Below are 72,089 nucleotides of genomic sequence, written 5' to 3'. Positions count from 1 at the left end.
AAAGGCCATGTAACACAGTGGTAAACATGCCCCTGTACCAACGTTTTTGCAATGTGCTGCCATTAAATTCTAAGTTAATGATTATTTGCCAAAAAAAAAAAAAATTGTTTCGCAGTTCGAACATTAAATATCTTGTCTTTGCAGTCTATTCAATTAAATATAAGTTGAAAAGGATTTGCAAATCATTGTATTCTGTTTTTATTTACCATTTACACAACGTGTCAACTTCACTGGTTTTGGGTTTTGTAGATAATACGAGTTTTGACCACGTAAATTCAGTGCATTTAAGTTAAAAATGTTCTAATGATAAAATTGTACTTGTGTCCAAATCCTGGGGTCTTTTTTTTTTTTTATGTTAAAGAAACTCAAAGGTTAATCCGATTTTTTTCCAAATTAATAAGTCACTGTGTTAAATTTTTTTTAGCTTTTTGCGTTGTTTTCCCCGTGTCTAGCGCTCCTATTTTTGTTCCACTTTCTGTTTTGGTTAGTGACTTCACCACTGTTTCTGAGTGCTGTTCTCCACACCTGCTCTTGTTTAGTGATCAGGGGACGAATGCAGCTGAGATAGGCTCCAGCACCCCCCGCGACCCCGAAAGGGACAAGCGGTATTAAATGGATAGATGGATGGATGGACTCGCCTGCTAATGATCACTAACCAGGAGGGTTTCCTTGCCACCCTGGTTCCTTTGTTTATTTCTAACTTTTGTTCTTTTTGCCCATTAAACCTCCTTTCTACCTACGAGGTGCTTCCTATCTCTGTAACCTGGGGTCACTCCAACTACCGCCATGCCAGTACCTGACTTGTACGTATAGCTTCTTTTTCACAATGAGATAATGATCCAATGATCTGTCAATATTCATAATAACAATAAAAATGTCCTTTTCCATTATTGTTTCCGAATACTTTCATTTTTCTCCTCAAACGCCTCCTTTTGCCAATCATCTGCAGCGAGAAAGCGAATCATATCAGTATGCAAAGAGCCAAGTGCAACAATCTAACAGTTACTGTTGCAAGTGAGTGTAGCAGCGCGTTGTTGTTGGCAACAATGAGAACATGTCAAAGCTTGAAATAACTTCACTGCACTCGCCCACCGCTCTGCCATGTGGGAACTGAGCGGCGGCTTGGATCTCATTTGTGTTTCCTACGTTTGATTCACGAGGAGTCTTTTATTTTTTCCTACTCGCACATAGCTCCGCGCACCTCTCCTTTTCTGCATTAATGTATGGCTTAACACCCTGCGTGTTTTAACAAAAGAACATACCTGACCATTTATTTGCATCTCTCGATTGTGTCTTTCGTCGATATTTGTGCTCGTCATTCAGTGATTCTGTCTTGAAATTCCCTTGCTTACCATTGTTCCACTTTTCTGCAGTAAAGGATGACATTTTTTCTCCAGCGCAGGCTCTGATTTGTCTCGACAACACATGACATGATGTAGCATTTTTCTCGACTATATGTCCTTGTGTAAGCAGACTTCTCCTCTTGAACTGTTGCGCACAAAAGGGGGAACATTTGTCCAAACTTGCCCCCTACTGTGTTGCCTAAGCTGCTTTTTACCCAGACAAACACGATCTAATCGCAAATTTGATGTGTCGGATTGACTTCAATCAAACAATCAATCAATGTTTACTTATATAGCCCTAAATCACGAGTGTCTCAAAGGGCTGCACAAGCCACAACGGCATCCTCGGCTCAGATCCCACATCAGGGCCAGACAAAAACTCAACCCGATGGGATACAATGAGAAACCTTGGAGGGGGCCGCAGATGTGGGGACCCCCCGCCCCTGGGCGACTGATGCAATGGACGTCGAGTGGATCTAGCATAATATTGTGAGAGTCCAGTCCATAGTGGATCAAACATAATAGTGTGAGAGTCCAGTCCATAGTGGGGCCAGCAGGAGATCATCCTGAGTGGAGACAAGTCAGCATTGCAGACACGACCCCAACTGATGCACAGATGAGTGGTCCACCCTGGGTCCCGACTTTGGACAGCTAGCGCATCATCTGTGGTCACCAAATCTGCAGAAAAGAAACGGCAGATCAACTGGTCTAAAAGGGGGGTCTATTTAAAGGCTAGAGTATACAAATGAGTTTTAAGATGGGATTTAAATGCTTCTACTGAGGTAGCGTCTCTAACTGTTACCGGGAGGGCATTCCATATTACTGGAGCCTGAATAGAAAACGCTCTATAGCCCGCAAACTTTTTTTGGGCTCTGGGAATCACTGATAAGCCGGAGTTCTTTGAACGCAGATTTCTTGCCGGGATTTCATGGCTTGACTATGACTTGAAAATTCTCACACGACTCAATGCGCTCCATTTAGGCAAATCATCACAAAACACCTCCGTGTTTAGGGCACGTCCGAGGCCACGGTGAAGACCCAGGACACGTTGGGAAGACTATGTCTCCCGGCTGGCCTGGGAACGCCTCGGGATCCCCCGGGAGGAGCTGGACGAAGTGGCTGGGGAGAGGGAAGTCTGGGCTTCCCTGCTAAGCTGCTGCCCCCGCGACCCGACCTCGGATAAGCGGAAGAAGATGGATGGATGAATGGATCACAAAAGTTGGTGCGCACCTCTAGTGGGCAGAAGAGCACATGTGTGTAAAATTTGAGCAAGATTGGTTAGGGGGAAAAAAAACATGGCCGCCATCAAGCAAAACGGACAAGACTTAGCAACAAATTGTACATAAGCTATTAACCATATGGCTAAGGCAGGGGTGTCAAACGTACAGCCCCCGCCAACAGGTTTAATCCGGTCCACAAAATGAGTTTTCTAAGGATAAAAATGAGCTGCAATTTTTTAATGAAAGAAACTGCAGTTCTAAATGTGTCCACATGGTGTCGCAATAGCAATTCAAGTGTAACCCACGTCCAACATGATACTGTTTAAACATGAGGTGTCAGCTGACTTTAAGCGCCTTCTGGATTGGCTGCCGCTACTCCAATCAGCGCAGGTGCAAGCAATCAGCTGCTCTTGTTGTGGCTGGCAGCAGATGGCGGCAGACTGATGCTGTAGCGACGTGCAATACCTTCTCTCATTGTAAATGATCCACTCATTGGATAAAATAATGAAACGGTAAGATGCAAAGACTTAAGTCAACATGACCATATATTTGTAGTTAAAGTCCCGTGCAGCGCTCGCAATTTGTTGACAGCGTGATGCGCATCCTGAACTCCATTGTAAAAATGTGTGTTTCAACATTTGTTTGATCTATTTTATTTTATACATACATCTACCATATTCACATTGGTTAAGTTTGTAGTTATTTTTCCTTTAATTTGGCCATTATGGTGTCATTTTGACAATTGTTTTGTTTATATCATAACTACCCCGGCAACCTCAGCGCCAGAAATAGGAGAGCCCACCACAGACTCCCCAGGCACTGCTTGCGCATATGAAGACAAATAAGTGGGATTGAGGAGGTCTTCAAAGTATTCCCTCCACCGATCCACAACATCCTGAGTCAAGGTCCGCAGCACACCATCCCCACCATACACGTTGTTGATAGTGCACTGTTTCCCCCTCCTGAGGCGGCGGATGGTAGTCCAGAATTGCTTAGAAGCCGTTTGGAAGTCGCTTTCCATGGATTCCCTGAACTCCTCCCATGTCCGAGTATTTGCCTTCGCGACTGCCGAAGCCGCACACTGCTTGGCCTGTCGGTACTTGTCTGCTGTCTCCGGAGTCCCATTCTGCTAGACGTTCCCAGCTTACCCTAACAATGCGCTTGGGTTTGCCAGGCATCCGCTCCCACCATCGTAGGAAGCTCCGGTCCTGTCATCACCCGAATGTCCAAAACATGAGACCGCAAATCCGATGACAAAACCACAATGGCGATCATCGAACTGCGGCCTATGGTGTCCTGGTGCCAAGTGCACATACGGACATCCTTATGTTTGAACATTGTGTTTGCTTTGGACAATCTGTGACGAGCACAAATGTCCAATAACAAAACACCACACAGGTTCAGATCCAGGCGGTTCCTAACAATCACGCCTTTCCAGGTATCTCTGTTAAAGTTAAAGTACCAATGATTGTCACACACACACGAGTTGTTGCAAAATTATTCTCTGCATTTGACCCATCACCCTTGATCAAACCCTGGGAAATGAGGGCAGCAGTGAGCAGCAGTGGTGGCTGCGCCCGGTAATTTTTGCCAATGTGAGCGTTGAAGTCACCCAGCAGAACAAGGGAATCACTTGAGGGACTCTCCAGTACTCCCTCGGGGGAATCCAAAAAGTGTGGATACTCTGAGCTGCTGTTTGGTGCATAAGCACAAATAACAGTCAGGACTGCCCCCCGCCCCGCCCGGAGGTGGAGGGAAGCTACCCTCTCCAACAGGCATTGAGCCGAGGGTCAAAAAGAATTGCCACCCCAGACCGTCGCATCTCAGTGTGTGAAACGCCAGAGCGGAAGAGAGTCCATCCCCTCTCGAGAGGACTGGTTCCAGAGCCCTTGCTGTGCGTCGAAGTGAGTCCGACGATAACTATCCAGAATTTCTCCACCTCGTGCACCAGCTCCTTCCCCCCAAGTGAGGTGATGTTCCACTTCCCAAGAGCTAAATTATGTAGCCGAGGATCGGAGCGTGATGTGCTCTGCCTTCGGCTGCCAACCAGCTCACACTGCACCCGACCTCTATGTCCCCTCCTATGAGTGGTGAACCCATTGGAGGGGGGACCCACGTTGCTTCTTCGGGCTGTGCCCGAGCCCCATGGAGACAGGCCCAGCCACCAGGCGCTCGCCATCGAGCTCCACCTTCGGGTAAATAAATACAAATAATGATCGTGTAAACACCTTGTGATTGTTAAAAACTCTCAGTCTTGTATATATTGAAAATCATGTCTTTGTATCTTTTTTTAAACTGAACTACTGATACAACTTTGATAGGCGTATGAATGAATGCTAGCATCTCAACCACCCATGGCTTTTACACATGTGAACAAATTAGGACCTCAACATATTTTGTACAATTTGTTACTAACTCTTATCCTGTGCATTCAACCTCACACCAACTAATACTATGGCTCTGATTTTATGATATTTTCTGCCAGCATAGACGATACTAATAATACACTTTGAATCTGTGGATTATTGTGAGGACAGAAAACTGTCAAATCAGTCTCTTGTCTAGAATATTCTGTTTCCTTCTCATTGATTTGTAGTGTTCTTCATCTTCATCTTTAATTGCTTACTTTATTTCAGTGACCTTTTCCATGTTGACCGCATGTTTAACCGCATCAGCAAACTTCCGCTTGGTGCATATCAGCGCATATCGGCGCACAGTGACACCTCCACCAATCGCCTCGCTACCACGCCTCATTGCGTTTCATTGTTTTTGTCTGTCTTTGAGTGACGTGTCATTCTCTGAAGACGTTCGCACTCTAGATTGGACACGCTTGCATGATCGCAGGCTGGCTTGTCTTTGAAAGGAAGACGAGGCCGTGTGGTTCTTTGTTTATTTGTAGGGTCTTAAGACTTGTTTACTCTATGGATGATTCATTTGGATCAGGGCACTTGCAAAGACAGGGATTTTCAGCCCTGGAATGACTAATCTGGTTAAGAAAAAGTACAAATAAAGGTGATGGAATTTGTTTACTTATGACTGAAGACGTACAAGGGTTTAAAAACTAAAAAACAGATCATAAGACAAACTGATAGACGGACAAATAGACAGATGACTGGGTAGACGGATAAGGCGCACAGATTGATTGAATGGATGGACAGAAGGATATATAGATAGTAGGATGGATGGTGGATGGAAAGACAGATCCAGAGATGGAAAAATAGACTGACAGATTTATTGGCAAATTAATGAATGGACAGATCATTATACATGTTTGAATGGTAGTTAAATTGATTGATATATGTCCGAATGGACTGAAAACAGATCAATGGATGGATAGACAGACTGATTAACGAATTGATCAATGGAGAGAAAGATCGTTAGATGTGATTGTCAAAAAGATCATTAGATGAATAGCTGGTAGGACGGACTAAACACAGATCGATGGATGGAGAAATTGGTTAACCAAATGATAATATACGGACATATCATTGTTCTCCCCGTGACTGCGTGGGTTCCCTCCGGGTACTCCGGCTTCCTCCCACCTCCAAAAACATGCACCTGGGGATAGGTTGATTGGCAACACTAAATTGGCCCTAGTGTGTGAATGTGAGTGTGAATGTTGTCTGTCTATCTGAGTTGGCCCTGCGATGAGGTGGCGACTTGTCCAGGGTGTACCCCGCCTTCCGCCCGATTGTAGCTGAGATAGGCTCCAGCGCCCCCGCGACCCGAAGGGAATAAGCGGTAGAAAATGGATGGATGGATGGATCATTGAACGTGTTTGTATGATGGTCGAACGGATCATCAGATGGATAGATGGATGAATGGACTAAAAACAGATCAATGGATTGACATATCGATTAACCGATGAATGAACAGATAGATAATTAAACATGTGACAGTTGAACAAATCATCAGATGAATGGACAGTTAAATCATTTGAAGTGTTTGTTTGATCATTGAGCAGATTATTAGATCGACAGACAGACTAAACAAATCAATGGATGGACAGATTGATTAACCAATTGGTGAATGATCAGACCATTAGAATTGTTTGTATGAAGGTCAAACAGATAATTTGATGGATAGATGGATGAACTGACTAAACAAAGATTGATGGATGGACAGACAGATCATTACACGTGATGGTCAAACAGATTATTAGATGGATTAACGGACTAAATGGACAATGGATGTATGGACAGATTGATTAACAATTGAAGAATGGACAGACAGATCATTAGACATGATTGTATGGCGGTTGAACAAATTCTAGAATGAATAGATAGATGGATGGGCGCGCTAAACACAGATTGATGGCTGAACGGACGGATCGATCATTGGACATGTAATGGTCGAACAGATCATTAGCTGGATAGATGGAGGTACTGACTTAACACAGATCAATAGATGGGTGGACAGATCGATTAACCAATTGAAGATCATCAGACATGTGATTCTCGAACAAATTATTGGATGGATAGATGGACAAATGGACTAAACTGGATGACAGATTATGGACAGATTAATTATTTACAATAGAGTGGAAACATGCAGACAGATTAGAGACGGATAGGTGGATCATTTGACCTGTTTGTGTGACGGACAGGTAAGTTTGTTACTAACAACGTGCACATCAACACAAAGTATTTTTGTACATACAGGTGAATGGACAGGTGGTTAGATGAACAAATGGACTGGCGGATGGATCATTACATGCATGGCTAGAAAGACAGAGAAATCAATGACAGACAGACTGTTCCTCACCTCGTCACTTTTCACCTGCGTCTTCCACACCCCCTTTCTTTCCACCAATTCGCTTCTTGTGTACAGCCACTCGTTATGGTCACTTCTTTGTGTTGCTGTTGTGCAAAACAAAAAGTCCTATCCCCCAAATGTACAACGGTTGGGAAACAAAGCATTCGAGTGGAAAACTAACTTTTGGAAATACCTTTTGAGCAGTCGAGGTCATAAATATTACAAATTTGGGCTCATGCAGAAACCTCCTTCTGGGTTATGGTATAATCCATCAATTTACCTCGCTCTCTCATACGGGAGACCTTATCTCGGGAGTTCGCTTGGATGAAATAAACACCCTGGCAGTAGCAGACTGTAAAATGTTTGTGTAACACTCTCTTTCCAATCTCAGTGAAAAATGAATGTTTTTTGGCATGTGAGAAAACAGAAATCACTGCTTTAATTGAAAGAAACATTATTATTGGTTTTTCTGAAGTCAATATTGTTCACGTCGCATTCAACAATTATGTAGATGTATGATAAAGCACACATTTTATTAAGGAGTCCTCCATTTGTCACGGCTATTATGTATTTATTGGTGTAAGCTAACTCGTCTACTCCTGAACCGTTGCTGTACACAGAAGATTTGTCAAAAGATGCACCCCTGCTGTATCATTTCTTTGCAAACACACCACATTGTGGCACTGATATTAAACCCCATAAGTCAAATAGACTTAAAATTTGTCACACATCTCAATTGTAAACATTGTAACATTGGGTTGTTTTGCTGTATCACCATAACATTTGGTGCACACCTTTTACGGACTGACAAGTGCCTTTGTGTGTACATTTTGAGCAATGTTAGTTAAAAAACATGTCTGCCATCACCCAAAAACAGCAGGAATAAATGGTCATCAGTCATTGACTTATTTGTCCAAAAATTATAAAGCTTTGGCTTTATAAAACCTGCTCAGTGGCCTTGTGGTTAGAGTGTCTGCCCTGAGACTGGAAGGTCGTGAGTTTAAACCCCGGCTGAGTCATACCAAAGACTATAAAAATGGGACCCATTACCTCCCTGCTTGGCACTCAGCATCAAGGGTTGGAATTGGGGGTTAAATCACCAAATGATTCCCAAGCGTGGCGCACACTGCTGCTCACTGCTCCCCTCACCTCCCAGGGGGTGGAACAAGGGGATGGGTCAAATGCAGAGGATAATTTCACCACACCTAGTGTGTGTGTGACTATCGTTGGGACTTTAACTTGAACTTTTAAGGATATTTCTATCACATGTATGCTAGCATGTCTTCCAAAGCATTTTTCACCACAAACCATTGGCAATCCAAATAATATTAAATCCGACTTTTGCGCTGCCACGTTTGTTGGAGGTAATAACAAGTCGTGGCTTTCACGTGATAAAGTTAAATTTGATAAAAACAAAATGATGACCAAGCAGAACCAGCAAATTAGATTAAACTGCTATTCAAAGGGAAATCTGTTCCGCAGCAGCAACTCTTTAAAAGGAACGTTTCAGCTTCATTATCTTAATTACCGTGTCAATCAAAATGATAGAAAGATAAGCTTGCTATGGCACATTTCGGGCTTATTATTTAGTAATTAGCTGAAGGCTATAGAGCTCACAGGAGGTTTTTTGAGTCCATGTTTTTTAGGCGAATATTATTGCCATGGCAACCCTGCATCACTGACTTTTAATGGTCAATGGAGATACAGCTGAGGACATTTGTGGCACGCCCAAATGGCTAGTGGCCCCGGGGCCAAATCCGGCCCAGGTATGACACAACCCCCCGCCCGAGTTCCGATCAAAACTTGGGAGACAAACATTTTTGCATCAAATCCCTAAAAACCCTAGAGCAGTGGTTCTTAACCTTGTTGGAGGTACCGAACCCCACCAGTTTCATATGCGCATTCACCGAAACCTTCTTTAGTGAAAATAAATAAATAAAATGTTTTCAAATTCAAGGCAAAGTTATATGTTTTTTTTTTACTGGTGCACAAAATGAACCGTGCATGAACATTACCTTGTTCAAAGAACAAAACCAACCATGAACTCACAACAAATGACACACCTGCAACTCAGTGTGACTTCTCCTGTTGCCTTTGAGAGACCAGTTCAGATATGCGTGGCTTCACCTTGGCAAACGCCACTCTCATGTCATTTTCAAATGATAAAGTAAAATAATTTATTTATTTTCACAGCAAAGTCTGTTCCTTTTTTTTCGTTTTCCACCGAGACATACAATACTAGTACACAGCTCATGAAAAACAATATTTTTTGTTATTGTCATTGTATGTGGGCCAAAACACTTATATTAGAAAATAATCTCATGGAAATGACAGCTGTCATTTGATTATAATAATACAACATTTAATTTGTTATTTAGTCAGGTTTGGGACAGGTGTGCTCACATGTGCTCCACTGAAGGCTCAAGGAGTTTTTGCGTTTGCTCACGCATATGGAAAATTAGAGGGAACATTGTTTGAGGGTATCCATAATACGCCGATAGGGAGAAGTTTTTATTTACACAATGAGTCGGGTGTATCTTGACCTCCGCGGCGGAGGCTCAGCCGAACCCCTGAAGCCGACTCACTGAACCCCTAGGGTTCGATCGAACCCAGGTTAAGAACCACTGCCCTAGAGTGCTCCTGTTTTATTGAGGCACTTGGACCGCCGTAAACACATTAGCAGATCCTTGCATTGACATTTTAACCCTGCTAGCGAACATAGAACACTGGGGTTCAAACTTGTGGTTCCTCAAGGCACCCCATAAAGTCTTCTCCATTTTGGCAGTTACACATTTTTATTCAAATGTGTTGCTGTAGCTTGTTTACTTCAGATGCAGTCAGTAGTCATTTGTTTAACCTATTTAGTCATAATAGTGGTGTTCCTCAAGGTTCCATTTTAGGTCCTCGCTTTTTCATCAATTGGGCTATTCAAAATTGCGAAAGACTCACATTTTTCCAGCAGATTCTTAAAAACACTAGAGTGCTGTCATAGAGTTTATTTTTGTCTAGCTTTTTTTTGTCGAAGGTCCTTAAAAGCAGAAGAGCGCTTCTGTAACTCTGCCAAAATTGACCAAAATCAAATGTCTACTGTAGAGGACTGCACAAGCCACAACGACATCCTCAGCTCAGATCCCCCCTTTGAACAGCTAGCGCCTCATCTGTGGTCACCTTATAACCTCTCCATGCAGGATACGGGGACAGAGCAGAAAAGAGACGGCAGATCAACTTGTCTAAAAGGGTGGGTCTATTTAAAGGCTAGCGTATATGCTATGCTTCTACTGAGGTAGCATTTCTGACTGTTAATGGTAGGGCATTCCAGAGTACTGGTAGTAAAGAGACATGTGAAATGTGGCCCCCAAAACAATTCAGTTGAATATCCCTGCTCTATGGGTTATGCTTTGGAAGACACGCTAGCATACATGGAATGCATATCATATAATATCTCAAACTTTTTTCACCAAGTACAATCCCTGAAAACACTTGGCTCTCCAAGTACCGCCATAATGACCAACATTAAAATACAGTAGCGTTGTAGGCCTGAGTATTTATTAAAAAAACAAAGCAGAGGTTGGAGCCTATCATTTTTTTGAATTTACTTGTATGCATGTTATTTATTTGCTCAAAATTTGCTAACAGCTTTATGTTACGTCCAGTCTGTGTGTATTATATCAGTGGTCCCCCAACCACCGGGCCGCAAGAAATTAAAAAAATAAATACAAAATTTTTTTTTTTTTTTTTTCTTTAATTAAATCAACATAAAAAAACATAAAATATACATTATATATCAATATAGATAAATACAGTCTGCAGGGATACAGTCTGTAAGCACACATGATTGTATTTCTTTATGAAAAAAAATAAAAATAAAAAAAATATCCACCCCCCCTCCCCCACCCCGGTCCGTGGGACAAATTTTCAAGCGTTGACCGTCCCCAGCTACAAAAAGGTTGGGGACCGATTGGTACCGGGCCGTGCAACAAATAAAAAAAAATAAAAACAATTTTTTATTTTTTTATTTAAAAAAAAAAATTAAATCAACATAAAAAACACAATATATACATTATATATCAATATAGATCAATACAGTCTGCAGGGATACAGTCTGTAAGCACACATGATTGTATTTCTTTATGAAAAAAAAAAAAATATATATATATATCCCCCCCCACCCCCACCCCCTTATTCAGGAAGTATAAATAACGACAAACACAGATAGAATACTGTTAACTGCAACCTGTAAGTGTAAAAAAACAACAACAACAACATTATGATTTGTACATTTTCAGAATGTGCTTGTTCTATTTTTAAACAAAGAAAACAATCTGAAGTTGTCTTTATTTTTAAGTTATCGTGCCGGGATTTTACCAGTCCGGCCCACTTGGGAGTAGATTTCTCTCCATGTGGCCCCCGATCTAAAATGAGTTTGACGCCCCTACCTTAAAGTTCCATTAGATTGTTATGTAGAGTGCATTAAGCTGTGTGAGAAATTTCACTTTAATCCGATTTATGAGGTTTAATGACACGGTGAACTTGTCAGGAGAAATAATAGCACAGGCAACACAGTAGAGGTGCATGTTTTAAAACATGTTCACCCTTTTGCAAGCAGCTGATATGGCGCGTCAGCTTGAACAAATACATAAAATGATACATTTCACTAAAACTAATAATTTAATCTTTCGTTTTGCTCTCGTATAACCTTCGGTCCAAGTGTCTCCAGACATGATTTCAGATACATACGGTCGTTCTCTCACATCCATCTGCAGTCCATCACTCCTCTCTCTGCATCTCTCCTTGGTTGCCCTCGTAGTCTCATCCATCTTATTTTTACTCCCTGCTTCCATCTGTCTTTTCATCTATTCCCCCCCCCCCCCCCCTTTCTCCACCCGCTCATATTCCTCCTTTCTGTCACAAAACCGCCTGAAGGCAGAGCCAGAGTGGGAAAAGTAGAAGTGAAGTTTGGTGCAGAGAGAGTACGGTTTGCTAAACATTCCCAGCTTTACCAAGCTAATAATACTCCTTCTGGATTGACACTCCCAGAGAACTATTAATACAACGATATGTTTATTATGGCAGTGTTGCAGAACTGCACTGCAGTCTTCCATGTTCCCCTTGGGAATACATCCAAAATAGCACAGCAGGTGTCATTGAAATGAGAGCTTCATCTTTTTTTCTTCCTTGCCTTTTGCCTTCTAAGGCTTTAGTTCAGTGGTTCTTAACCTTGTTGGAGGTACCGAACCCCACCAGTTTCATATGCGCATTCACCGAACCCTTCTTTAGTGAAAAAAATAAATAAATAAATATATATATATATATAAATATATATTTTTTCAAATTCAAGAAAAAGTCGTATGTTTTTTTTTACTGGTGCACAAAATGAACCGTGCATGAACATCACCTTGTTCAATGAATAAAACCAACACAGTGCATGAACTCACAACAAATTACACACCTTACACACATTACCATGAATTGCTTAACGTGGACCCCGACTTAAACAAGTTGAAAAACTTATTGGGGTGTTACCCTTTAGTTGTCAATTGTACGGAATATGTACTGTACTGTGTAAACTGTACTGTGTAAACTGTACTGTGTATTCTCTTCCTTTGCAATCTGCTAGTAAAAGTTTCAATCATCCATCCATCCATCCATTTGCTACCGCTTATTCCCTTCGGGGTCGCGGGGGGCGCTGGAGCCTATCTCAGCTACAATCAAGTTTCAATCAATCAATCAATCAAAAAACCTGCAAATCAGATGGAAAATTACAGGGGACATTGTTTGGGAGTATCCATAATACGCTGATAGGGAGAAGTTTTTATTTACACGATAAGTCGGATGTCTCCTTACCTCCGTGGCGGAGGCTCCGCCGAACCCCTGAGGCCGACTCACCAAACCCCTAGGGTTCGATCGAACCCAGGTTAAGAACCACTGCTTTAGTTGTGCATAGTGAATGAACACAAGCAAAGACAAGGAGACATTAGCTTTAGATAGATACAGCCTTCTTTCATCTCCGTAATATAGCTATAATTCGTTCCATTTTGTCCACCAGCGACGCTGAGATCATTATTCATGCGTTTTTTACGTCTCGTCTGGATTACTGTAACGTATTATTATATTATATGTCTAGCATTAAAAGATTACAGTTGGTACAAAATGCGGCTGCTAGACTTTTGACAAAAACAAGAACGTTTGATCATATTACGCCTATACTGGCTCACCTGCACTGGCTTCCTGTGCACTTAAGATGCGACTTTAAGGTTTTACTACTTACGTATAAAATACTAAACGGTCTAGCTCCATCCAATCTTGCTGATTGTATTGTACCATATGTCTCGGCAAGAAATCTGCGTTCCAAGAACTCCGGCTTATTAGTGATTCCCAGAGCCCAAAAAAAGTCTGCGGGCTTTAAAGCGTTTTCTATTCGGGCTCCAGTACTCTGGAATGCCCCAGTTAGAGATGCTACCTCAGTAGAAGCATTTAAGTCCCATCTCAAAACTCATTTGTATACTCTAGCCTTTAAATAGACCCCCCTTTTAGACCAGTTGATCTGCCGTCTCTTTTCTGCCCTGCCCCCCTATCCTGCGTGGAGAGGTTATTAGGTGACCACAGATGAGGCGCTAGCTGTTCAATGTCAGAACCGGGGGTGGACCACTCATCTGTGCATCAGTTGGGGATGTCTCTGCGCTGCTGACTTGTCTCCACTCAAGATGATCTCCTGCTGGCCCCACTATGGACTGGACTCTCACACTATTATGTTAGATCCACTATGGACTGGACTCTCACACTATTATGTTAGATCCACTATGAACTGGACTCTCACACTATTAACTAGATTCACTTGACGTCCATTGCACTGATCGCCCAGGGGGGGGTCTCCACATCTGCGGTCCCCTCCAAGGTTTCTCATTGTATCCCATTGGGTTGAGTTTTTTCTTGCCCTGATGTGGGATCTGAGCCGAGGATGTCGTTGTGGCTTGTGCAACCCTTTGAGACATTTGTCATTAAGGTCTATATAAATAAAACTTTGATTGATTGATAGATTATTAGTATTGATAGTTTTATACCACAAATCCAGGCATGAAACTAACACACTGGGATTTCTAACATTGTTGCTTTTTGTCTATAACAATGTGTCCGTCGCTTAAAAGGTCCGCTAGAAAACAATCACTGGATCACTTGTTCGGGGTTGAACATTCATACTTTGTTATCCAGTCGTAGTTAAAAGTCTAATATTCGCAATTTATTTAGATTTTATTTTCAGAGTTGAATGCGTTGTCGTCTTCTACTCACCTCGCTGCTGCTTCATCGTGACACATTCCTCGCTGTTGCCCCCTGCGGGTTGGTGGGAGTACTGCAGAAATGAGCAACCCAAGTTTAAATGGTTTCATCGAGCCTATTTGGGTGATGTTCGGCGGGCCAAATGAAAACGGCCGCCAGTTGAATAGACATCAGTGACTATTGGGAATGTAATGTAGTGTATTCTACAAAGCAGATTGGTAGAACAGAAGGGAAAGCACAAGGAGGAGCAAGGCGGGACCAGGCCCAAACCATTTGAAACAGAAATGTAGCGGTACAGTGGAGAAAGAAACGGCACGGAGACAGGGACGTCGCTTATCTTGAAGCGTATTTATTATTACAAAGGAATGATGTGTGTAACTAATCCAAATATGTGTGGTGAGACTATGTGAAGCGATTATATGAGCGTTACCGGGAGGTGTTGGAGGTGCGTGTTGAGACAGGTGTGGAAGTCCAGAAAGGGCAAGGCAGGCTCGGAGGTCCGGGGACAGGCAAGTGGTCAGGGGCTTGAGCGAGGCGTCGTTGTCCGGGGGCAGGCGAAAGGTCGAGATTCGGGAAGGCAGCAGGGAGTCCAGAGGGGACGCGGGGAGACGAGTCCCACAGCTCGAAACCAGGGAATGACGCGGAGCTGCTGGATGACGACACAGGACAAGAAACGATGAGCACAAAGGAGGGGAAACACAAAGAGCGAGGAAAGCTGGAGACGTGTGAGGTTTACTGTACAGGTACACGTAGCTACGTTCTGGCACTGGAACGCAGGACGCGCTGGTTTAAGAAGGCAGTGGAGTCTTCATCAGCGTCAGGTGTGTCGATTGCAGAGCGAGTGCAGCTGCGCGGGGGCAAGAAAGGAACGCCAGTAGTCGTGTCCAGAGGCGTGCTCAGTGGAGTGCACAGCAGAGTGTGTGGCGGCAGGAGTTTGAACCGTCACATTTCCTTTTATCTGATGTTTTATGGAAGCTGAGTCCTTCCAGTTGTATTTTATTAGGTAAATAAAATCATGAATTTGAATAGGTTTAAATCGCGGTAAAATATAATAAATATGTGGTGTATTTGATATTTTTTTAGGTATTATTACTTATTTCTGTGTTATTTTTGTTATTTTTCTTACATTTTGATAATAGGTTGAAAAAGTACTAACAACACATTAAAATACCGTAAATGCTCAAATGATCGCCTCTATTCAATGAACATGCTCTGGGGCATCGTTTGGAAAAGCAAATCTCCGTTGAGGTCTCTCGCTAGCAAAGGGTCAAAAAACATGAGCATCGCCAGCTGTGGCTGTAGGCAACCTCACTTTTTTAAATATTTTTTAATTAACTCCACAAAGGGCAGTAGCTGCATTTTAACTATACGAGTGAGTGGTCAGCATCCAGCGGCTTTGTCCAGCTCTGCATGCGCTATAAAACACTATAAAACAGTCGGTGAGAAAGTAATTCCGTGTTGTTGTTTGCTGGTTCTGGTGTTGCTGTGTCGCGCTACGTTCTTGTCGATACATGACCGCGTGGTCCATCAGAGCTACTGTACGTTTCCCTTTCCACGTTCTCATGCACTCCAAAATAATGCAATAATTCAGTTATTGAATATGATATTTACAATTCCACACCCACACCCTCTGCTCCATTCAACTGACATGCTGTCTACTCTTGTGCAACAGCTCCCACACGGATGCACATACACCACGTAACACACACACACACACACACACACACACACACACACACACACACACACACACACACACACACACACACACACACATGCACGCACACAGCAGCTCTGACACTATAGCTTCTATTTAGGCAGCCATCATTATTATTTAATGAGGCGGCCTCTGGTTTCTGCTCCGCCCTTCAGCACACTCGATCCAGGTGTGAATAATTCAACGTGCTTACCTATAAAGGTGGGCCAATGGCGACCATTGTTGGGCTCAGGAGGCTGGACACACACACATGCGCACACACACTATACAATACATGAACACAAGTAGAAGAAGGATTCTTTCCACCCACTTTCTTACTCACTGCTCTTCAGCAGGACTCTCGCTCCCAACTGTGCTCTCTCGCTATTGCAGTCCATCACCGCAGCTCTCAGCGAATGGACTGACTCGCGCTGCTTCCTATCCGCCGCCATGGACGAACCACAACGGAGAAAGGGTCAACGGCATGAAGCCGCCAAGCCTAGAAAGGTACGTTGGTAAGGGAACGCCTACAAATGCCTCACAAGGCCAAGGGTGCGTGTTGATCCACGCAGCGTTCGTTCAGCCTTTTGCATCAAATTTGAGCTAAAAAAACAACAAAAACCCAACTCATCTTTTTTTTCCTTTAGGACAGGGGTGTCCAAAGTGCGGCCCGGGGGCCATTTGAGGCCCGCAGCTAATTGTTTACCGGCCCGCCACACATTCTGGAAATGCTATTGCAAAAATTTAAAAAAGCATAAAAAAATGTGGAATGAGGTGAAATCTAACTAGAAAAAGTTGCAATGTTGACACGAATCTGCCACGCAGGCTGTTTTTTTTCTTTTGTCTATCTTTATTTTTCTTTTGTTTGCCATTGCTCAAAAAAAAAAATCAAAAAAAAATAAATCAATGTTATAATGAATTATTATTATAATAAGGCTCCAATTATTTAAAATATTTCACTTTAAAATGTTTTATGTGAAAAATATTGCATATATTGTGTGGTATCCATATACAAATATCAACGTTTTCTTTGACAAAAGAGCATAAAACAAACAAAATAATAGTTAAAACGTAAAATCGACAGATATATGTGAAGATGATCTCGTAACTTAGGTGTTGAAAGTAAAAACAACTAATAAAAATGTATCACTTTATGAGTGGGGCACCTTTTGGATCCCAAACATATTTAATGGGATTTTATTCATCTTTTCACTGTGATTACTCAAAAATAATAATAAATTGAAATCAATGGTGTCCTGCATTATTGATCTTTTTAAGGCTCTGATTACTTCACATCAAACATTGCTTTCTGAATGTTTTGGGCAGTGGGGGAAATACTGCATATTTCAGTTTTATTATAAAAAACAAAGTTGTCTTTTTTAACTTAATATCAACCTGAAGTTGATATACTGTAGAGATTTACTATAAGCTTTAAATACATTTAAAAAAATAATACTTTAACTTGTTTTTAACAAATTTTAACATTTTAATAATTGAGACCCTTCATGGTTCCCAGGAGCCCTAAAGGTAAAAAAAAAAAAAATCCATATATTTTGTTATGGTTTTGAAAATGAAAAATATCAGAATGGCCCCCGCATGCTTTAATTTTCCTGTGTGTGGCCCTCAGTGGAAAAGTTTGGACTTCCCTGCTTTAGGACCACCGTAGTTCTGTCTGGCTAGCGTTTGTCACCGCGGGAGACAAAAGCAAGTGTTACGTTATGTTCGCACCTGTACACATAGACATTTAGGCTTTTTGGGGCCTCCGCCCTAAACCAAACGTCACCACCCCACATACACACATTCAGTATGTTTACAGGTACTGAAAAACTAATTATTCACTTAACCCTTGTGTGGTGTTCATATTGTTGTTACTCAGCCAGTGTTTGTGGGTCTGATGGACCCGTTGCATTTTGTGGTTTTTAATGCCTCACAATCAAACACTTTTATGTTAAAATACTGACTTATCCCAAAAAACATCTGTAATGAAGTGCTTCGAGAGGCTGGTAAAGGAATACATTGTCTCCAGACTTCCCCCCACATTCGACCCATACCAGTTTGCTTATTGCCCTAACCGCTCCACAGAGGACGCCATCTCCTCTGCACTCCACCTGAGCTTAGCACATCTGGAAGGAAAGGACACACACATGCGGGTGTTGTTTCTGGACTTCAACTCGGCATTCAACACCATCATCCCGCAGCACTTGGTGAGCAAACTGGCCCCCCTTGGATTCAGTACCCCCCTATGCAACTGGCTGCTTGACTTCCTCACAGACAGACCCCAATCTGTGAGAGTGGGCAACAACACCTCCAGTGCCATCTCCCTGATGGCACTGGAGGTCCCCCAGGGCTGTGTCCTGAGTCCGCTGCTATTCACGTTGATGACCCATGACTGCTGCGCCAGGTCCACTACTAACCACACTGTGAAGTATGCGGATGACACGACAGTAGTGGGCCTCATCCGTGACAACAATGACATGGACTACAGGGAGGAGGTGAAACATCTGGTTGACTGGTGCAGAACCAACAACCTGGTCCTGAACGTCGACAAGACCAAGGAGATCATTGTCAGGAAGCACCAGTCCAGCCACACTCCACTCTTCATCAACGGCACAGCAGTGGAGATGGTAAGCAGCACCAAGTTCCTGGGGGTGCAGATAACTGACAATATAACCTGGTCCCTACACACCGGAGCTCTTGTAAAAAGAGCTCAGCAGCGCATGCACTTTTTGCGTCGGATGAAAAGAGCACAGCTCCCTCCCCCCTCTCTCACCACATTCTACAGAGGCACTATAGAGACTGACCAATTATATCTCTGTCTGGACTGGAGCCTGCAGTGCCTCAGACTGGAAGTCTGGTGAGGACGGCGGAAAAGATCATCAGGACTCCTCTTCCTCCTATCCAGGAGATCGCAAAAAGCCGCTGCCTGACCAGGGCTCAGAAAATCTGCAGACTCCTCCCAACCCCACCAAGGACTGTTTTTACTGCTGGACTCTAGAAAGAGGTCTGCAGCCTCTGTAGCAGAACCTCCAGGTTCTGTAACAGCTTCTTCCCTCCGGCCTTAAGACTCTTGAACGCATCATAATAATCCCCTCAACTCCCCCCAAAAATGGATGAACTCGCTGGAATATAAAGACAATATAACATACATCCATAAATGTGGATGCATATGCAAAAGTGCAATATATTTATCTTTACAGTAATCTATTTATTTATATCTGCGCCTTAATGCTTTTTTATCCTGCACTGCCAACCAGCTAGTGCAACAACATTTCGTTCTTATCTGTACTGTAAAGTTCAAATTTGAACGACAATAAAAAGTAAGTCTAAGTCTAAGACCCACAAACACTGGCTGAGTAACAACAATATGAACGTTGCATGGAAATTTCTCTGCCAGTTTCTGCATCCCACAGGGATTCTTCTTTTGTGTTTCTGCACCTGCGGTTCCCACACAAGGTTGCAACATTGTTTGTCAACACTGTCTGCTCTCATTTTGTCGCACATTTGACCCTCTGATGTTCTGTGTACCTACACTCTGTCCTCCCCGTCTAGGCCTGCTGTGTGTGTGTGTGTGTATGTGTGTGTGTGTGTGTGTGTGTGTGTGTGTGTGTGTGTGTGTGTGTGTGTGTGTGTGGGCGTGTGGTACACAGAACATCAATTTCCACACTTCTATTAGCCCCGGGTCCAGTGGACCCTGGACATCTTATATGTAATAGAAATGCGTAAGGGGGGGGGGGGTGAAAGGTGTGTGGTCATTAAAAATGTATTCTGATATATGTTCTTTACAGAAAATGAGCCAAAGCCAGTGAGTCTCAGTTTGAAAAATTAATTAATTGTATCATTTTTCTTTTAATAAAAATCAAAAACGGGTCCCACAGACCCGAACACCACACAAGGGTTAAATTGACCTGCAGCTCGTGTTCTGTTGGCCCGCAGCATTGTTGTGGATAAAACAGTAACAGTAGGAATGAAAAAAAAAAAAAAAAAAGAGCTAACATTTTTGATGTAATGAGAAACAAGTTGTCAATTTATTTCTAATAACTCAGAGGTGTGCACACTTTTCCACCAAGCGTCACATACTGAAGTGTCAGAGTGTGTGGGGAGTAATTTTAAATTATTTTATTTTGTAAAAAAAAACAAAAAAAACAGCATTATTTACGTTTTTCTCGTAGAAGAATCTTTTCCCTAAATATATAATGTCTAAAGAAGATTGTATCATTACTATTTTTCCCCATTTATTGTCTTTTGTTTACTTTTCCAATTAATGTTGACGTGGCATATAGCAGTTTTGAATTGGCTTCACAATGCCTCACACTTTTATTTCCCTTTCGACCTAAAAACTTATTTTTTTACCTTTTGATATAAACTTTGGACATTACCTTGAATATAAGCACGACTATTGAATACAGTACAAGCCAAACGTTTGGACACACCTTCTCATTCAATGGGTTTTCTTTATTTTCATGACTATTTACATTGTAGATTGTCACTGAAGGCATCAAAACTATGAATGAACACATGTGGAGTTATGCACTTAACAAAAAAAGGTGAGATAATTGAAAACATGTTTTATATTCTATCCATCCATCCATTTTCTACCGCTTGTCCCTTAGTTTCTTCACAATAGCCACCCTTTGCTTTGATTACTGTTTTGCACACTCTTGGCATTCTCTCGATGAGCTTCAAGAGGTAGTCACCTGAAAGGGTTTCCACGTCACAGGTGTCATAGTTTTGATGCCTTCAGTGACAATCTACAATGTAAATAGTCATGAAAATAAAGAAAACACATTGAAATGAGAAGGTGTGTCCAAACTTTTGGCCTGTACTGTATATTATGTGTCAGCTTTGTGTTATAAGAGACAAAGTCGTTTTTCAAAACCTTATTTATGTATCCAAAAATGTATGTATGTTCATATCTTCAATTGCTCAATAAAGTTTTTTCAATAAGCGTGCGAACCTGTAGCGTCATTAGGCCTTTTTATATAAAAGAGCCAGAATATGAGTTTTAATACTCATACCAGTTGTCATTATTAATTTAAACATGATTATACATCTGACAAGTTTCCCTCTACTTAACAGTGTAAGGTAGAGATGCTCTGATTCAAGTAGGATTATCTTAAGTGCATAATACGATACATAATAATATATTATTATTAATATTATTATAATTAGTGCATCTGTGTTAATCATACTTGGCCAATAACACTGATTTTAATTACGATCTACTTGGAGTTAAACCTTGTCTTTGAAAACTAGTTATGACACTGTTTCAAACTTGGATCAAGGGTACTTGAACGCACCACAATTATGTGCTATGAGGTGCAAAGGTGAAACTTAAGCATAACTTTGTCTGATGATGCCACAAATATATTTATTCAATTTTCTTTCTTCTTTCACCTCGTCCTGGTTCCCAAATGTTGGCATTGTGTGTTAATGCATGAAGGTGTGCATTGATGATGTTATGAGTGAACAGTGAAGTGTTAAAAGGAGCACTGCACCATTTTGCGAGGTGGTGTAGGTTGTGTTACATATGGAGGTTAATTTGTGTATTTATCACAAAAGCTTTTTTTTGGACACAGAATTTATGAAACAACTTTTTTTTTGCACCAAATTATGCTGACAATTTAATTGAGTAAAGATTTGTAAGCAAAATCAATGTTTAAAAATGTGGTGTAAAATAATTCAGTGCAGAAATCTCAAGGGTCTGCAAACTTAACACCTCATTGGCTGATTCTGAGACACGATCGGTTGCTTCAGCCTTAATTTAGCGGAAGTGAAATTTTTTTACACTGAATTTTTAAACACACATTTTCCCCAAATTTTTTATTCAATAAAATTGTTAGCATAATTTGATGTAAAAAAAAAAAAAATCAGTTCACAAAATTCCAACAAAGTCAGTGACATTAATTCCGCGTCATCAAAAAGCTTTTGTAATAAAGTCACAAATAAACCTCCATGGTTACACATCCCTAATTTGATTTAAACAACCTTATTATTGAACTATGACAAAAAAATAATTGTTTGATCTTAACTTTTACGACAACCGTCTTTTGTAACTGATAGATGTTTTTAAATTAAAGACAAATAAATAGTAAAAAATCTTTACAAAAGCCAAGGACAAGATCATGTGGTCCCCTTGGTGCAGACCTGGGCAAAATCCGGCCCGCGGGCCACATGCCAGACGTTGTACATCATTTTTTTTAGACCTTTAACATCAAAACTGTAGCCGCCATTATGATGTGCAGTGCTGCTTTTAAATGACCGTAAGTCTTGAACTATAGAAAGTATTTCAATGGTCGAAATCTGCGCTTTTGAGTGTTATACGAGTTATTACGGTAATCTACGTCACAGCAGCTCAGACGAGGAACAAACCAGAGTGGATGTTTTTACAACAAATGTTTGCATAAAAGTGATAATAAATCATATTGTAGGTGTTCATTACACTTTGCATTCATATCTCGCTGTTTGTTACATTTTTTTTGTGTTTTGCTTGATTGTAAAAGATGTCTATCGAAGAGCTGGTCTGAGAAGTAAAAAAGGGAGCAATGTTCATATATTGTTAATATTCAGTGTTTTATTGTTCGTAGTTTATAATTTCAATCCCAATGAGACATTTTGGGTGTCTCATTCAGTAAAAAACTGTAAAAAAAGTTTAGGTAGTCTGTCATAACTTTTTTTTAAATTCTATCGGACGTTGTGACTTTTGGTATTAGTGTTCCTGAAAAAAAAGGGACCCAAACACACATATTGTACTTCAGATTTTTACAGCTAAATGTGTACATATGATTTATACACACATACACTTTGGCCCCCAGACACATTTTTTCTCTCAATGTTAAAAGTTAAAGTTAAAGTCCCAATGATCGTCACACACACACACACACACACACTAGGTGTGGTGAAATGTGTCCTCTGCATTTAACCCCTCCCCATGTTCACCCCCTGGGAGGTGAGGGGAGCAGTGAGCAGCAGCGTGCGCCACGCTCGGGAATCATTTTGGTGATTTAACCCCCAATTCCAACCCTTGATGCTGAGTGCCAAGCAGGGAGGTAATGGATCCCATTTTTTTTTTATTTTTAATAGTCTTTGGTATGACTCCGCTGGGGTTTGAACTCACGACCTTCCAGTCTCAGGGCGGACACTCTAACCACAAGACCACTGAGTTGGCAATGTGGCCCCCGAGTCAAAATATTTGCCCAGCTCTGCCTTAGGGATTGTGGCTCTAAACAACTGCAAGTCGACGCGGCGTTAAAAATCGACGTCCGTACTGGAAGAGAAACTGCCTCTTTCTGTCCAAAACCAGATCCTAACCTTTCACTGGTGAGACTGAAAACAAATTCACTGTATTTGGCCATTGCATGATTTTAGGGGAGTGCTCAGAGAGTATGGGGTATCGGACTGTCTGATTGTGGCGGTCCGCTCCCTGTATGATCGGTGTCAGAGCTTGGTCCGCATTGCCGGCAGTAAGTCGGACACGTTTCCAGTGAGGGTTGGACTCCGCCAAAGCTGCCCTTTGTCACCGATTCTGTTCATAACTTTTATGGACAGAATTTCTAGGCACAATCAGGGCATTGAGGGGATCTGGTTTGGTGGCTCCAGGATTAGGTCTCTGCTTTTTGCAGATGATGTGGTCCTGATGGCTTCATCTGGCCAGGATCTTCAGCTCTCACTGGATCGGTTCGCAGCCGAGTGTGAAGCGACTGGAATGGGAATCCGCACCTCCAAGTCCGAGTCCATGGTTCTCGCCCGGAAAAGGGTGGGGTGCCATCTCTGGGTTGGGGAGGAGATCTTGCCCCAAGTGGAGCAGTTCAAGTACCTCGGAGTCTTGTTCACGAGTGAGGGAAGAGTGGATCGTGAGATCGACAGGCGGATCGGTGCGGTGTCTTCAGTAATGCGGACGCTGTATCGATCCGTTGTGGTGAAGAAGGAGCTGAGCCGGAAGGCAAAGCTCTCAATTTACCGATCGATCTACGTTCCCATCCTCACCTATGGTCATGAGCTTTGGGTTATGACCGAAAGGACAAGATCACGGGTACAAGCGGCCGAAATGAGTTTCCTCCGCCGGGTGGCGGGGCTCTCCCTTAGAGATAGGGTGAGAAGCTCTGTCATCCGGGAGGAGCTCAAAGTAAAGCCACTGCTCCTCCACATCGAGAGGAGCCAGATGAGGTGGTTCGGGCATCTGGTCAGGATGCCACCCGAACGCCTCCCTAGGGAGGTGTTTAGGGCACGTCCAACCGGTAGGAGGCCACGGGGAAGACCCAGGACACGTTGGGAAGACTATGTCTCCCGGCTGGCCTGGGAACGCCTCGGGATCCCCCGGGAAGAGCTGGACGAAGTGGCTGGGGAGAGGGAAGTCTGGGCTTCCCTGCTTAAGCTGCTGCCCCCGCGACCCGACCTCGGATAAGCGGAAGAAGATGGATGGATGGATGGATGATTTTAGTATTTATGAAGAATGATTGAACGGAATCTCCAAGTTTCTAGTGTCTGCGTGAGCGATGGGAAGAAAAGCTGGGAGTCAAAGGGCGCCACCTGTCTTTTTCACTTTTTTCTTCTATTGGGGTCAATACAGTACATTATGACTGTTTTAGCGGATGACCTGATGCTTTGATCATTATTAAGCGTATCGGTAGAACCATTGCGTCCTAACTACAAAGCAAACCACGCGCCGCTATGAATCTTATACTAACGTGGCACCCATCCCGCTCTTAATACACCAGGTGAGGTTCAAGTTGGCGTCGTCTTACAGCGGCCGCGTCCTCAAGCACGTGTACGAGGACGGGCAGGAGCTGGACAGCCCCGAGGAGAAATACCCTCACAGCTTCAAGATGGCACCACCCGGCCACCTGGAGATGGAGCAGCTCTGCGGCTTCGACCGGCCTCTGTCGGAGCAGCGGGGTAGGTTGTTAACCGTTACCGCGACGACGCTTGCTCATGTAATATGGATGGATGCACTTAGCCTGGCTGCTTATGACTTGGCTGGAAGCTGCTGAGGTCACAGTTTGGCTTCTTTTTTTTTTTTTTTTTTGCATGAAGTCAACTGTAATGATAACGTGCACATCAGAATAGCACTTTTTTGTCATTGCACTTAAAAAAAATACAACTCAATTAGTTTCCAGTTGAACAGTATACAGTGACAGGGGGATACAGGACCGGAAGAGAGCGTCCCCTTGACAGAGCGCCCGGGGAAAAAAAGGCAGGAAAGGTAAACACGGGGGGGTGCTCATAAACTAGTCCCTCTGAGGAGGGCTCAGTTTAAGATCATAAAAAATATGAACACATATTACAGCACACAAAAAACTTGAGATTGGCAGCAGTGGGGGAGTGGAGGCATTCGGTTCGAAGCTGCCACCATCAGGGGTTCAGCAGCGAATGGTTGAGTTGGGTGTGGAAGTCCATAAGTGTGTGTTCGGTCTATAGAACCTGGAGAACGTTCTGCTCAGCGTTCAGAAAACCGAGCGAAACAGGTATTCTTGAAGAAGGGAGGATCTAATCGCCTCTTCTGGCTCTCAAATTGGACATAATTTCGCCTTGTGGAGCGGAAAGCTTCTCCGAGATGTTAATGTAGTGAGTCTTAGTCTGCGTTGTGTAGTTTTTTTAAATAAAAGACACTTCACCATGCCGCCGTTTCACTATTTATTGGTAACCTGTGTTGAAAACACACACACACAGGTCTCGGCTTTCTGGCGGACTGATTTCTGCTCCTTCCAACTCAAAAGTCCGGAGCAAGAGAAAGTAACAAACATTCATTCATATAAAAATAATAATAAATTAAATTACATTCACTTTTTATCAGAAAAAATAATAATGCACAAATCCACATATCTGTGTTGGAAACACAAAACACACACACACACACACACACACACACACACACACACACACAGGTCTCAGCTTTCTGTCGGACTGATTTCTGCTTCTGTGTGGTGTAAATACCATGCGTAAATGCGACCAAACAATTCACACAGTCGACGCTCTACTTCTTAATTAACAAAATTGTGCAGAAAAATAACTTAAAACAACACATCACTTGTACGCACAACATTATTGTTATTAGGAACATTTAGGAAGAATATTTACAACAGAAGGTGAAGAAACACGGAGCAGTGAAGAACTATTACCTTCCAACTCAAAAGTCCGAAGCAAGAGGAAGTAAACAACCGAAAAAACAGCAAAGACACTTCCCGCACCGGACATCCGGTTCTTCAAAAATAAAAGCGATACTTCAAAATAAAATATAACACCCTGTCTAGTTCATAATATAGCGCAACAACATCACACTATTACATTAACATCGCTAAAAATCGAGTGCCTACAGCTCCATCCATTGCGACAGGCAGCTTTTAGGTTCCTTGGAACGGCTTGCCATTGTCTTCCGTATCGGTCGATAAACCAGAGCGATGATCAATGAAATCATCAGATGATCTGTTATCGCAGTCTCAAAAAGTCACGTCGTCCACGGAAAGCCCTGTCGGGCACGTGACTCGCCACTTCTCCCAAGAGTCCTTCATGCAAACCTTCCGCCAGGACGGGCAGGTTCCCCCGAACCTGTGCTTCTTGTCGAGAAGGTCTTGCCAATTGAGTTGAGAGACAAGTTTTTCAATTCCATGTTTAGATTTTCAGAGAACGGTGTAATAGAGCCAGAGCAGGAGAGAAATGGAGAGGGAGAGAAATGCAACCGGCTTCGTTGAGAGCCAAGCAAAAAGAGCGTAATATGAAGTACAGTACATGCAGGTACACCTGTCATTATGCCGCCATGGCAGAGTGCAGTTTTCCTCCCTATGCACTGATATTTCACACCCACCAACCTTTAAGTGAGTAACAACCACATTAGTGGGGGTTGCCTGCAGCCACAGTTGTTAATGCTAATTGAAACCATATTGTTAAAAGAGTGGCAGCATCAATCAGCAATGTTTATTCATATTGTTATTTGCACTATTTGACCATTTTGTTTTGTCTCCAGATTCTTCCCAATAATAACAAATAGTCCTACATCACATATTTTTCTGGGGTAGTAAAATACTACTTTGAAAATGCCTGGAGTTATCCTCACAAAACTCTTACATTTGATACACAATGACTAAAACGTTTTATGGAAATCCGACAACAGGTTGTACACTGCAAAAAGTCAGTGTTCAAAAACAAGGAATTTTTTTTTACAAAAATTAGGGGTATTTTACTTGAACTAAGCAAAATTATCTGCCAATAGAACAAGAAAATTTGGCTTGTCAAGACTTTACAAAACAAGTAAAATTGGCTAACTCAATGAACCCCAAAATACCTTAAAATAATTATTTTCTCACTAATAACAAGTACCGTATTTTCCGCACTATAAGGCGCACCTAAAAACCTCCAATTTTCTCAAAAGCTGACAGTGCGCCTTATAATCCGGTGCACTTTATATATGGACCAATATTGAGCTACAACAGGTCTCGCAACTACAGGATGCATAACGTAACCTCAGCCTCTACTGTTGCGTCTATTCTATGCGCCTTGTAATGCGGTGCGCCTTATAATGCGGTGCGCCTTATATATGAACAACGTTTTAAAATAGGCCATTCATTGAAGGTGCACCTTATAATCCGGTGCGCCTTATAGTGCGGAAAATACGGTACACTTTTCTTGATAGAAAAAACAAATATGAGACCTTTTTTCTCAATATGTTGAAAAATATTCTTAAATTAAGTAAATGCTAGTGCCATTATCTTGACATAATGATATGCGCTCGGCATTACATTTCTTGCATTATCCCATCGATAAAATGACATGCCAAGTGTGTGCTCTTTCAGTCAATTAGTGCGCAAGGAATATATATATATATATATATATATATATATATATATATATATATATATATATATATATATATATATATATATATATATATATATATACATATATATATATACATATATATATATATATGTATATATATATATATATATATATATATATATATATATATATATATATATATATATATATATATATATATATATATATATATATATATATATACAGTATATTTACAGGCCGGCCCCCGACCACATTTTTTTTTTACTGTAATTTTGAAGAATTTACCTGAATGTGCATGAACTATTTCTGTTCAAAATTGTTTGAAATGTCACATGTTAAATGTTTAAATATTAAGTGTCAGTTTGCTGTACTGTGCCAACTCTACTACTATATGAGTACGTATGTTCTATTGTTTCATTGAAAATAAAACAGCAAAGTCCAAAGTCTGTTTTAATTATGAGACACAATTGTGTCAAAGTCATTTTTTATTTCATGCTTGAAATAAGAAATGATTACTTTGAAAAAACAGTTTTATACATTGTAAGTGTTGATGACAAAGCTTTGCAACACTTGATATTCTAGTTTCAAGCATGTTTTACTCAATATAGGTCATAAAATCTGAGCAACAAGCTGTAATATCTTACTGAGATAATTTAGGACCAACACACTTAAAACAAGTAAAACACTCTAACGTAAAATCTGCTTAGTGAGAAGAATTATCTTATCAGACAGAAAGTAAGCAATTATCACCCTTATTTGAGATATTCAATCTTACCTAGATTTCAGTTTTTGCAGTGTACAAATGAGTCAACACAAGTCAGAGAACTAATATATTACACGTGGTGTCCCACAGGGGTTTGTATTGGGTCCGCTACTTTTCATTACAGTGTGTACAGCAACCACATTTCCATATGTACATTCTTTCAATTGTTCGCTGGAATGCTAAATATGTTGCCTTTTAAGCAGAGATGCGGCTAAATAGCCATACAAATAGATTCCAGCATGATTGTCCATTCATCAAATATTTGTCAGAGGGTGACAGTTGTAGAAGTAAGTGTTAGGTGTTAAACTTCACTTTTCCATATTTCTTTGCACACAGGTACTGTCCAGCCTCTGTCACGGCTCAAAAGGTGGAACACTATGTCAGTTTTGAACCGCCTATTTTGTGGCTATTTACACAGAACAGGACGCGGAAAAAGGCGACTTTTACCGGCAGTGTAAATGTGACTTGCTATTTAAAAATTCAATGAGGTCCGCTGCTGCCCTTGACTACTTATGCAGCATATGTGCCGTTTTGGAGAAGGGGGAGCAGGAGATGTGCAGTCCAGTTTCTCACTCTAGCGTGACAAGATGTTTTGTTGTGTGTCCAGGTGTCGACGCTCCAACAGGGCTCATTGCCCAGAGAATAAACGTGTACAGAGGAACGGGAGCCTACAAGGCTGCTGCGGGCCAGAACCACCAAACAGATGGAGACCCCAACGTAAGCTCGCAGCTGAATGGCGTAGTAGACACACATTCATTTGAATGTAAACATGCAGTATTTTTTATTGCCGTCTTCACTCTATAACCGGTATCATTAAAATTAATGCGCCACACCTTGCATCATTTGGTAATTTGACCCAAATATTCAGTCCAAATATACACACAAGTCGCATATAACTGTCATCAAGCTTTGCTCAGCAAGCATGAAAGGATTCATTTTTTAATTTTTTTTTAACTTTTTGCTACACACAACATGGTTGACAGTTAGACCTCCATGTAACTATGGAAAGAGATTATGTTTATGCACATTTTACTTAATTTTTTATAGCTTTGTTTAAAAATCATAAATCTGTGGAGGCCCAATTGTAAATTATAATTACGAGCTAAAAGTCATATTTATGACGTCAAAAAGTTGAATATATGAGATAAAAAGTCCAAATTATGATATAAATCAAAATTATGGGCAGCACGGTGATACAGGGGTTAGTGCGTGTGCCTCAAAATAAGAAGGTCCTGGTTCAATCCCCGAGCTCAGAGTCTTTCTGTGTGGAGTTTGCATGTTCTCTCCGTGACTGCGTGGGTTCCCTCCGGGTACTCCGGCTTCCTCCCACCTCCAAAGACATGCACCTGGAGATAAGTTGATTGGCAACACTAAATTGGCCCTAGTGTGTGAATGTGAGAGTGAATGTTGTCTGTCTATCTGTGTTGGCCCTGCGATGAGGTGGCGACTTGTCCAGGGTGTACCCCGCCTATCGCCCGAATGCAGCTGAGATAGGCTCCAGCTGGGGGCCCCGAGATGCATAAGTGGAAATCGAAATTATGAAATAAAAAGTCTAAATTATAAGATAAAAAAGTCATAATTATGAGATAAATCGAAATTATGATCTTTATATTGCCTCCTAATTTCGATTTTTAAATTTTTTTTTTACGTATTATGATTCCATCTCATAATTTTGTCTTTTTATCTAAAAATTATCACTTTTTAGCTAATTATTCTGACATTATTGTCTCATAATTATGACTTGTTATCTTATAATTGCGACATTTTATCGTCATTATCTGGCAGCTCTGCTGCCGCCTGTCTGCTTTGTATTGCAGTGCCTGGTTTTCGGGTTACGGGGCGGAGCCACCTTCACACACACCTGATACCAATTTCCTTCTGACTATTTAAGCTCCCCAGTCCATTCACTCAATACTTGATGGTTCACAAGTCCAGTCGTGTTCGTCTCCTCTGCTTTGGCTCCACTCATGCTCCTCGTTGCAGTGGCGCTGATGTGTAGTGTTTACTTTTTCCTCTCCACAACATTTGTGTGCATCCTTAGTTGATTTTCCTCACTCCTTTTTGAGTGGGCTTTTTGCCGATCATGACATTAAGCTTATAATTTATTATCTCATAATTTCAACTTTTTATCTCACTATTACCATAAGTGTATTTTTCCAGTGGTGAAAATGGGCCTCGATAGATTTGATTGTTTAAAAAGCTGTATATGTAAAAAAAAAAAATGTGCATGAAAATAATCTCCTTCCAAAGGTGCATGGAGCTCCTACTTAATGCCAACCATGTTTTGTGTTGCAAAAAGAAAAACAGAAAATAATTTCATGCTTGCTAAGCAAAGCTTGATGACAGTTAAGTGATAAAGTCATAGTTATGAAATACAAAGTCGGGATTAAGAGTCAATAAAATATAATGATCATAATTTCGATTCATCTCATAATTTCGACTTTATTATCACATTATAACTTTCTAATTCATAATTAGCACTTTTTATCTCACGATTTGGACTTTCTCTTCTCATAATTTTCCATTTTTTGACTTTGGGTTAGTTTTTCAGTGGCAGAAACAAGTGAGTATCCAATCCCAGTCTCGTTAACGTCAGGCTACCTAGATAGGCTACTGTCAACAACTTGTGATCTGATTGGCTATCGCAACTGTCTATCAACTGTATGTGTTCTGTTCGATTACACTATGTTGATTCAGAAGGCTACGGCTAAATTCATAAAGCTCTGGCAACAAGCCAGCGGACTTCTAATTGGATAAAAGCTCTAACGTAAAAAACAAGCAACACTGAAGCCCGACATGAAGAGAATATGATGAATACTTTTATACATCTATGGAAAGTAAATTAAAAATACAATTAACTTTGATTAATTTACAATCATCGGATGAATTCAATAATTAAATTCTTCCGCTAATGGTCCTGGGTATGGCTCTACTGATCATTTACAATGAAGGTATTGCACGTCCATACTGCATCAGTCTGCCGCCATCTGCTGCCAGCCACAACAGCAGCAGCTGATTGCTTGCACCTACGCTGATTGGACTAGCTGCAGCCAATCCAGAGGGCGCTTAAAGTCAGCTAACGCGTCATTTTTAACTGTCATGATCCGTGGCCCGGATCATGTTTTGTCATTTTCTGTTAGTTTTGGACTCCCCGAGTTCCTGTTTGTGCACTTCTGGGTTTGTTTTAGTTTCCCTGGGGATTAATTGGGTTCACCTGCCTCTGGTTAGTGGTTGGCACGCTCACCTGTTGTCGACCAGCAATCAGAGAGCTATTTATTCGCCTCTCTCGCCACACTCGTCCTGGCTTCATTGTTTGCATTTGCAACAGTTACGTTGGTATTCTGGTTTCCGAGTTTATGATTCCTGTGCTAAGTGGTTACCTTAGCTTCTATGATTCCTGTGCTAAGTGTTTACCTTAGCTTCTATGATTCCTGTGCGAAGTGGTTACCTTAGCTTCTATGATTCCTGTGCTAAGTGGTTACCTTAGCTTCTATGATTCCTGTGCTAAGTGGTTACCTTAGCTTCTATGATTCCTGTGCTAAGTGGTTACCTTAGCTTCTATGATTCCTGTGCGAAGTGGTTACCTTAGCTTCTATGATTCCTGTGCGAAGTGGTTACCTTAGCTTCTATGATTCCTGTGCGAAGTGGTTACCTTAGCTTCTATTATTCCTGTGCTAAGTGGTTACCTTAGCTTCTATGATTCCTGTGCTAAGTGGTTACCTTAGCTTCTATGATTCCTGTGCGAAGTGGTTACCTTAGCTTCTATGATCCCTGTGCTAAGTGGTTACCTTAGCTTCTATGATTCCTGTGCTAAGTGGTTACCTTAGCTTCTATGATTCCTGTGCTAAGTGGTTACCTTAGCTTCCCGTGCAATTGGCACACATCCCTTTTAGTTTTGTTTTTGTCTGTTTGTATGATTTATGAGCAATAAATCATCCCCTACCTCACGCTGTCGTCCGGAGTTGTCCGTCTTCATCTGGGAGGAACGACCCCGCAGTAAGCTGCGACCACCCGCCGTGACATAAACAGTGTGATGTTTACGATTCAATTGCTATTGCCCCATCCAGTGGACACATTTAGAACAGCAGCTTATTTCATTTACAAAATTGCATTTATAGTTGGCCCGCTTAGGATAATATAACAACAACTGTTGGTGTGTCGGTATTGTCACAGTCAGTGCATGACACACTATACATATATATAAACATATATAATGTATACATGTATGTGTGTGTGTGTTAGTGCATGTGTGTGTGTGCATCCGTTGAGTATTGACAGCGCTTCACTTTTTCCGCGTTTTGTTATGTTACAGCCTTATTTCAAATTGGAATAAATTCATTTTGTCCTCAAATGTCTACAGACAATACCCCATAATGACAATGTTAGAAATTGTGTTTTTTTTTAAATGTGCAAATGTATTCAAAATGAAAACTAAAACAATCACATTGTATTCAAAAAGACTTGAGGCTTTTAACTTGCAAAATTTAAACAATTTACAAATACATTTTTGCATTGTCTTTATGTGGTATTGTCTGTAGAATTTTAGGACACAAATGGAAATATTCCATTTAGGAATAAGGCTGTAACATAACATGTGGAAAAACTGAATCGCCGTGAATACTTTCCGGATGCACTGTATATGTGGAGAATATGGAAGGAATCATAATAGTCCCTTGGTATAAAGTTGTATTTTTTAGTCCCACATAGACTTGCCTAAAACAGACACAACACAATAACAACATTATCTGCTGTCGGGTTTCTTAAAGAAGCTCACAGAAGAAGGCTATGAATAAGACTTCAAAGAGAAATGCAAAAAGTATTAAAAAGTACTTTTGGCTGCAAACAATTAACAGGCAAACAAGCAGGAAATTGCCCATGTGACAGGACATGGACACTTCCATGACAGCGGCTTCATTAGACGGAGGTCAACCACGTCGCCCGCTGGCTTAGTGTCAACCTCATTCCCTCACGCAAAGCCACGCTCTGTCTCAGACTCCCCACAGAAAGTTATCGCCTTTATCAGCGAAGGACAGCAATGTGGATTTAAGGATGGTGTTTTCTTGTGGAGGCCGTTCAGAGTTCACAGACTCACATTCCTGCTGAGCACAATATGCTCCTTATCTGATTGCCATTTCTCCATGTTTGGAAAGAAAAATGTATATTGCTGCGTTTATCTGCACCATGGTAGATACAAATGAAATAAATGTTAGCGATAAGTCAAAAAAAAGGTGTTGTTTTCGGAGTCTGCTGATGCCCGCCTGACCTACTAGCCCCTCCAAACCTCTTAATGCAAAGTTTCTGTGTAACGCAAGGAACTATATTTGAACACCGCTTCACAAACATTGTGATTCATCCCGGCTAATTAGGTAATTATGAAACAACAATTAATAAAATGAAACAAACAAATTTATCTGTATCCATTTATTATATATTTATTTGTGGAATTAATTTGATGAATTGTATATATTTGTTAATTATTTAAATATTTTCATTACACAAAATCATTAAATAAATTTAATACATTACTAAAATAATGTTCGTAAATTAGGTTTTCGTATAATACATTTATTATATATTTATTTGCTTCTGTTATTACATGTGGAATTAGTTTGATACATTTTATAAATATTTGTTAATAGCTGAATTATTTCAATTAACATTTTCATTAAACTAAATCCTTAAATAAATGTGATACATTACTAATATAATGTTCGTAGATAATGTTTTTGTATCTAAAGTTACAATAAAAATATAACAAATGGATCATGTTAAATTACAAATAGTTTTTGTGAAATCATAAATGATTTACATTATACAAATTATTATATATATATATATTATTCACTGGCTTTTAACCCAGCATGAGACTTTAAACTGTTTTTAACTTTTAACTTTTTTAACTGCTTTTTATCTAACAAAATTGTTCTTAGGGTAATTTTGTATTTGCTTTTTTAATGTGTATTTTACTTCTGTTTTAAATTTTATTTTTTAGTCTGTCCTTTGCCTTTATTTCTTTGTGGTGTACAGCCCTTTGTTTTTCAACTGTGGTTGTTTTTAAAGGGCTTTATAAATAAAGTTGGTATGGTATGGTATGGTATACATCAAGTTTATTACCTTGAACTTACAATATAATAATAAATTGAATTGAAAAAAAAGTTTTTCAAAAAACAAAATCACTTTTTATACAATTACTTAATTGTATAAATCACATTTTTAATTTACATCAATTATTCAAAATATGTTTGTAAAAAAAGCATGTATCTCCAGGTTATTTTTTCATCGGAAAAAACAACTTTTCTTTTATTATCATAAATATTTATATTTTACATTATTATATCCAAAATAATGATACAACTATTATAAAATTTAACATATATAATTTGAATAATAATATTAATTAACCAGGATTAAATTTTAAATATTTTAATTGTAACTACTATTAACATTTTTTAATATAGTTATATTTACATTACAATTAATTAAAATAAAAAAACTACAATATATATTTTTAAATGTATATTTTTTAGAAATATAACATTGAAATAAATATACATTTTTATTCACAATATAAATTAAATATTTAAAATGGTAATTCATCCATCCATTTCCTACCGCTTGTCCCTTTCGGAGTCGCGGGGGGTCCTGGAGCCTATCTCTTCATTTTAATAAATTCATTCAATTTAATAAATTAAAACCATACCCATTATTATTTGATAACTGTAAATTTTTTGATTTTATATTGCATATTTCTCACTTATGATCATCCATTTTAATCTATTTTAGAATATTTTTTCTTGTTTTTTATTATGGCTATCTACTGAATTTTTGTCTGTCGCGAACAAAGCGGCAAATTAAATTAAAACTGTAACCATAGTATAATACAGGGGTCACCAACCTTTTTGAAACCAAGGGCTACTTCTTGGGTACTGATTAATGCGAAGGGCTACCAGTTTGATAACCACTTAAATAAATTGCCAGAAGTAGCCAATTTGCTCAATTTACCTTTAACTCTGTTATTATTAATAATTAATGATATTTATCTTTGTGGAAACACTGATCATCTTAATGATTTCTCACAATAAATATATATAGAAACAGATAAATATCAATATGCAACACTTTATTTTTATATTTTCTCTAAGTGCACATTTTTCAAATTGAACATTTTCAAATGATCACTTCTAAGACAGTCTTGTGAAATCACAATATCCCATTTTAACTAGCTAGCCACTAACATTTTTTAACAAATCATGAATTACTTTGCACCATGTTTGTACAAATAATAACTCATGTGAAATACAAAAGTAAACTCTCAAATTTTTAAATCATGTCACACTTTGAACTGGACACCAAATCTGTTATCTGTTTCTTTGTCAGTTAGTGGGAAGCCTGGCATTGCATGCTGTTAACTAGTGTGTTGTACTCTGGTGTGTAACTTGACACTGCAACTCTGAGTGAGTCTTGCAGATGTGCATCAGTGAGGCGTGTTCTGTGTTTGTTCTTGATGAAGTTCATGTCAGAAAAGGCTGATTCACAAAGATAAGATTTTTCCTCATTGTTTGCGGAACCTTCTTAATCTTTTGGACATATTTTTACAGCAATCTGGCCTTAAGCTTAATTATGATAAATGTAAAATGTTAAGGATCGGAAATCTAAAGGGAACGTCCTTTCGAATGGAATGCAAAGTGCCTGTTTTGTGGACAGATGGACCAGTTAACATACTTGGTGTTGTTGTCCCAGAAAATCTGGAAGATCTAGGCTCAGTAAATTATGATAATCGACTAAGAAAGCTGGACAAAATTATGCAATTATGGAAAGGGAAATCCCTAACCTTGTATGGTAAAATGTCTATTGCCAACTCGTTAATTATTCCTCAATTTATTTATTTGTTTTTGTCATTACCAGCTCCATCACAAAACTTTTTTAAGATTTATGAGCGGAGGGTCTTCGATTTTGTCTGGAACGGCAAACCAGAAAAGATTAAAAGAAAGGTTTTGTACAAAGAGTATGAATATGGGGGCCTGAAACTTCTCAACCTTGAAGCTATGTGTCTGTCTTTAAAAGCATCAATTGTTCCAAAGATGTATTCAAACATTGACAAAAAACATGGACAAAAAACATGTACTGTATCAAAAGAAATTGTATCCTTTTTTACAAGTGATCCCCTCCCAGAGATTCTGCTGTGAAACATGGCGGGGTTCATAAAGGAAACAATCCACTCATAGTGGTGTTTTCCATTTTATGTGCCAGAAAAAAGACGATATTTTGCAGCAGTTAATATGGATGAACTCTAATATTGTAATAGATGGAAAGCCTTTCTTTTGGAAAAATATGTTTGAAAGAGGAATCATTTTTGTCAATGATATTATCAATAAGAATGGTAAAATTATGAAGTATGATGAATTTAGAGCTATGTATGGTGATGCTTGCTCAAGCTTTTCATTTTATCAACTAACTGGAGTAATTGGGAAAAGATGGAAACAAATAATTAATTATGGAACTACTAAATTATTAGTTTGTAAACCTCTAATAAGAAATTCTAGTTGGCAAAAAGGAACTAAAATAAATAGAAAAATATATAATTTTTATTTAATAAAGAAATCTTTGAAGGCTGCCTCATACAACACAAATGGAAAATGGGAGGACTTTTTTGACTGCCCGTTGCCATGGGATGCCATATTCAAACTAATATATAAAACCACTATCGATGTGCAAAATCGTTATTTTCAAATTAAAATCATTTATAACTTCTTACCCACAGGGAAAATGTTAAAATTATGGAATATGACAGAGTCAGATGATTGCCGATTTTGTTGTCAGGAGCCTGAATCCACCCTGCATTTGTTTTGGTATTGTCATATTGTGTCTTTGTTTTGGGTGGAAGTTGAAAAAATGTGTTTAAGGATTGGTTTGTTTATGAAGCTTAATGTGGTTTCTGTTATTTTAGGAGAGTTCATTGACAATCATGATTTAGTCAATTTAATTATAGTACTCGGTAAAATGTTTATTTTTAAGGCCAAAAACAGATATTTACTTAGTATTACTTTCTTTAAAACATTTATTCAGTATTTTCTAACTTTAGAAAGTTACATGGTTGAAAACGATAATGATGCCAAAAAACATTTAAAAAAAAGATGAGAAGTCCTCAAAGGCTTATTTTGAAAGTATAATTATGTTTATAGATTATATGATATCTGTTGTTGTGTTCCCTAATTTGAGTGACCTGGACATAATCTGGACTGTACATAAATGCTTATTTTGAAAATGTAATTTTGTTTATAAATTATATGCAATCTGTTGTGTTCCCTAATTTTTTTCTGTGTACATGAATGAAGGTGTGTGTTGCTGAGTCCGACTTGGACATTATCTGGACTGGGCCTGGTTTAAAAAACCCTTTAAACAAATCTAATTTCATTGACAACCTGGTCTGTTGAAGATAAGGCCCTTTTTTAAAAAATAAAATAAAATAAGATAAATAAATAAAAAACATTTTCTTGGATAAAAAAGAAAGTAAAACAATATAAAAATAATTACATAAAAAATAGTAATTAATGAAAATGTTAGTGGACCAGCAGCCTATGCAATCATGTGTGCTTCAGGGACTGTGTCCCTTGCAGATGTGTTGTCTATGTTGTGGGAACCAGAATATTGGTAGCAGAAAGAAATAACCCCTTTTGTGTGAGTGGGTGTGGATGAGTGTGCATGGGGGAGGTTGTTTGGGTTGATGCACTGATTCAAAGTGTATCTTGTGATTTTTCTATGTAGATTTAATTAAAAAAAAAAAAAAAAAAAAAAAAATTTTTATTTTTTTAAATTTAAAAAAAAATGTATCTATTTTTTTAGAACAGGCCCGCAGGCGACTCATCTGGTCCTTACGGGCGACCTGGTGCCCGCGGGCACCGCGTTGGTGACCCCTGGTATAATAGATATAATATATTTAAATACAATAAATATACATCAAAAGTGTAACCAAAACCATGTTTGCCCTGCAGATTTTTGCTAATTAAAATTAAAAATATGTTCCTTTGTGCTTATCACAAACCAACATGGCGCCACGTGAGTTCCCATTGGACGACGGCAATAGGCAAGCCACGCCACATAGCTCTGCATTAAATACAAAAACATATAATTTCTCCCTGTATTCTGTTCTCCCCCTTCAGTCGTCGGTGTTGGACTTCGGAAAGATCATCATCTACACCAGCAACCTGCGCGTTATACGAGCACCAACGAAGCAGGCTGAAATGGTGCGCCACTACACGGCGCCCCCAGTGGTCTCGGAGGGCTACACACAGGCTCGTGAGCGCGTGAGCAGGAGGCGACCTAAAGCTCTTAGTACACAGGAAGGGGAGCAGAAACAGGTGGAGGTAACGATCCTTGCCCACGAGTATTCTCAGCAGGGTGCTAGCAGAATTTAGTAGCGTGTTCTTTTCTTGACCGCTCTCTCAATCATGTTCCCTCTAAAGAGATTACACACCGCGTTACATCCCATAATGTCAAACTGCTCACACAGGGCTGCTTATTCTCTCACCCTCACATCCCTTGCAATGTTTTTTGCAGCACTCCCCTCCCACTCACAAGTGCAAAAAAAAAATTATTTTTTTTCTCTACAAATTGGCAATCCCTTCCCTCTCTCTTCTTTGTCTCGCCTGCACACAAGTCCGGTAGTTAATCTTCTTTTGTGTTCAGAGCACACGGCACAGTGTTTGCAGATATACTGTATATATATATATATATATATATATATATATTTTTTTTTTTTAGGAAGACAATGTGAACTACACGGGCTGCTTATGGTGACATAAATTATGCAGAGGCATCGTCGAGCCTCTGGGCAAGTCGGAAAATATGTGGCGTGCTATACAGTGGCCTTCTGTCGCGGTGGTAAAACTGCTGGAAACAGGAATTTATAGCTGATTCGGCAGAAATACATTTGAAAAAAGTACACCATTATTTCCTTTTTGGGTCACTCTGAAATCATTGATTGATTGATTGAAACTTTTATTAGTAGATTGCACAGTACAGTACATACACTGCAAAAAGTCAGTGTTCAAAAACAAGAAAAATAAATACGAAAATTAGGGGTATTTTATTTGAACTAAGCAACATTATCTGCCAATAGAACAAGAAAATGTGGCTTTTCAAAACTTTCCAAAACAAGTAAAATTAGCTAACCTCAATGAACCCCAAAATACCTTAAAATAAGTATATTCTCACTAATAACAAGTGCACTATTCTTGGTAGAAAAAAAAGAGACCTTTTTGCTCAATATGTTGAAAATTTTTCTTAAATTAAGTAAATGCTAGTGCCTTTATCTTGACATAATGATGTGCGCCCGGCATTACATTTCTTGAAACCAGCAAACTTATACTAAAAACTAATTTATTGTTCTTAATGGAAAGGCAACAAGGCAACCGCTTGTTACTCTCGGGGTCTCCTAGCCGCTCAGGCAAATCATATGGTCTAAAAATGCATTTTTCCATCGATAACATGACATCATCGCGCAAAGTGCGTGCTCTTTCAGTCAATTAGTGCGCATATATACAGCCCGGCCCCCGGCCAAATTTTTTTTAATTGTAATTTTGAAGAATTTATCTGAAAGTGCATGAACTATTTCTGTTCAAAATTGTTTGAAATGTCACATGTGAAATGTTTAAATATTTCTGTACTGTGCCAACTGTACTACTATATGAGTACATATTTTCTCCTGTTTCATTGAAAATAAAACAGCAAAGTCCATCTGGCTGTCATCTGTTTTAATTATGAGACACATTTGTGTCAAAATCACAATTTTTTTTTTTCATGCTTGAAGTAAGAAATTATTACTTTAAAAAAGTAGTTTTATACTTGTGAGTGTTGATGACACAGCTTTGCAACAGTTGATATTCTAGTTTCAAGCATGTTTTACTCAATATAGGTCATAAAATCTCAGCAACCACCTGTAATATCTTACTGAGATAATTTAGGACCAAAACACTTAAAACAAGTAAAACGCTCTAACATAAAATCTGCTTAGTGAGAAGAATTATGTTATCAGACAGAAAATAAGCAAATATCACCCTTATTTGAGATATTTAATCTTACTTAGATTTCAGTTTTTGCAGTGTATTCCGTACAATTGACCACTAAATGGTAACACCCGAATAAGTTTTTCAACTTGTTTAAGTCGGGGTCCACGTTAATCAATTCATGGTAATTCATCAATAGGTTCAATCTGGACATACCTCTTAAAACGGCATCAGTTGTATAAAGTATATAAATAAATAAAATTTACAAAAATAAAATAAAGACTAAAATAAAGACAATTAAAAATTAATAACATTCGTTTCACACAAATGAAAACTGTGAGAGAATTTAATGGCAGGCGGGTTCCTCCAAATTAATTCTGCGAAGGGCACCAATTTAACCAGGGTGAAACATTAGCTTTCTTTTTTTTTTAGTTTTTCTGTCATGACTTTCTTGTTTTTCTTTGTAATGATTCTCCCTATGGTTCGTGTTCCGTTCTCAATGCTCCTTTCTTGTTGCTAGGTGCACTGATCTCGACACACCGGTTTCCACGCCCGCTTCTGCCTCCAATCACTCCCCTTTCTTATACCCGTTTCACCCAGCCAGTCTTTGCTGGATCAAGGTTCGATCGAGGCGACAAGTTGCGTTTGTTTCATGCTATGCTAAAATAGCTTTCCCATGCTAGCCTTGTGCTAACTTTTGCTTGGTCACGTTTGTTTTGAGTTTCCCGTGCGCTTCCGAGCAGCACAACGCTGTTTGTATTTTGCCTTGCTGGATTTAAAGACTCTTACCTGCACGCATCCTTTCCTTTCCGCATGGTGGGAACACCACCATCGCAGCAATGGGACCAGAACCGACATGTTCTTTTCTTTGGTTTACAACCGCATTCCTAATGGAGACCGACTGGTCTCTCTAGCTGTAAAAACCTGATGCCGGCGCAAATAACAGCTGCCAGCATTGTTTTGCAAAGTTACCCCAATATGCAGAGGCAGAACGTGGCGTGCAGATAAAACGTTTATTTATTAGCACAAAAAACTAGTGCAGCTAGGGAGTGCACAAGACACTACACTTGTTGTGATAGCAAAAAAACACCCGTCTCAGTAGCGTAGCCACTACACGATGATCTGGACGGTATATAAATCATCCTGACTGGAAACCAGGGACTCTTGTTTCTTGATTGCCAATCAGGGACCGGTGAGGTAGGCAACAATGTGGAAACAAGAAAACAAGAGCCGTTGAACCAGAAATAACACCAAGCAAAGGAAAACAAACACAAGTCCAAAACTGTCATGGAAGATGGTGACACATACTACGTGCTGTCAATCATTGCGGTGTCTTTGTCGTCTGTTCATAGTTTTTGTTTTAGTGCCTGCTCTGTCAAAGTAAGGAGTATTTATATGATGCTTTTGGCCAATTAAGTGAATCAGAGATAGTTGTACAGTAATGTAAGAGTTATCTAAATGGGACTTCCAGTATATTCTGTTATGATTTATGGCTGATTTATGGATGGCGACCACTCTTAGCAACTGACGTCCCCTCAACTCTTCACGAATCACGCGTCTCGAGATGGAAGAGAGATGGAGCATTTAAGTGAAAAAACATTTTCTTGAATACAAAAGAAAGTAAAACAATATGAAAACAGTTACATAGAAACTAGTAATGAATGAAAATGAGTAAAATTAACTGTTAAAGGTTAGTACTATTAGTGGATCAGCAGCACGCACAATCATGTGTGCTTACGGACTGTATGTATCCCTTGCAGACTGTATTGGTATATATTGTAGGAACCAGAATATTAATAACAGAAAGAAGCAACACTTTTGTGTGAATGGGTGTAAATGAGTGTAAATGGGGGAGGGAGGTTTTTGGGGTTGGTGTCATACCTACTGCACTTAGGGCCGGCCCCTGGCATAAACACTCTGTGCCGTTGTTTTGTGGCCACACTCAATCGTCTCATGGATGCAATCATATTTTGTGTCGGCAAAACTTTTATTCAGCCGTGGCCTATTGTAATATTTTTAGTTCAGTTTACAAGCGTTACGACCTCGTCCATTCAAAAGCCCGTAGCGATAATTGCTGTCATAGTGACAGATTTACAGCTGTATTTACAAAACGGGCCGCATTATAAAGTTTTTATCATAGAAGAATCTTTTCCCTAAGCATATAATGTCTGAAGAACATTGTATTATTAATATTTATCCCCATTTATTGTCTTTTGTTTACTTTTCCAATTAATGTTGACGTGGCATAAAGCAGTTTTGAATTGGCTTCACGATACCTCACACTTTTATTTCCCTTTTGACCTAAGAACTCATTTTATTTTTTTATTTTATAACTTTGGACATTATCTTGAATATAAGCTACGACTATTGAATACAGTACAGGCCAAACATTTGGACACACCTTCTCATTCAATGTGTGTTCTTTATTTTCATGACTATTTACATTGTAGATTGTCACTGACGACATCAAAACTATGAATGAACACATGTGGAGTTATGTACTTAACAAAAAAAAAGGTGAAATAACTCAAAACATGTTTCTAGTTTCTTCAAAATAGCCACCCTTTGCTCTGATTACTGCTTTGCACACTCTTGGCATTCTATCGATGAGCTTCAAGAGGTAGTCACCTCAAATGGTTTTCACTTCACAGCTCATCGAGAGAATGCCACGAGTGTGCAAAGGGTGGCTATTTTGAAGAAACTAGAATACAAAACATGTTTTCAGTTATTTCACCTTTTTTTGTTAAGTACATAACTCCACATGTGTTCATTCATAGTTTTGATGCCTTCAGTGACAATCTACAATGTAAATAGTCATAAAAATAAAGAAAATGCATTGAATGAGGAGAAGGTGTGTCCAAACTTTTGGCCTGTACTGTATATCTGATTAAATTGTAGTTGTTAATGTAGTCTTTTTACGTGATTACTTATAGTAAATAGGGCGACAAACAAAATCTTGTTTATGTCTGACTGTACTACTTCTTCTTCTTCTTCCAATTATGGCACTTTTCTTTACCAAAAGTGCTCCCCCGTGTGTTTGTTCTCCAGGAAGCGGCCAGATGCCAGCATTGCGGCGGCTCGGGCCTCGCCCCGTGTTCGCTGTGTCACGGCAGCAAGCTGTCCATGCTGGCCAACCGCTTCAACGAGTCCATCAGCGAGCTGCGCTGCCAGGCCTGCTACCCTCACGGCCTGGAGAGGTGCCAGTCATGCCGCGCAAAGTCGGCATGTTTGGACAACGCCAAGGCGACCGGTCGTGTTTGGCCACCGATCCAATGAAAGCCAGTGGTCGTTTAAAGGCACACACATAGAGGCCATGGTTGAATATGGGAATTATGCAGCAGGTGGAAAATACACGCGGCGAACATAATCCCCATTTTAATTTGCTGCCTTTAATTAAAATGATGCAAACATTTAACAATTGTATTTTTACCTCACGGACAAGGATCCTATTCACTGGTTTAATCCGGCAATTCTTATCTGTCTGCACCAGAACATGATGTATTTGTAACGACACACAATATGTCACATGGAGGATGGAACGAGCTGCAGGAAATATGGTTATTTTTCAAATGTAATAATATGTATAGTAAAATACTAAAAATAAGTACAAATAATTTTAAAGGCCTACTGAAACCCACTACTACCGACCACGCAGTCTGATAGTTTATATATCAATGATGAAATCTTAACATTGCAACACATGCCAATACGGCCGGGTTAACTTATAAAGTAAACTTCCGGTTGAAAACGTCTTTGGATGATGACGTATGCGTGTGACGTAGCCAGTGAAACAGAAGTATCGATACCCCATTGAAAACAATACAAAATAGCTCTGTTTTCATCTCATAATTCCATAGTATCCTGGACATCTGTGTTGGTGAATATTTTGCAATTTGTTTAATGAACAATGGAGATTGCAAAGAAGAAAGTTGTAGGTGGGATCGGTGTTTTAGCGGCTGGCTGTAGCAACACAACAAAGAGGACTTACTTGGATAGCAGACATCTGTGATAGGGTGAAGTCCTTCGTCGCGCCGTCGATCGCTGGAACGCAGGTGAGCACGGGTGTTGATGAGCAGATGAGGGCTGGCTGGCGTAGGTGGAGCGCTAATGTTTTTATCATAGCTCTGTGAGGTCCGGTTGCTAAGTTAGCTTCAATGGCGTCGTTAGCAACAGCATTGTTAAGCTTTGCCAGGCAGAGAATTATTAACCGTGTAGTTACCTGTTCATGGTTTAATAGTATTGTTGATCTTCTGTCTATCCTTCCAGTCAGGGATTTATTTATTTTGTTTCTATCTGCATTTGAGCCAGATGCTATCACGTTAGCTCAGTAGCTAAAGAGCTCCGCCGATGTATTGTCGTGGAGATAAAAGTCACTGTGAATGTCCATTTCGCGTTCTCGACTCTCATTTTCAAGAGGATATAGTATCCGAGGTGGTTTGAAATACAAATCCGTGATCCGCAATAGAAAAAGGAGAGAGTGTGGAATCCAATGAGCCAGCTTGTACCTAAGTTACGGTCAGAGCGAAAAAAGATATGTCTTGCACTGCATTCTAGTCTGTCACGCTAACGTTCCTCATCCACAAATCTTTCATCCTCGCTCAAATTAATGGGGTAATCGTCTCTTTCTCGGTCCGAATCGCTCTAGCTGCATTGAAAACAATAGGAAAATATGAGGAGGCGAACAACTGCCTACGTCACGCTACTTCCGGTAGGGGCAAGGCTTTTTTTTATCAGACACCAAAAGTTGCGTACTTTATCGTTGTTGTTCTATACTAAATCCTTTCAGCAAAAATATGGCAATACCGCAAAATGATCAAGTATGACACATAGAATGAATCTGCTATCCCCGTTTAAATAAAACAATTTAATTTCAGTAGGCCTTTAAAATAAGTTGACTAATTTGTCTTTTTTTTATTGTTTTGTTTTTAGTCAAATACATCCCAAGTCATTGCCAACTGAGCTTGTTTGTTTTGAAAGAAATAACCCAGATTTTCTATTCTGCAGTATTTGCTTTGCCTATAACTTTATTTCACTTCCAACAACTTAAAAACTACTTTGTTTAATTTTAAATGATAAAATACTTTATTAAAAACACTTAAATTATCAAAACATTTTTTTAAATTGAAAGGACTAAGGCAGGGGTGTCAAACTTGTTTTCATTAAGAGCCGCCTCACAGTTATGGCTGCCTTCACAGGGCCGCTTGTAACAGTGAATATATATGAACATAAATGTATAATCACATCATGATATTACACAATCATATTTATTACATTACATAATCATATACACAATTATATATTCTTTAACACTCAAATTGATGGATAACTTGCTTTAAAATCATAAGTCAAGGTGACAAGCAGATTTTTAAGTATTTATTTTTATTTTCACAAGAAAATGTCATACAAATTATTGTGTTGCATGATCAGATCATGTAAAAGTTCATAAAGACATGCGATTTCTGTTGATCATTTATTCTGTTAAAATGGCAAGAACAAAAATACATTTAGTTTGAAACATGATATATTTTATTGACCCATTATTTCCAGGTTTTGGCCAGGCCACTTTAAATGAAGTGGCGGGCCACATTAAATGATGTGGCGGGCCAGTACTAGCCCCAGTTCTAGTGTTTGATACTGTGGAACAAGGTGTCATTTTCATAACCTGTTTGTTAAAGCTAAAATTAATAACTAAATTACATACTGTAAATAGAAATGAAGCTGGGGTAGTCATGTATACTACTAGCACTACTGCTATGAATATAATATTACAAATTTTATACTTTCACAAAATTGTTGCATGGGGGAAGTAATGGGCTGCAGGGAATTATGTTATATTTCAAGTTTAATAATATGAATATTAAAAAATACAAACAATTAGAAAATAAGTTGACTAAATCGAGACTTTTTATCATCATTATTAATTTCATTAAAACAATAAGCTGGTTTGTTTTGAAAAAACAGCAACTTTGCTGTGTGAGTACAAAATATTAAATTCTACAGTATTTGATTTGCATCTACCTTTATTTCACTTTCAACAACTTCAAAATTAAAAAAAATAAAGCAAATAATATAGATACATATAATAGATTAAACATACATTTGTTATAAATAATATTTTCGAATTAAATGGACTGTTCAATCTATTGCATGTAGAAAGTAATGAGTTGCAGGGAACTAAGTTTTTTTTAATAAGGTGTCACCTTTTTCGGTATGAAAAAGCTAAAAGAAAGAACACAATTACATATTGTAAATAGATTAGGAGGTTCTTTATACTACTACTGCTACTGCTATGAAAATAATACTACAAATTATAAAAATATACAATGTTTATTAATAGTTTACTATGACTTATTTCACTCATGTTAATTGTCCGATTATTGCCAATTATTTAATACTTTTCACAAAATGTGTTTTGAATTCAAATGAAAGTTTATTTTTTACCTCTTACTGTACTTAATTTCACTTAAAAAATAAACAAACAAAAACACAAATGGGCCTTTTCTGATTGAAACAAATATATATTTTTTTAAGCTATAAAAAAATTAAGAAGATGAACCAGGAAGTCAAAAAACAGAAACAGGAAGTGGAGGGAAGCAATTAATTGAGACGCACCTATTAGTTTGGACAGAAAGTAAAGCGTCTTGGAGCAGCAAACTATTTAATATACAACACATTATGTATTTCAACAGCCAACTTGGTTAAATTTCAGCATGAATGCTAACAACTGCTTCCACTGGTAAGTTTGATCCTCATACTCTCATATTGTTACCTGCTTGGCAGCCATCTTGTCTCTAACCCTCAAATGGTCACTTAATTTTAAGACATTGTCACATGGAACATTTCTTGAGTGTACATCCATTGCTATGTTTCTTAGGGAAGCCACATTTTCCTCATGTTGGTTTTCTTTTCTTTTCTTTTTTGTACTGTCCAGCTATTCAGACAAATCATATTGTTGATATAGATGCCCATGTTTGCTGTACAGATTTACTTTACAAAAGATAAGTGTGAGATACTTCTCTTGTTGCCTTATTTGTATTTGACTTAATTAAATGAATTTATATAAAAAAAGGAAGAAGAAAAAAAAGACAGGGGGAGATTGCGGGGACAAAAGGGGGATAAGACAGAGAGACAACAAACACAAGTAGATGCAGCAATTCCCGAAGAAATTGGGTGTGAATGCTCCAATGCTGAAGTTGAACTGAAATCCTGGAATTTTTATTAGAATTGGTGAAGCAGAGCACACAATTCCCAAACAGGCTGAATATTTTGAAGTTGGAACAGTTTGAATCAGATGAAAAATGCTGGCATTGTGGAACTTTAAAGAATGTCCCATTGAATTTCCCCAAAATTTGGCCAAAGCGGCAATTTTTTTAGAAAATGGTAAAAAACTTGTATGGTCTGAATAAGTTGAAATGGCCGGTGTTGGAATTTTTCAAATCGGTCGAGAAATGTTGAAGTAGCAACATGTTGAATTGAGAAATGGTTTTACGGAATTTCGGGAAAACCGGGAATTTTCCAGTTCATAAAACAACTTTGTTTTTTGTCCTGATTAAGAGGAATGTTTTGACGGTGGAACGGTTGAAATGCGTTGAAAAATGTGGAAGGAGTAGTCGCCAGAAAAAAGGGTGGTAATAGGGCTTTGGTAAACTAGGAATTCTGGAAAATCCTCGAATTTTTTTGAACTTGAAAAAAAAATTAGTTTGAATTTCCAGGATGGTGGAATGTGTTGAAGGTAGAATGTTTTGATTCCGTTGAAAAATGTGGAAAGGGTGGAAGTTTGAAAAATGGCCAATTTATTTTGAATGGGAAAAATGTCCCGGAAAACCTGGAATTCTGGAAATCTGGGAATTTTGTGAATTTGTCAAGAGAAAGCCCGCAATTCCCAAATAGGCTGAACAGATTGAAGCTGGAACGGTTTGAATCGGATGAAAAATTTGGAAAGTAGAGCGCACCAAAATCTGGAGAAGAAGAAGAAGTTGAAGAAGTACTTGTACAATAGATTAATTTTGGTGTAGAAAACCATATGTGTGAATGCTTTAGAGCAGTGGCCCCCAACCTTCTTTGCACCATGGTCCGGTTTAATATAGACATTATTTTCATGGACCAGCTTTCCACTTGTGCCAGATAAATAAAGCAAAAAATAAGTGCATGAAAAATACAACTCACTTTAACGCTGAATTAGTGGGAGCCCTGGGCCTGTTTCTTTGCAATGAGATCACATTTATATTTTCTATATTCATTAATGTGCATTGTATCATGTCAAAAAGTTATAATTAATATAACAAAAGGCAACTTCCTATCAGGAGTTTTATTGTACATCTATAAACAAGCATATTTTTGTGTCCAGTGGGACAGGCGAAAATGCAGTCGTTTATAAATAATTTAATGTTTCTCTGCGGCCCGGTAGCAAATGTGTCACAGACCGGTACCGGTCCCCGGACCGGTGGTTGGGGACCACTGCTTTAGAGCATTCACACAACAATAACATCCACAACAACAACAACCACAGAACAGCATCAGCTATGTACAAATACTATATGAACAAATATGATATGAAAAGTTATAGCAAAGAAGTAAATATTAACACATAAATGACACTACAAATGTTTTTCTTCAAGTAATTAATCTTGTATTTTCCTTAGGGTAAAGGTAGTCGTGTTTGATGCAAACACTAGGTTTAGCTCAGCGTAACAATATCAATTAAATTATTTCCTTACTGCCTTTTCGTAACATACAATTTTTTATGCAAATGAAGTCAATAGAACAAAATAACTAAACAGAAGCACAATCTACTAATGCCTCTGAATTAAATTAAGATTAAGATTTTTTCCCTTAAAGCCCCCCTGTGTCAAGGACCTATTTCCTGAGTTTGTAAACCATAACAAAATGAAGTTTAATAATACTAAAAAATACAGATCTAATCACTGTAGTATTGCCCATATGCTGATACTATCTATACTTGATTGGTACTGTCGATATTTGTATCAATCGCCCACCCGTGTTTACGTTCAGGAGCTCAAGCTTAGCTTGGCTTTTTGTATCCTCTAACTGTGTGTAGTTTAGCATGATTAGCTATTCCACTTCTTCTAGTCCTCAAGTGATAAAGTCATTTGTAAGAAATAGAGTTAGCTCAGTTGTTCGCTTGTCGCTATCAAATTTGCGGTACACAGCTAGAATGTGTCAACATGCATTATCACAGTTAGGGATGTAAACGGTATAATGATAAACTGCGGTAAAATTCCAGACGGTTAGTTATACCATTCAAATTTTTATTTACCGAAAAAAAATAATTTTTTTTAGGTTTACACCGGTTACTTCCTGGCAACGGAAGCAACGCATGCACACTAGCGCCGTTAAGTTTGACAAAAATGGCGGCAAATACACAGACTTTGCTCTGGAGATGTTCCCTCAGAGTAAACGGTGCCAAATTGCTTTGTTTCACTTCACTGCTGTTATTAAATGATGACAAGTGTAGACAGTATTGGAGACAGATGCATTTGTCCCGAATTACCATGCAGCAGGCGATGTGTCGTGAGAGTTGCCACAACTTGTTTATAAAGTCTTTAGTTGGTTTACTGGATGGTCACCCGTCCTTTATTTTAATGCTGACTTTGTCAGTGTTCCAATAACATCAATACTAGCTAAATGTTTTGTCATCTCCTCGAATTAAACGCAGGGTGTGTTGTCAGTGAGACACACAGATTGTGTATTAGATGTGAGAGGTATCACTCCTGTTTATTTTTGTTGGGCAAACTGTTGCGCTGAACCACATGGTTGTTGTTGAAGAACAAAGCTTGTTTATTAGACGTTATCTTCATTAACCAAACTGCTTTGTGTTTTATATTGATATAAAAAAATAAACACCATGTTTTTTGGCATTACTTGTGTTTTTTTTTCATTTCACAACATTGTTACTTTAAAAACCATTCATGTGACATAGCGTTTTGTTAATGTTTCATGGTGTATAGTTAATTCTTATACGACACATATATGTTCAAACTCTGAATGTAACTGTCCTGATACAGCATGCACATGTACATATAAATCAAAAAGTAAAACTAGAGATAAAGGGGTTATGTAATGAGAACAAGCTGACACGTTGATAATATTATTGAACAAAACCAAAAATATTTATCTTTAAATATATGGATAACGATAGCCTTTTTATTAGACTTTCACATAACATGATGGCGTCACGTTCACACCCCACCTCAACTCTGTTTTACCTAACATAATCAATAATCGTGATTAATAATCGTGATTTCAGTAATGATTAAAATAATCTTGATTATTTTGGCCATAACTATGTATATACTAGATTTCATACATGGACACTATTTTTATCTAAATAGACAAAAAGTGCAGTTACGTCTTATGTCCAAAACTTGCCATCTTGCACAATTTTCACATTTATTTTTATTTATTTATGTTGTTATTTTGTTTCTGATATATTACTTTGTTTATAATGCTTGTGTTGATTTCTTACGCACATTAAATCTTCTACTTGAGGTACATACATTAATTTTTAAATGTGTTGTTTGTGGTTATTTTAATAAAACTTGGTTAAAAGATTTCAGTAGAAGTAGTTTTTGAAAATACCTCAATAATAATGATAACCAATGATAATTTTGGTCACAATAACCGTGATAAAACATTTTCATACCTTCACATCCCTAATCACGGGCTAACAATAGAATGAAAATCGCTATCATCGGCCAAATAAATATGATTTATGTTGTATATCGACGTCAACCCTATATTTTAACACATGTAAAAACCAAAACTATTTAATTCTCATCCCACATTTTGAGGTACATTTTTATATTTTTATTTGTTACATTTGTCATGATCGCTCATGACAATTATTATTTTATTTTATTTCCTGCCCAGCGCTGTTATTTTTGTTTTTATTTCCTGTTTGCGTCCTTTTTTGCCACAAGTTCTCCTGTCTTAGTGCTGGCTCCCTCACCTGTCTCTGATTAGCAATCAGGACACACCTGTTTGTGGTTGCCAATCAGGATGCATTTTACAGTATGTGCTGTCCTCTTGACAGGGTTGACTCATTGTGCTTTGTACCGCCATGTTGCATTGCTTTCCCGATGCTTTTTGTGATTGTTTAGCCTTTTTGTGCACTTTCCAAATGTTCCTATTTTTTTTTGTTATTAAATAAATTTTACCTGCACTTTGCCTGCTGTCGCTGCATCCTGGGGGCACGACCAAAACAACCGTATCAACATTGCTATAATTAAGCTGGAATAATATCATGTATTTTTTAATACATAGTGAAATATTATTAATGCCCCTAATTTTATCTGACAATGTTTGAAGAAAAACAATATTTCACCTTTCTATAGTATTCTGGAAACATGTGTTTAAAAAAAAAAAAGGACATTGTAATCCACTATAACATTAGTGTATGAATAGTTTTTGGCATTGAACTTACTGTTATTATATATCACACAATATGTTTTTGTCATTTCATCCATAAAATACCCATTCAACACAGAAGAAATACCACTTTTCAACTCCATATGTCCAGTTTATGATTTATATTGGACTTTACTCTTTTAGTGAATGATAAAAACACAACAGACGTTGACTTATGACGACAGACTATGAATCGATAAGCCATTTGCCAAGAAATGGTGTTCTCTGCTTGATGATCAATACAATAGCTTACAGTATTTTACTCAACCACTCCATAAATACTGACCTGGGACCAGTTTTGGCTCCTGTTACCCACGTTGTTTTACACATTTGTTTGAAAAAAAACCAAGTCAAAAGTATTTCAGTAACGCTATGATTGAACATTTGTATTGATTTACATCTAATTAAACTGATGTCATTTAATGTTCACAAATCTTAATGTTCTCTGCTGCATCTGTCACCAACCATCTGCTCACCTTGCCAGAAAATCTGTCGACATTAAATCTGACGGCAATTACTGTACCTTGAACAAGTAAATATTTGAACTGAGGGGAGGCTACCTTATTTGAACTATGTAAAAACATTCAGGTTTGTGTCAAATGAATATAAGTAAAAAAATATAATTTTCAGTTCAATCATCTTTCTTCCTTAAATGGCAAAGCAACACAAAACTCGACACATTTGATCTTAATGGCAAAAAAGGCCCAGATGAAAACAAAAATACCCTTTTGGATCCCATGTTTATTACTTTGTGCATTTTTTTTCCTAAGCTACTGGCTTTTAATTACCGGTATGTATTTTACATATCTTTCCACCTGATGGCGCTACTTTTCCTATTCAAAGCATACAGAAAATTGTATTTTACTTTCTTTTACTGTTTGTTTGTGTTGAAATGTAGACATACTGGCTAAAAATGGTTAAAAATCCATGAATATTAACAATATTTGATATGTAATATAAAGCAGGGATTTTCAAACTGTGGTACCTGTACCACTCGTGGTACGCCAAATAATCACTTGATTAAAGTACAGTGTTTTTTTTCCTGTATTCAAACACAGTGTTACTGTTCAAACTGTGTGTAATGTTACAGTGGCCAAAAATATCAAATATACTTGTTAAATAAAACCTCTGCCTTGTTTTTAATGAATACTGAGGCCTACTACGCTACTGCATTTTAATGTTGGTCATTATGGTGGTACTGGTTTTTAGTGCATTTTTGGGAAGGTGACACTTTGTTAGAGTGTCCGCCCCGAGAACGGTAGGTTGTGAGTTCAAACCCCGGCCGAGTCATACCAAAGACTATAAAAATGGGACCCATTCCCTCCCTGCTTGGCACTCAGCATCAAGGGTTGGAATTGGGGGTTAAATCACCAAAAATGATTCCCGGGCGCGGCCACAGCTGCTGCTCACTGCTGCTGCTCACTGCTCCCCTCACCTCCCAGGGGGTGATCAAGGGTGATGGGTCAAATGCAGAGAATAATTTCGCCACACCTAGTGTGTGTGTGACAATCATTGATACTTATACTTTTTAGTCTTTCAAGTGTTTTTTTTTGCATATGCATAGTGTATAGTAACGTATGTGAACATACTGGCCTTCAAAATAATCATATCCCTTTTAATATACATAGTATTTGAGGTGTATTGCAGGTGAAGTAGTTTTAAAAGGTTGACTTCTTTCAAGTGGAAAAAAATAACTAATATATTTGCAGCAGTTTTTGGGAAACTGACAATTTTGGTCTTTGAGACCTCAAGTGTGAATTTTTTTTTTTTAATCTTAAGAACCTACAACAACAATGCATGGTAACTTGTAAACACACTGGTCTTTAAATGGTTATTATTATGATTAGTATTTGAGGCATATTTTAGGTGGAAGTAGTTTTAAAAGACTAACTTGTTTCAACTGGAAAATTAAATTTGATTAAATATATTTTCAGCAGTTTTTTTTTTAGAAACCTGACATTTTTTGTCAGTTGGACCTCAGGTGACAATTTAAGGAATAGTAAAAAAAACAACATGAAAGTAAATTTTGCTGCCAATAATTAAGCTACAATAGATAGGGCTGAAAAAAATTGTTTTAATTTGTGTTTTATTAAAAAAAAAACCCATTGTCTTATGCTATGTTTTGTTTGATATCGCTTGGTGTTCTGTCCTGTCATTTTTCTTAGAAGATACATTTCGACAAGTAATATTACAGTAGGTTAACAATCAATGTGAAACATACTTATAGGGTGAAAAAAACTAAATGTTGGAACTAAGATTGACTTCTTTAAAGTGGGAAACATTTTAATACAGAACTGTATATGGTATTTTTACTACAGTTTTTGGAAAGCTGACATTTTTTGGCAGTAGCTGCAAATGTGTGAGTTTTAATCAAATCAAATCAAACTATTTGCTTAGCACTTTTTATACATATAGAATGTAGCACAAGGTGCTTTACTTTTAAAAAATAGTGCCTCCCGCCCTAGTTACATAAATACGAGGTGGACTTCTTGAGGGTTAATTTCTAATCGAGGTAATGGATTTAATTAGGTTTTATTCTGCTACTTCTATTGCCACTTCTCGGGTAGAGGTAACTCATTATTACAAAAATATTAATACAGAACAGTATATGGTATTTTTACTGCAGTTTTTGGAAAGCTGACATTTTTTGGCAGTAGTTGCAAATGCGTGTGTTTTAATCAAATCAAATCAAACTATTTGTTTAGCACTTTTTATACATATAGAATGTAGCACAAAGTGCTTTACTTTTAAAAAATAGTGCCTCCCGCCCTAGTTACATAAATACGAGGTGGACTTCTTGAGGGTTAATTTCTAATCGAGGTAATGGATTTAATTAGGTTTCATTCTGCTACTTCTATTACCACTTCTCGGGTTGAGGTAACACATTAAAAAACATTATATCCTCAGGGGAAAAAAAATGCATCAGAATTATCTGCGGTTCTTTGCCAGCATCTTACCCAAAAATCGTCTAGCGTTGTTCCCAAGGTACGTGTCAGATCGGAACGTGTTCTATTTTGACTTTCCTCACAAACAATTCAGCCACGCAATCTTCTATTCTACGCCCATCTGCTCCCTAAGCAGATAGCAGCCGCTCTGAGCCGGGGGATAGCTCTTGCTGCTGATGACGATGATGATGCTGAAATGGCGTTTTTTAACGCCTTCAAACAGAGACGATTAATCAAAGTCAGCGTTTGCGTTGACCGTATATCTTCAAAATGTAGCAGGAGCAGAAAGTCACACGTGAGATCAGCCACACTTCCATTCCTCCTAGAACATGCCAATCCTCCATCTCAGCTGTTTTCGATTTACTTTCACGCAATCAAAAATCCACTCCATGTAATTTATGGAATAAGTTTGGGTTCCTGAATTGTACTTCTCCTTTGCGAATTTACCTGCATTGAAAACACAAATTTTTAATGTAAGTTTATTGGCCACAAACTCAATCATAGCTTGTGATGTTAATGGACCTGCGACGACTAATCGCTTAGTTAAAAGCTTCGATTTATATTCTGTTGCTTCGATTAATTGTTTAATCAGTGTAACTAATACAAATTTATAAAATCGGGACCGCACGCAGTGGGTGGGTGCCGTGATATGTGTGGTATAGCAAGCAGTGGAGAGGAAATGGCCAAAAAGAAAGGATGGAAGCTGTCCAAAGTTTGGGATCATTTTAGGACTGCAGCTATCGATTATTTTTGTAATCGATTAATCTTTTCAAATATTTATACAACCGGATATAACACACTGTAACGCCTCAATGTGTATTTTTAGGGAAATAGTTAAAATAATATTTTTTCTGCCTGCCATAACCGTTATTCTTTATTTTCCCTAATAAACACAATCATCAACATTGAAATTGCACTTTTAACATGTGTGTATTAACTCATGTGCGCTGTATTGCAGTGGCCATGCGCGTATTTAAAGTTCAGTTTGATACATTTTTATCAGTTTATAAACTGATTAATCGAAGCAACAGAATATACAGTACAGGCCAACATTTTGGACACACCTTCTCAGTCAATGCATTTTTTTAAATTTTCATGACTATTTACATTGTACATTGTCACTGTCCTTAACGTAAATGACCGCCATAACCACAACACCAGGGGGTGCTCCACCAACCACGTTAAACCCAGATTCCGAACTAACAAAGGTCTTAACTCATTCTCTTTCTATGCCACATCAATGTGGAATGCGCTCCCAACAGGTATAAAAGAAAGGGCATCTCTATCCTCCTTCAAAACCGCAATAAAAGTTCACCTCCAGGCAGCTACAACCCTAAACTAACACCCTCCCCGGATTGCTAATAATCAAATGTAAACAATCAAATGCAGATACTTTTTCTTTTTCTTATGCCTTCTGATCTCTCTCTCTCTCTCTCTCTCTCTCTCTCTCTCTCTCTCTCTCTCTCTCTCTCTCTATGTCCACTACTTGATGTCCATATCCTCCCCCCCCCTCCACACCCCTGATTGTAAATAATGTAAATAATTCAATGTGATTATCTTATGTGATGACTGTATTATGATGATAGTATATATGATAGTATATATCTGTATCATGAATCAATTTAAGTGGAACCCGACTTAAACAAGTTGAAAAACTTATTCGGGTGTTACCATTTAGTGGTCAATTGTACGGAATATGTACTTCACTGTGCAACCTACTAATAAAAGTCTCAATAAATCAATCAATCAATCAAAAGGCATCACAACTATGAATGAACACATGTGGAGTTATGTACTTAACAAAAAAGTGTGAAATAGTTGAAAAAAATGTTCTTCAAAATAGCCACCCTTTGCTCTGATTACTACTTTACACTCTCTTGGCATTCTCTCGATGAGCTTCAAGAGGTAGTCACCTGAAATGGTTTTCCAACAGTCTTGAATGAGTTAGCTCATCGAGAGAATGCCAAGAGTGTGCAAAGCAGTAATCAGAGCGAAGGTTGGCTATTTTGAAGAAACTAGAATATAAAACAGGTTTTTTTTTAGTTATTTCACCTTTTTTTTGTTAAGTACATAACTCCACATGTGTTCATTCATACTTTTGATGCCTTCAGTGACAATCTACATTGTAAATAGTCATGAAAATAAAGAAAACGCATTGAATGAGGAGAAGATGTGTCCAAACTTTTGGCCTGTACTGTAAATCAAAGCTTTTTGTAATCGATTAATCCAATTATACGATTAATCGTTACCGCCCTAGATCATTTTAAACTTAAGAAGACAGTCAACACAGGGCAATGTTTTGCACTGTCAAAGGGAGCTGGCTTTCCACAACAGTACTACAGTTTATCAATGCTGCACCTGAAAGCGCACACTTTAACGAGCAAGGTAAAACTCTACTTTGGCAGGTAGCTAGCGCCATCTTATATGCTTGACTCGCTTAAGAAAGTAGTATTCAAACACATGAGGGCGTGTGAGAACATGTTAGTGTATGTACAATGTGTGCAGCAATGCTAACAAGTTGTTTGTCCAAGCAGCATATAGCAGTTCTCTGATACATTTTTAAATGTGTAGGTGTTAAATTGGTGCAAGTTGACCAAACAGGAAATAGTGACAAAACAAGAGCACCAGGACAGGAAGTAGTACTAAACACAGGAAAATATATTTGCTTTTGAACTATATTTCTATTGTCTGTTATGCAGAACACAAATGGCCACTGCAGTGGACGTGCCTCTTAGGAACATATACAGCCAACTTTTTTTCTTAAACTATTTCATTAATTTTTTACAGCACTTAGCCTCGATAGGGCCACAGATAAGCATCTCAATTGACTTTAGATGAGATGCAGGGTACACCCTAAACTGGTCGCCAGCCAATCACAGGACACATCACATAAAGACACATTTTCACACTCACGTCCCTGCCTAGGGACAATTTACAGCACGGGTCTCAAACCCAAGGCCCGGGGGCCAGATCTGGCCCGCTACATCATTTAATATGGTCCCTGAAATAACGTGCATCAAAAAGCACTTAATCTTTCTAACGAAATGTATTTTCTCCTTCAATTATGAAAGACAAATTGCCTGGACTGCATTCTTTTAACTTTAATATTATATGATCATGGAACAAACAAATTATAATATTATGTATTCCAAATTTTTTTTTGTTAAAATAAGAATAAATCCCCATAAATATCTGCTTGTCTAATAATTTCAAAGCACGCTATCATTCAATTTGTACATATAAAAAAAATCAAATGCATAGGCAATTGTGTAATAACATCATGAAGCGGTTATACATTTATATTCATATACAATATAGCCACTGTTACAAGCGGCCATAACGGCGATGTGGCCCCCAATGATTCTGACACCCCTGATTTACAGTCTCTAATTGACATAACATGCCTTTTGACTTTATTTTAGTTGTATTGCTTATACTTGTATGATTGGTACTTTAACTTTAACTTTAACTTAACAGTCACAGGGTTTCTCCAGGTCATTAAACTGCATTAAAAGTCATTAAATGGATTTTGCAAAAATTAAAGCCTTGAATGGCATCCAAAAGCATAAAAATTAATGCCACACAAATTAAAAAATTCATACGATTGTAATTGGCAACAAAAAAGACAACAAAACAAACCACCCAACTCAGTTTTTCTGTTTAATATTTACTGAAATGCAATTTTTGCTAACAATTGGTAAAAGTCAATTTTATTTATTATAAAAATTTTTTCTATTTAGGATAATTAAGTTATCGACCTTCCAATTAATACTACAGTAATGAATAATATGTTTAATGTGTTTAAAAGGTTTACTTTCCATCGGCATTATTGTATCTTATGAATACATAATTTGAACACAGTTAAATTATGTATTCATAATTTAACTGTGGTCAAATTATAAGAATAAATATCCATACATATCTGCTTGTCTTATGATTTCAAAGCAAGTTAATCTAATGCTTTTTAAATTGCATTAAAAAGCATTACATTGAATTAGCTGATACCTGCAGAAACCCAGAGTTAAGAGCCTAGCAGTCATCAAGGGGTGAGTAGATTTACATTATTTTATTCCTTTTTATTTATTTTTTGTTTGCGGAATGCTAAATGGTCTGTACCCCTGTTTCAGTGCCCAGTGTAATTCTGTCAATGGATTCATAAATGCCATAGCAAAGTTCGTGTTGTTGTATGTCAACAATTTAAAAGGTATAGCTGCTTAAAGGCGCACCTCCAGTAAAAGTCCCCATTTAGCGAGGACTAATTTGCATACGAGTCTTTCATTTACTGTGTCAACAGGAAGCTAATTGTTGTTTGTTTTCTCTATTTCGGGGAAATACGAGCGCTTCCTGCCAGCGGGGTGTCACTGGTGGCGGCGGTGGTGATGATGTAGAGGGGTGGGGGGGTTTTAGCGAGACAGACCGAGAGAAAAAGACTGCAAGCAAGGTGGTGTGAGAGTCATTATTGCCGACACTAATGAGGGATTAATTGTGCCACAGCTGGCTGTAATACTGGGGGTGACCTCAGAGGGCGACGTGCCCCATCAGCAATGAGAAAAGACAGTTGTAACAACGTTACACGCTAGAAAGTGTATACATTAAAGGCATAGTAGAAGGCATAGGGATGTGTAAGCAGAGGCATTATGTCACCTGGTGGGGTTTTAGAAGTATTGCTAGAATTATTACATATATTTATGTGTGTATTTATCTACATTTATTAACATCTGCTTGGTACGATTAATTTGTGTATGTATCTAATTGTATGGCCAATATTGCACCAAGCAGCCTGACTCTATTGTGTTGTGTCAAGTTAAACGTCTGGTTCTATGGTTATCATCACACTTACATTGAGGAGCTTGACTCTTTCCTGTGTGGCATTAAGTTTCATGTTTGGTTCTATGGTTATCGTCACACTTTTACAATGCATCTTGACTCTTTACTGTGTGGGATAAGTTCCATTTTTAGTTTTATGTTTATCACCCTGTTTTTGTTTTGTTTTTTTAAACAGAGAGACCTGACCCTGTTCTGTGTTGTGTTCCATTTCTGGTTCTACGGTTGTCATCCTAGTTTATCATCGACCCTTTATGGCATCACACTAAATTCCATTTCTAGTTTTGTGTTTGTCACCATACTGTTATTTGCCAAGCAGTCTAACTTTTTCTATGGTTATCATCACACTTTTCCTGAGCATCTTGACTCCTTCCTGTGTCCTGTTTCTGGTCCTATGGTTTTCATCATACATTTATGGCCTTGCACAAATTTCTGTTTGTGGAACTGTGGTTGTTGTCTCATTTTACAATGGAGCCTTGCATCCTTACTCTTTCTGTGGTTATCATCACACTTTTTAAATTTTTTAATTTTTTTTTTTAACAGAACTACCTGACCTTGGTTCTGTGGTTGTAATTGTACTTTACTGAGCAGAATAAGCCTTTGTGGTTCTGTGGTTGTCATATATTGTAGCGTCCCGGAAGAGTTAGTGCTGCAAGGGGTTCTGGGTATTTGTTCTGTTGTGTTTATGTTGTGTTACGGTACGGATGTTCTCCCAAAATGAGTTTGTCATTCTTGTTTGGTGTGGGTTCACAGTGTGGCGCATATTTGTAACGTGTTAAAGTTGTTTATACACCCACCCTCAGTGTGACCTGTATGGCTGTTGACCAAGTATGCCTTGCATTCACTTGTGTGTGTGAAAAGCCGTAGATATTATGTGATTGGGCTGGCACGCAAAGGCAGTGCCTTTAAGGCACGCCCCCAATATTGTTGTCTGGGTGGAAATCGGGAGAATGGTTGCCCCAAGAGATTTTCGGGAGGGGCACTGGAATTCGGGAGTCTCCCGGGAAAATCGGGAGGGTTGGCAAGTATGACGCAACTGCTCTGTATGTTTGTGTATCACTCCGTACAGCGGTGTTTTAAAAAGTCATACATTTTACTTTTTGAAACCGATACCGATAATTTCCGATATTACATTTTAAAGCATTTATCGGCCGATAATATCGGCAGTCCGATATTATCGGACATCTCTAGTTATCATCACCGTTTTCTTTTCTGGTTGTCGTCATCCATGGTTATCATCACAATTTTACTGTGTCACATTGAGTTTAATTTCTGTATCTAAAACATGCACACTGATTTCTTTTTTTTTTATTTAATTTTTTTTTACTTTTGAGTCCTATTTTTCCAGAAGTTTCTGGGTAAACTAGTATGAAAACAGCGTTTTTGACCACCTGGATAAAGTTGACACGACTTCTCTTCCTAATTCCAGGGCATGGATGCATGCAAATTAAGTATGCATGCATATTCGGCATGTGCAAAGCAGATACATAAATCTTTCTACATTACAAGTTCGTAAGCAAATGTTGAAGTGAACGGGTGGGTCTTGTTATGGCTGATGAAGACACCTATTGAGTTGCAGAACAGGGTAATGGATGAACCAATTAAAGCGTTCCCAAATGATTGTCCTCAAGCTACAATCATTATCTAACCTAGTGTTCATTTTGCCACTCCATTCCCTTCACTTCTGTCATTTAATTAGCGGTGTTGTGAGCAGTGTAGCATGCATGCACAGACACAACACGCCTGTTTTGGCATTCCATCCAGCAGCAGCCATGTGTGAGACTCAGACGCCCCCAATGAGACTCCGGTTGGGGTGGGTCAGCTTTGCTGGGGCCTTGCTAGGCTTAAATGTGCAATTAAAATGGAGTATTTTGTGGGATGTGTGTTGCAGAAGTGTTGCGCCCTCTGAAGGCACGTGCCATGCTGAATTTATAGTTTACGGTGAGATGGCCGCGGGGAGGGGTGCTAGTGCGTTTAAGGACTGGAAGGCAACTTGATATTGCAGATGACAAATAGGGAAGGGGAGGAAAACAAGATCAAGAGTGGTGCTTTGATGTTGGATAGGCAAAATGCCTTCCACCTACAACTAAAATGTAGTAACAATAACATTGCAACATTTATTGTATTAATACTCGACGGTGAAAAGTAATACACAAATGTAAACATAATTTAAAAGAAAAATGTTTCCTTAAGAAAGTTGAATGTAGAGATACCACTACAAAAGGATGCATTATGATTAAATGTACTTGATATATAGTGGTACCTCACCTTAAAGGGAAACTGCACTTTTTTGGAATTGTGCCTATCATGCACAATCCTTATGAGAGACAAGAACACAAATGTCTTTTTCTTTAGGATTAAAAAAAAAAAAAAAAAAAAAAAACGCTTGTAAGAAGTGGCTAACATTGCATTCAAAGCCCTCTAAAACAATTTCAAAAACCTCCAACATTTACAGGTATATACATGCTATAAGAATGTAGTAACAAACACATTCAAAACAATATGTAATATGTATGATATTTACTGTATTTTGGTCTTTTTAAGCATCAGTGGTACTTCTTTCCTGGGCTCGTTGATTTCAGTGTTCCTAGGAACGTACTTCTTACTTATGTCAACACACGGAGCAGATGAGGGCTGAGAGAGTTTGGACCGGCATGACTTGGTTATGTTTATGGTTTGAGTTTATTTCAAACATGTATACAGATGTAATATAATACATCACACAATCCACACATTCTCATTTCTTTGTGTGCGAAAAGAAGTAGGAAGAAGCAAAGTTCGTTTAATCTTACCCCTTTTCCATTTAATGATTGTAAGATACATCTAAGGCTGCAGCTAACGATTATTTTTCTATCGGTTAATCTATAGATTATTTTTTCGATTAATCTATAGATTATTTTTCCTTTTACCGATTATTTTTTTTATTCAAAATGAAGATGAAAAAATAAATGTAGGCCAGTTTTTTCAAAAGGCATGGCTTTTATTTACAAAAAAAAGAAGTATGGCCACTCAGTCAACATTGACAACAACATGACTAAATATTCTGTAACAATGTAAACATTTAAAACTTTTAACCTTTAACAAAATTAAAAGTAGCTTATTTGCTTTTTAATGTGCAAATATAAAAGTCAACATCCAGTGCAAATCTTAATATTCTGCAATACTATAAGCATTTCAAAAGTAAAAGTATTGCTTATTTTGCTTTAAAATGTGCAAAAATAAAGATAAACATCCAATACAAAAAAGTGTAAAACGAAATATTCTGTAACAACAGTGTAAACATTTCAACAAAAGTGAAAGTATTGCTTATTTGCTAAAATGTGCAAAAATAAAGATAAACATCCAATACAAAAAAGTGCCAATCTAAATATTCTGGAGCACTGTAAACATTAAGTATTGCTTTTAAAATGTGCAAAATAAACATCCAGTCCAACACAGTACACAATAACCAATTCTACTCATTCCAGTGAGTGACTAACAGTTGTAATGAAGAAAGGTTAGCATGTCTACATGCTCTGGTTCTTTTCTTGTTTACAATATTCCCAGCAGCTGAAAATAAGCGCTCAGAAGGGGTCGATGTGGCTGGAACTGAGAGGTAATTAGCCTTCACCTCAAGCCAGGACTGCGAGTGAGCTGAGCTGCAGTTTAAGTTTCTAGAAGGTCAACGGGCTCATAGTGATGTTACTAGTAGTTGACTGGGAGGTGTTTATTATCATTTGGGGAGAGTCCGCTGCCTGATGCTCACCTGCTAAACACCTATCTGCTCGACGCTGAAGCGCTGACTACATGCGCTCTGAATACACACTGCTGATTGGCTGGTAACGCTCTGAATACGCACTGCTGATTGGCTGATAATGCTTCGTGTGTACCAATCAGATGGTTGTGTGGGTGGGACAATGCTGCGTGCTGAGACAGAGGCAGAAGGAGCGAAGCAGCTTGTTAAGACTTTAGCAGCTAAAGTTAGCTTTAACTTAGAAACTCGTTCGGTACACCCCCGTACCGAACTGAAAACCCCGTACCGAAACGGTTCAATACAAAACACGTACCGTTACACCCCTAGCAGATAAAAATGACACATTCATGTTTTTGTGTAATGATGACAACGTATGCTCACGCGGACGATTGACTAGTTGATGGTTGGTGGTTTTCTTTTCAAATGTTCGTTCATAGCCGTTGTGCTGCTATGATAGGCCATTTACGCTCGACACAGTGTGCATACAACAACATTATTAGTCTGTGTATTGAAATACTTCCACACTTTTGACGACTTTTGGCGTGATTTTTCCCCCTCGCTCGCACCGCTCGCATCGTCTGCTTTGATCGTCTGCTTTGCGCTTCGCCATGACGGTAGTGTGACGTGAATATGCGACGTGTTGACGCACAAAAACGGCGTCGACGTATTTACGTAACCGATGACGTCGACTATGTCGACGCGTCGTTTCAGCCTTAGATACATCCTCAGATGCACTGGGACACATCCTCAGTGATGTGCCTGAGATCACCGGGGGTTTCGGGTCTTTCAACATCATACCCCCTCCCTCAGGTGACCCAGCCAGGGTTGATCAGACCCCGGCTTGTGTCCCAGTAGCATTGGCCCACAGTTCGCTCCTCCTGATCCAAAGCCATCTAGAGGCTCTCTCAGCTGCCTCCATGGTGGTCTTGATGGCCTTCCTTTTCCTATCACCTGTGATGCCAAGTAGTGTGAACACCTTGCACAGTGAGCGGCCAGCAAAGCCTCTACACCCCACTTCGATGGGCTCACAGCGTGCCCTCCAGCCTCCTCTGCGGCATTGCTCGTCTAGCTCCTGGTACTTTGACCGCTTCCGCTCGTTTGCCTCCTCTATGCGATCCTCCCAAGGAACTGTCAGCTCTATCAGTAGCACCTGCCGTGAAGATACTGATGTAAGCAAGATGTCTGGCCTCAACGAAGTTGTTGTAACATAGTCTGGAAACTTGAGCTGCTTGCCCAAGTCCACTCGAAGATCCCAGTCCAATGCTGAGGTGAGGAGCCCGGCTGCTGGTTTGGGCTGTGACTGTGGCTGCTCTCCAGCCCTGACAAAGGCAATTCTCCTATTGCCAAGTTGTTGTTTGCTGCTGTTGTTTTTGGCCACGGCTTTAGCTATGGCTTCAGCAACGGTCTTCAGCACTTGGTCGTGCCGCCAGCGGTAGCGGCCCTCCCCCAGAGCTTTAGAGCAGCTGCTTAGGATGTGCTCTAGCGAGCCTTTCCTGGAGCACAGCACACAGGCTGGAGTGTCAATCATGCCCCAGAGATGGAGATTGGCTGGGCTGGGTAGGATGTAGTAGACAGCTTGAACCATGAACTTAATGTGCTGGGGTTCAGCCAGCCTGATCTCAGACCAGGTCACCCTCCTCTCCAGTGCACCCTCCCACCTTGTCCATGCTCCCTGCTGCTGCATACCCACCATCCTGCTGGTTCGTTCCTCCTCAACCTCTGCACGCACCTCCTTCAGGACTAGCTGGCGTTTGTCTTTACCACGTGCCTTCTCATAGTGAGGTTGGGGGAAGGCTCCCAGCCCAGCACGGCCTGTTGCCACCGTGCCCACCAGGGCCCTATGTCTCAGCCGAGACTCAGCAACCTCCAGGCTTTCCTGAGCCCTCCACTTCCTGCCAGTTCGCACCACAATGCCTGCTGATGCCACTTTAGAGTCCTTGGAGTCACGATAAAGCAAAGCCTCTCGAGTGCGAGAGACCCTGAACTCCTCATCCAGGCTACTGAAGGGGAGCTGGAGCTTGTTGGTCTTCCCATACAGTGCTGTGCTGCACAGGCTGCGTGGAAAGCCCATCCATCGGCGGAGGTAGCTGCTGATCTTCCTCTCCAGAATCTCCACTGTTGACAGAGGAACCTCATACAACAACAGAGGCCAGAGTATCCGGGGTAAGACGCCATGCTGGTAAAACCACGCCTTAAACCGGCCAGGTAAGCCAGACTTGTCTACAGCCGATAACCACGTCTCCAGCTCCTTGATGGTTGTTTGGATTGCTGCAGTATCCCTGAGACTACGGTCGAAAACCTTGCCCAGGCTCTTGACCGGTTTCTCGGTGATAGATGGGATTGCTGTGCCATCCACGAAGAAGCGGAACTTATCTACCAGTTTTCCCTTCTTCAGAACCATCGACCTGGATTTAGTTGGTTTAAAGCTCATTCTTGCCCAGGAGATGAGCTTTTCCAGGCCCTGGAGTATCCATCTAGCGCCGGGCACTGATGTAGTTGTGACAGTGAGATCATCCATAAAGGCTCTGATGGGGGGCTGTCGAGTTCCAGACTTCGACAGAGGGCCTCTGCATTCCGTTTCAGCTGCCTTGACTACCATGTTCATGGCTAGGGCAAAGAGGCAAACTGAGATTGTACACCCAGTTATAATGCCTTTTTCAAGCCTGTGCCAATCTGATGTTATGCTCCCGGAAGTGACCCTGAGCCTGAAGTTCCCGTAGTAATTCAGGATGAGGTCTTTGATCTTCTTGGGTACATGGTGTCGGTCCAGGGTAGTCTCCACGAGCTTGTGGGGTATGGAGCCGTACGCATTGGCAAGGTCAAGCCAAAGCACAGAAAGGTCTCCCTTACCCTCCCGCGCCTCCCTGATCAGCCGGGAAACCACACCGGCATGTTCCAGGCATCCTGACACACCTGGGATTCCACCTTTCTGGACCGATGTGATACCAATTAGTAACATAATAGTTAATTTTCTGTTTTCATCTTATAACACAATGTATATCAATGAGTTTTAAACAGTTCTTTGAACAGTTAAGTCAGTTTTATGATTTAGTTATATCTACGTTTTTTTTTCTTGTGTTAACAAAGCAGGAACAACAATGTGTAACAATATTATTATTACCGTAGTATTATTATTAGTATTGATCTTTATTGTTCAAACTGCACAACCATCCTACGAATATTACTTCAAATGGTAAATGGTTTGTACTTGTATAGTGATTTTCTACCTTCAAGGTACTCAAAGCGCTTTGACACTATTTCCACATTCACACATTCACATACACTTTCACACCAGGGCCGTAACTGGGATTTGACAAACACAGAGGTCAAAAAATGGTGGTCTAAGAGAAGCTTTGAAAGGCTGAAATCATGGGTATCCCAGCAACATATTAATTAAAAAAACTGTGACTGGAAACACGCACAAATGGGAAATTGATGTGCTGTTTATTAATCACAATCCCTTTGTAAGACAACAACAAATGTTTTCTTTTTTAATGCATTCCTAAATAAATGTTAGCAAAAGTCAACAAAGAAGTCACAAGGGGCTCTTTTATTCTGCCCACAAAGCCCTCTAAGTAATCATCCAAAAACCGCCAACAATACTCCAATTACATCTCTTGAATATTAACCAATTATTAGCGATATCATTAAAAGTAGTATTATAAATAGTATTATAAAGTAGTATCTTGTGCGAGGTAAGCAAGCATACATCCACATGGGAAACGTGGTATCTCTCATCCTCAGTAACAGTGAATTAATACTCTTTGCATGACCAAACTTGGTTGGTTGGTGTCAGTTTATTTCGAACATGCATACAATTACAATGTAATTCAGGGGTGTAAAACTGAAATACAGAGTGGGCCAAAATTTAAAACTGAACAAAGCCGCGGGCCAAGGTTAAACAAATTAACCTTTTAATAGGGACCCAAACAAGTTTTGCATTGAATATTGAACAAACAAGGCTTATATAACTTTATAGTGAAATCGAGTTTCAAATAATAATAATAATAATTAAAAAATATCAATGGCATATCAAATACAATTTAAATAAAAATTGAATGCCTCTTTTATATTTGCAGCCTTCTGAGGTAAACATCACAAGCAATGCCAAACTATTAATCGATTTAAACTATTATACAAACATGGGGTCTGGTTCAAATATAGAGATATGGGTGTGTGGGGGGCAGGGTAGGGGGCGGGGTTTGGTGGTAGCAGGGGTGTATATTCTAGCCCGGAAGAGTTAGGGCTGCATGGGATTATGGGTATTTGTGCTGTTGTGTTTATGTTGTGTTACGGTGCAGAAGCCGCACATATTATGTGACTGGGCCAGCACTCGTTGGACTGGATGAAAAGCGGACGTGACGATTTTCGGGAGGGGCACTGAAATTTGGGAGTCTCCCGGGAGGGTTGGCAAGTATGAGAATTAGCGGCACCGCCGCTGTATATAATCGGCGGGCCAGCTCTAGTGTTAATTTGATATCGCCTCAAGGGCCAAGTGAAATTACACGGCGGGCCAATATTGGCCCGCGGGCCAGAGTTTGACACATGATGTAATGCATCACATGTTTCCAGTTGTTTCATTACACTATGTCCGAAAAGGAGTAGGAAGAAGCAGACCTTATTTAATCCTACCCCTTTTCTTATTATGATCCCATTTGGTTGTTCTCTATTTGTAACACAAGAGTGAATAGATACATGAGTAAATAAATACATGCATATACAATGAGTTAAGCTATTAAATACATAAATAAATAATAATTAAAGTTCTTGTAAATAGTTAAGTAATTTATGGTTCACCTATGAGATGAATTACATTACCTATTTTCTTAAATAAGGTTCAAGATGTTTGTTAAGATTCTTCTTCCTTGTACTTTGTAAACACTTGTAGTTTGAACAGTTTCTTAAACTGATCATATTAGTACTTTTTTGACTTCCTTGCTTAATCCATTCCATAATTTAACTGATATGCTAAAGGTCTTAACTGTTGTACGTGCACACAAAGGTTTTAAATTAGATTTTCCTCTGAGGTTATAGTTCTCCTCTTTTGTTGAGAACAATTGTACGTTCTTGGGTAGCAGGTTATAGTTCGCTTTGTACATCATTTTAGCTGTTTGCAAATGCACCAAGTCATTCAATTAGAATATTTTTTATTTAATAAATAAAGGGTTTGTATGTTCTCTATAGCCAACATTATTTATTATTCTAATTGATCTTTTTTGTAACACCGTTAGTGAATTAAGTGCACATTTGTAGTTGTTTCCCCATATTTCTGCACAATAACTCAGATATGGTAACACTAGTGAGCAGTAGAGAATATGGAGTGATTATTTTGCTTTATTCATTATTGATGTGTTTCTTGCTACTTTATGTTGTATATTTTTACAGGAGATTTCCAGTTCATTTTATCATCTATTAATACACCCAAAAATGTGTTTTCTTTTACCCTTTCAATATCTACTCCGTCTATTTGTATATGTTTGACTTTCTCTTTTACTGTTACCAAATAGCATTATTTTAGTTTTACTGAGATTCAAAGAGTCTGTTTTTGTAAAAAAAACATATTTTAAATTTGTTAATTTCTTCTGTTGTTATTTGTATTAGCTTCAGCCTGTTCTCTTCTGAACAAAACACAGTCATATCATCCGCAAATAGTGGTAACTTTAAGTCCTTTGTAACTTTACAAATGTTGTTTATATTAAGATAGAACAATTTTGGTCCCAGTATTGATCCCTGAGGTACGCCACAAGATATTTTCAGCTCTCTAGATGTGTGTTTGCCTATCTTCCCATATTGCTCTCTGTTGGTTAAGTAACTTCACCCAGTTGAAGACCACCCCTATGATGCCATACCATTCTAATTAGTTTTTTAAGATATTATGATTAATTGTGTCAAATGCGTTTGTAAAATCCATAAACACTGCAGCAGCATACTGCTTACCATCTATTGCAATGGTAATCTCTTCCGTTATCTTGATTAACGCCATTGATGTTGAAATGTTGGCTCTGTATCCGTATTGGCATTCTGTTCATGAATTTGTCCAATTTGTTGTTAAACAATTTCTCAATAATTTTAGAATATTGTGGAAGTAAGGACACAGGTCTGTAGTTTGTCTTTAAGTTTGCTTCAACATTGCACCTTTTCTGTCAGTGATAATCCAAACTAAACTAATAAATATTGCAGTAAAAAGCAGCATTAGTTCAGTATTCAAGTTAATATGGTGATAATAAAATCAGGAAGCCATGCAGACTCGCCACAGGAAAACCGATAAAAAATATTTAAAAAAACAAAAGTGAAAGCAAAGGGCATACAGCGCAGTGATGACAAACAATACATTGGAGGCAGCCAACACAGTTGACATACTTCACACAAAGGTCATCATTTCTTTGTAAGCGTTGGTCCAAAGCTAATGAGGATTTTGGCAAAATTAGTGTAATACAGTTTTTGGTTGGTCGGTGTATTTTATTACGTCTACTGCGCCGTCAGGGGCTTGTTAGAGTGGCTGCTGGTCACTAAACACTGCATAAATATAACGTCGGAGTGCATCAATTACGGCCGCAAAATTGCCCCCAAATTATACTTTGACGAAATAAAAAGACTTAGACTTAGACTTAGACTTCCTTTTTATTGTCATTCAAATTTGAACTTTACAGCACAGATAAGAACGGAATTTCGTTGCATAAGCTCATGGTAGTGCAGGATAAAAAAAGCAATAAGGTGGATATATAAATAAATATATATAAATAATATATATATAATATATATATATAAAATAAATAAATATATATAAATATATATAAATAAATAAATAGATTACTGTACAGATAAATATATTGCACTTTTTCACATGCGTCCACGTTTATGGATGTATGTTATATTGTCTTTTTTATTCCAGCGAGTTAATCCATTTTGGGGGGAGTTGAGGGGATAATTTAATTATGATGCGTTTAAGAGTCTTACGGCCTGAGGGAAGAAGCTGTTACAGAACCTGGATGTTCTGCTTCGGAGGCTGCGGAACCTCTTCCTAGAGTCCAGCAGTGAAAATAGTCCTTGGTGGGGGTGGGAGGAGTCTTTGCAGATTTTCTGAGCCCTGGTCAGGCAGCGGCTTTTTGCGATCTCCTGGATAGGAGCAAGAGGAGTCCTGATGATCTTTTCTGCCATCCTCACCACTCTCTGGAGAGACTTCCAGTCTGAGGCATTGCAGGCTCCAGTCTGAGGCATTGCAGGCTCCAGTCTGAGGCATTGCAGGCTCCAGTCCAGACAGAGATGCTGTTGGTCAGCAGGCTCTCTATAGTGCCTCTGTAGAATGTGCTGAGAATGGGGGGAGGGAGCTGTGCTCTTTTCATCCGACGCAAAAAGTGCGCTGCTGAGCTCTTTTTACAAGAGCTCCGGTGTGTAGGGACCAGGTTATATTATCAGTTATCTGCACCCCCAGGAACTTGGTGCTGCTTACTATCTCCACCGCTGTGCCGTTGATGTAGAGTGGAGCGTGGCTGGACTGGTGCTTCCTGAAGTCAACGATGATCTCCTTGGTCTTGTTGACATTCAGGACCAGGTTGTTGGTTCTGCACCAGTCAACCAGATGTTTCACCTCCTCCCTGTAGTCCATGTCATTGTTGTCACGGATGAGGCCCACTACTGTCGTGTCGTCCGCATACTTCACAAAAACATGTTTATTGTGAGTATATGAGCTGGAGTATGTTTAGAATAGTGTTGTCCCGATACCAATATTTTGGTACCCGTACCAAAATGTATTTTGATACTTTTCTAAGTAAAGGGGACCACAAAAAATTGCATTATTGGTTTTATTTTAACAACAAACCTTACGGTACATTAAACATGTTTCTTATTGCAAGTTTGTCCTTAAATAAAATAGTTAATACACAAGACAACTTGTCTTTTACTAGTAAGTAAGCAAACAAAGGCTCCTAATTTAGCTGCTGACGTATGCAGTAACATATTGTGTCATTTTCCATTCTATTATTTTGTCAAAATTATTAAGGACATGCGGTAGAAATTGAATTCTTAATCTACTTGTTCATTTACTGTTAATAGCTGCTTACTTTCGCTTGTTCAATCTACACTTCTGTTAAATGTTTTGGATGATACCACAAATGTAGGTATCAATCCGATACCAAGTAGTTACAGGATCATCCATTGGTCATATTCAAAGTCCTCATGTGTCCAGAGACGTATTTCCTGAGTTTATAAACATAATATACATTTTTTTTAAACAAAAAAAGATTTTGTGATGCTAAAAAATATCGATGTAATCGTAGTAGTATTGACTAGATACGCTCCTGTACTTGGTATCGT

General features: G+C 38.9%; 1 protein-coding gene across 1 annotated transcript; it reads left to right on the top strand.

Moving 5' to 3' along the window:
* The first annotated feature begins 16,497 nt into the window (after nucleotides 1–16,497).
* On the top strand, nucleotides 16,498–52,029 carry LOC133650958 (glutaredoxin domain-containing cysteine-rich protein 2). Its single transcript, XM_062048772.1, has 6 exons — nucleotides 16,498–16,511; nucleotides 16,683–16,796; nucleotides 25,004–25,181; nucleotides 29,450–29,559; nucleotides 39,003–39,206; nucleotides 43,896–52,029. The coding sequence occupies exons 2-6, from the start codon at nucleotides 16,740–16,742 to the stop codon at nucleotides 44,121–44,123; spliced, it is 777 nt and encodes a 258-aa protein (XP_061904756.1). The 5' UTR covers nucleotides 16,498–16,511; nucleotides 16,683–16,739; the 3' UTR covers nucleotides 44,124–52,029.
* The last annotated feature ends 20,060 nt before the right edge of the window (nucleotides 52,030–72,089 follow it).

This window comes from Entelurus aequoreus, linkage group LG05 (assembly GCF_033978785.1).
Source record: "Entelurus aequoreus isolate RoL-2023_Sb linkage group LG05, RoL_Eaeq_v1.1, whole genome shotgun sequence".
NCBI lineage: Eukaryota > Metazoa > Chordata > Actinopteri > Syngnathiformes > Syngnathidae > Entelurus > Entelurus aequoreus.
Note: the sequence above shows the minus strand (reverse complement) of the source record. Positions and strands in the feature narration are given on the sequence as shown.

What these genes read in the sequence shown, in the direction of transcription:
- LOC133650958 (XM_062048772.1), top strand. Translation starts at nt 16,740, where the DNA reads ATGGACGAACCACAACGGAGAAAGGGTCAACGGCATGAAGCCGCCAAG. An exon ending in AAACAGATGGAGACCCCAAC is followed by an intron (nt 29,560 to 39,002) that starts GTAAGCTCGCAG and finishes CTCCCCCTTCAG; the next exon opens with TCGTCGGTGTTGGACTTCGG. An exon ending in GGGAGCAGAAACAGGTGGAG is followed by an intron (nt 39,207 to 43,895) that starts GTAACGATCCTT and finishes TTTGTTCTCCAG; the next exon opens with GAAGCGGCCAGATGCCAGCA.